General features: G+C 41.2%; 1 protein-coding gene across 1 annotated transcript; it reads left to right on the top strand.

Annotated features, from left to right (window-relative positions):
* Positions 1 to 24,183: 24,183 nt before the first annotated feature.
* GYPC (glycophorin C (Gerbich blood group)) lies at positions 24,184 to 53,587 on the top strand (the record flags this gene model as incomplete). Its single annotated transcript, XM_082001655.1, has 3 exons — positions 24,184 to 24,217; positions 50,919 to 50,969; positions 53,391 to 53,587. The coding sequence occupies 3 exons, from the start codon at positions 24,184 to 24,186 to the stop codon at positions 53,585 to 53,587; spliced, it is 282 nt and encodes a 93-aa protein (XP_081857781.1).
* Positions 53,588 to 72,089: the final 18,502 nt, after the last annotated feature.

Here is a 72,089-nt window from a genome sequence, read left to right on the forward strand (position 1 = left end):
TCTAAAAATTTTACCATCAATCACCTATCAAAAGTGATTCTTATACTTTACGAAGTTGTAGCTAAACCCAAGCCACTCATGGCTACCAGAACAGTGACCTACAGCACACAATATGCAAAGAGGGGTTAAAGGATCTGTGCTTGTTTGGTCTAGCAAAAAGGAGGCTAACCTGCTTGCTTGCAGTGGCCACTGTCTGCTCGTATTATGATATCTGTGCTGTCTTTTTTGAACCAGGGTAACAGCAGCACAAAGATTCTGGGACCAGGGGCCAGTCCCTTGAGTAAGTGTCAAAGATCCAAAGTCACGGACAACACAACTCAGCCAACTTGACCTACTAATTCCTTCTGCTGGCTGAAACTGCCAACATTAATTCACACCAGAGAGCCGTCACAGAAAGGAAGTCATTGCACATAGACCAGCTATCAGGCGCCAGGTACTAACAATGCTTGATTCCTTCCTGATCCGACTCATTTCCTAGATATGAAAGAGTTCACACTTCACTGATTCCAGTTCTACCTTACAATTCTGCCTAGAAATATAAATAGCTTTAAAATAACACTTTTTTTTTAACTGCTCAGGTTTTGACCTCTGACAGTTATAACATAAGAGGAGAGGCATCCTTACATGAAAGTAAACAGCTTAAACCTTCTGAAAAGGGAATTCAATGCTGAAATTTCACTGTTAAATTCATACTACAAAACCCAGTTTATGTACACCTCTCTGCTCTCAGAATAACATTGTCCTCACCCTTCCCAGGTGCCCTGGTGATTTTGTAGGGATTCCTCCTCAAAGGTCATTTTTTTCCCCTTTTTTTTTCTTTTTTCTTTTCTCTTTCTTTTTTCTTTTTTGTCATCTTTTTTTCTTTCTTTTTTTTTTCTTTTTTTTTTCTTTTTTTAAAGAAAGAAAACACAAAGCAGCTGAATGGCATTCTGACTCCAGGACCTCTCCTTTAGTCCCCTGCTGGGACATTTATGCTCACATTCATACCTGAACTTCCTTTTCCTGTACCTCTGCAATCTCATTTTAGCCACAACCACCAGCTTCTGTCACAAAGTATGGATTTTCAGCCCTCTTCCTGAAGCAGCAGTAGCATCAGCCACTGGGACTAGGAATATCGCTTCTTCCCAGTCAGGGTTAGTAAGAGCAGAATGCTGTGGCCTTCATTAGTTGTGACAGAAAATGCTCCCAAGTAAGAGAAAGAGCAAAAGGGAGGTTGCCAGGATCAGGCCTTTGCTGGAATGTATTTTCCTTCCTGTAACACAATCCCTTGAGACTAAGGTTTGTGGGTGTGCCATGTGTAGCATCCTCTTCCTCCACTGTGTTTATGCACGGCTCACTCAGCCCCATAGACATCAAAACTAAAATCTCCCCTCACAAGCCTCTGTGGTGAGTCACCCACCTACCTAGTGCTTAGATGTGCATCGCAGGCTACCTGAAAGTGTCCCATGTAATAGAGGAAAGTTTATCTTTATCTTTCTGTTCCTGGCCTTTTGGCTGTTGAAAAATATCTTGTGCTACAATATAGTGTCAGAGGGACACACTTCTCCCAGTGCACTACTGATTCATGAGAGGACAGTCTTTGCAACAGAAGCTGAGGGCTTAAGCAATCTCTTTTCCCCTACTGGTGACCAGGGCTCTTGCTCTTAATGCTGCTTACAGATATTAATCTCTTGCATAAAATTGTCTTATCTTGCTCCCATAAAGAAGACTGTCTGAGATGCATTTGGGAGCACTGGAGATTAATACAGGTTTATCTAAGCCTGCGTCTTTCAGGATGCCTTAGGTCAGAGATAGGGGAAGGACGCTAGACCTTTTGTCTTCTCCTGTGAAGAAAAATCCAGGCTCTGAGAGAGGCTAGGAGACTTTAAACAAGAAATAAGGAGCCTTGAGGGAATGTGAAGTTCTCACTTTTTTCTTGAGAATAAAGAAAAACAGGAACAGAAAGAAGTAGAACCAGGTGAAAAGGAAAAGAGTAAACAGGTATGATGAGCAATAGAGAGAGGTAATGCAACAAGGCCAGAGCTAGGAATGGAGGTAGTTTTCCAGACAGAAAGCGCAGGTCTACATTCTGCAAGCCATTATCTCTTTCTGAAGCAAAATATCTAAACAGCAAACAAACAACAAAGACGCTGTGCTATCCCCCTTCAGGATGTCTTCCAGTGGAAGGCTGTATGGGGCTGCATCGGTAACAGGCTGCTGTCCTGTTTGAGCAGGGATGTGGTTGGGCAGGAAGTCCAGTGCATCCCTAGGAAGATGGGATGACTGCCCATCTCCTTGCCCTAGCGTTTTGGCCCTGATACTGTCTGAGGTCCGAGAGCTGCACAGGGAAGAAATCAGGATGACAAAATGGTAAGGACATTTTTGGCTGGCTGGCTGGCTGGCTGTCTAGATGGTTATCCAGGCACTGCTGTCTCCTTCCTCTTGCTCTTCCTTGAAATCAGGAGCCAAGCAGTGGCTGCTGAGGATTCTTTCCTTTCTTTGGTGATTGCAAAGCTCCTTTCAGTGGAGCATGAGAGGAAGAAGCCAGTGCGAGTGTTAGGGATCCCAAGACATCATCCTGACCCCTTCCTTTCCTTTCCCATGGAGATGATTCCAGCTGCTGTTCTTATTCTGTTTTAGCTTCAGGCTCCTTGTTTTTGGGCCCCGCCATGATAAAAGTTAGGGGTTCCAGTTCAAGTACAAAGAAAAGGGACAAATAGTAATACTACTAATAATAGCAATAATATTAATTTGGAAGATGTTATATGGTGCAGAGTTAAGTCAGAGATAAGAGCAGGAGATGAAAAAAGGACAGGAAAATATTCTGATGTGCTTCTAAATACCAAGGCCTAAGATAATCAGGTTTTTCCCAGGGATTTTTGCTATCTTTCTGCTTTGGTTGCATTGTGTTTTCTTAATGCAAATACAAAACACAGAACTCCTGCTGACATGGAAAGATTCTTCAAAATAAATGCTAATATGATCTATCTCACCGCCAAGAGACAGGCTCTTGTTTTGAACACAGATTGTGATAGTTCCCAGTTTCATCCTCTAAACCACAGAATAAACTAATGCAAGCTATAGCCTGGAAAAAGAAACGCACACTTCTAACAAGGCTTTAGAATACTCTCTGCAAATACTTAAAAAGAAGCTTAAGATTTGTGTTATTGTCATTATTATTATTTAATACATATCTGGGGAATCTAATCTAATATGCCACCCTGCTTTGCAATGTTGAAGTCCATCAAGCCAAATTAATTAACCAAGTGGAATTAATTAATTCCTTTGATACTACCCAGCTTGAGAACTGAGTGTTTGGGTTTTTTAAACCTTCAAACTGGCAGCTGGGAGAAATGATGTCTTTTAAATAAATACGCAAGTGAAAAAATGTTTATGTTGAAAAGAGTATTTTTTCTGTCTTGAACGAAGATTATTTAGGCTTTCTCCTCATATTGTAATTTCTCTTATTATTACTTTTTTCTCTCTCAACCATTCTAGATGTTAGGGTAGAATATAAAGATTATTTCAGGCCCAAATTAAGCCAAGGTAATAAAATGTTTAGAACATAACGTAGGTATGGAATTAGTAGTGGACTAAGGAGCCCGTTTCGTCTCCATTAACACTGGCTGGTTTAATATGGGCTCTCACGTCACATAGTATTGTCATCATCAAGTGACTACACAACCCTTTAGACAGGAACTGCATTTTAATCCTGTTACTTCTTGTCTTGGCTCTGCAACCATGGAAAATAGCAGCTTTATATGTATTTGTATATTTGTGATAATTTCTCCATTCAGGCATCTTTTCTTTAAGCCAAGGGTCTAAACCACGATATTTTTTTCCCAGCATTTTATCACAGGTCATGTTTACTAGAGCAATGATCATTCGCTCAGCCTCCCCTGAACTCTCTTCAACTGCTTCATATGCTTTTTGCAGTGTAGTATGGAAAGCTATAAATGGTAGTTCATCTAAAGCCTTGTCAACGCTCAGATAACTTTCTATATTTTACAGATGATACTCTTGCTTATATGTCTGCTTTTACATGGCATCATGACATGACTTGTTCAACTGTTGCAGCTCTTCAACTGTCTGAAGAACTGCAACCCTATTCCCCATCTTCTGTTTGCACACTTGAGTTTTCCTTTCTCACTCTGGTGTATCATACTTTCTATGTTTATATTACGTTTTCCCAGATTTTACCAACGATGTCTCCAAAATACCAGAATTAGTTTGAATTCTTCTTCTCCAGTGTCTTTGCAAGTCCCTCCCAAGTTATATTCTACAGTTTTAATAAATGTGACTTCTATTGTATCAGGCAGGTTATTAATGAAAAAGGTAAAAGATTTGGGCTATAGGCCTGCAGAATTACATGCAAAATATTATTCTATTTGAAGATGGGATCACTGAATCACTACTTTTTCTCTCAGTTGATACCCACTGGATATCAGTTTAATCATATCAGCTTCCCTCCGTCAATTTTCTTTTGCTGTCACAGAGTCCCTGTGTATCCCTTCCCCACTGGCAAGTTTTTTTCACAATTGAGGACAGAAGATAGGAACAAGAAAATGTCCCGATACAGTTTGACTGTTCAGTATTCCTCAAATGCCTGCCCACACATCTGCTGGACCCAGTTTCTCCAGCTTCTTCACTTTGCTGCTAGGCCGATACAAAGTGCACCAACTCACTTTTCCTGGGGCCTGGGGAAACACATCTTCCTATTAAAGAACATAATTAGCTTCCTAGTATTGTCCCACCAATGATGAACCCAGTCATTTCCTTCTTCCTGGATGTGCAAAAATGTTTGTCCAGCTATGCCAGATTCCCCGTCTTGTTTTTCATGGATTATGGGAACGTGCTACTTGGGGGAGATACAAATCCAACCAAAAATGTAGTCCAGATACATCAATAAAACTGAGCAGAATAAAGTATTCTGTAAAGTAAAGATTAAATAAAGTAAAGGTGAGGGTCACATCACAGATGGTGGGATGCATGTCACCTAACTTCATGTCTTCAGGGTTAGCATCCATATCTAAAGTAGGTAGTCTAGACTTCCCTTATGGAATGCGGACAGAAATAGGAATTTCTCAGTTCCTGTTTGTCACAGCCTCAATTACATGTTTAAAAACGATTAGACGAATTGTGGCCTGGAAACACCTATGGCTTTCGCTTAGTCATAAAAGGAATCAACATGATTGGTATATCCATCAATATTTCATATATTCAAACAAGACTGTTTCCTCCCTGCTGTGTTATACCTCCAGCAGATGTCCGGTAAATTGAAGTCCCCTACAAGAACAACGGTTCACGATTGTGAGACTTCTGACAGCCTCTTGTAGAATGCTTCATCTGCCTCTTCGTCTTGGTTGGATGGTCTATAACAGACTCCCAGCAGAACAACTGCCTTGTTTGCTTCTCCCCTCGTCCTTACCCACAAGCACTCAACTTGGTCATCACAATCATTGATTTCTATACAATCAAAACACTCCCTAACATACTGAGCCACCCCACTGCCTCTCCTTCCATGCCTATCCCTTCTGAACAGCTTATAGCCATCCATTGCAGCACTCCACTCATGAGAGTCATCCCACCATGTTTCTGTGATGGTGACCAAGTCACAGCTGTCCTGCTGCACAACGGCTTCCAGCTCCTCCTGTTTGCTGCCCATGCTGCGTGTATTGCTGTAGATGCACTTGAGCTGGGCTATCGATTTCACCCCCAACATCGGCATGCCACCCCTAGGCTCATCTCTAGGGAGCCTGATTTTATCCCCTTCCCCCTTCAAATCTAGTGTAAAGACCTCTTGATGAGGCCTGCCAACTCATAAGCAAGAATCCTTTTCCCCCTTGGAGATAGCTGCACTCCACGTGCTGCCAGCAGGCCCAGTGCCGTGTAAACCACCTCATGGTCAAAAAAACCAAAATTCTGTTGATGGTACCAGCCTGAGCCACATGTTAACCAGGTATGTTTTCCTATTCCTTTCAGTGTCCCCGCTGCCACTGAAGCGATTGACAAAAACACTGTGTTCCCACTCTGCCAACCAGTCGCCCCAGCACTCTCAAGTCTCTTTTAATCGCTTTTGGATTTCTTAGCACAACCTCATCGTTGCCAACCTGCATGACCAACAGCGGGTAGTAATCAGTGGGCCGAACCAGACCAGGGAGTCTCCTGGTGACATCTCTCACCCAGGCCCCAGGGAGCAGCAGCCTTCCCTGTGGGTTGGGTCCGGTCAGCATATTGGGCCCTCTGTACCCCTCAGGAGGGAGTCACCTACGACAATTACCCTCCTTTTTCTCTTAACAGAGGAAGTCTTGATGCGTGGGGCTGACTGACTCGCCCCAGGCAACCCTCTGGATGGACCTTCATCAAGGTCCTCATGTGCCTGGCCCTCAAGTTCCAGAGCCCCATACCTGGTGTGTAAGCGCAGCTGGGACGGTGAGGGAGGCCGGGAGGGGATTCGCCTGCTGCCCCGAGCAGGGACCTGCTTCCATTCCCCCTCGTCTCTTAGGTTCTGTCTGTCTGGCGGCAGCAAGAGGGCATGGGATCCCCTGCTGCGCGTGGAGCCTCCACCTGCTGCCTCTGCCCCAGGGACGGCCGGGTGTGGCTCCAGCGACCCTTGTCCCTCTCACACTCCCTGATGCTCCTCAGCCCCTCCACGGCCTCTGCCAGCTCTGCCGCAGGCTGAGCAGGTCGCTCCCCCGGCCGCACCGCACGCAGGTGTTGTCTCCGCTGCCCCCGGCACGAGTGACAGGCTCAGGCACTCCCCGCAGCCGGACACCTGGACACCCGGTGTGTGGGGGGGAGCTCGGTCTGGGTCGCCACATTCCCTCTGGCCGCGGCTTTCGGCCGAGTGGAGACCCTGCCCGGGCCTCCCCTGGGCGGGCGATGGCCACTCCTCGAGAAGCCTCTGGTGCCGGGGGGAACTGCGCCCGGCCCGCACGAGCTGCCGCGCAAACGGACGCGCCACGCGCTGTTCGCCCGCCCTGTTCGCGGCGCTCCGGGTCGCTCGCGCTCCCGGGGGCTGCTCTGGCACGTGAGGGGCTTCGGCCGCCGCCGCTCCCGGCCCCGCCCGCGCTGCGCCAGAGCTGCCGCTCGCCAGGAGCGCGCGCTACCGGCTGGGGGGCGGGGGGGAACGGTGGGGGGGAGCTGGGGCCCGCGCTGCCGCCTTCGCGGTTTGGCCGCTTTAGGAAGGGTCCCCCGGCGCGACCCCCCGCTCGTAGCCCTTCGCCTCGGTGGCTTCGGAGCCATTAACAGCATCCAGCACAGAACCAGGCCTCAACAGCCAGTGATAGATGACTGGGTAGAGGAAGAGCAGGCTTTTGGTCTGAAACGGGGAAAGGCTCCAAAAAGCTCAGGAGAATAAAAACATGTCAAATTTAGGAGGGAAACTGCGAGGTGATTTCACTACCGTTTCAAATACCTCAGGGGAAAGTGTAGCTCTTGAGAGTGACCCAGCTGGTTTGCCTCTGGGGATCCACTTAAATATTGGTCCTTCCTTTCATGGATCATCTCCAAAAAAAGTACTGGAAGCGAAGATCTGCTGTTTTTAAAGTTTTCCTACTTCAACAGGAAAAAACAATGAGATGGTCTCTTGTTTCCAAGGTCATCCTGAAAGCAGGCAGCAAGCACTCAGCTTGCTTCACCAAATGGACATCACATCAGAGAATCCAAAAGAAACACCAACAAAGTCAGCACTCCTTTGGTTTTGGGACATTTCCTTTGTGTATCTGTCTGACCAGATATTTAATATTGTTCCATATCAAGTGGCTGCATATTCCCCTGTGTTAAGGGGCACCAAGCAGAGCCTTCAGCTGTTGTAAATGTTAATGGCGATTAGCGTGGTGCTAAGCTACCGCAGTGCCCACGTATGACTATGGACATGGCTGACCTGCGGCTGGCCAGGTGAGACCCGAGTGGGCAGCCAGTCTGCAGCACTTAGAGGGGTTGAGGCGTATAATCCATGCTAAGAGATGCTGGCTGCTCTTCTGGCCTCTAGATTTTGACACTACGAGAAAGAACAAGTCTCCCAGAACTGGAGCCTGGTCCCACGGTGAATGTGATGTGTTGGGCCTACATATGCAGAAGAGCAGGAGAAATAGTTGGGTGACAGGTGTACATATACAGCTACTCTTTTGCATGAATAAAGTGTGTAATTACAGTCACTTCATTTGTACATTATATCTTAACTGACTATTGTATCAGCAAACCTCACAGATAAGCTGATGAATTTTTGCCATATTTACAGACATAACCTTAGCCTCAATGTTTTCAGTGATTTGAGGTCTTGTTATTAATTTCTTTTATCTTCAGATATTTCTACACTGACAGAAGTTACAGGAATTTCTAACACCAGTATAGAATTATCAAGACCCAAGACTTTTAAAAACATGAAAAATATTTATCATAGGAAAAGAAGGAATCGAAGACATTTTAAAAGGTAAATTATGATTCAAGCTTTTTGCCAAGACATTTTTTATTGGTACACTTTAGATAAGCAATGGCGAAACTATATATTAAAAACTATAACAGGTTCCTCTACATAAAAGAATAATAAAATATCTGCCCTGACCTTGACAAAGCAACATTTTTCTAGTGAAGGCATCCACCAGCAGCAGTCTGGATTCATCACTGATATTGCTCGTTTGGAAGCCTCCTTTCTGTCAAAATGCCCTCAGTGACAGTTCATCTGCATTGGTCTCCATCTTTTTCTTCATTGTCCTCCGAGGATATATTCCCCTTCTGGTGAAATATGTACATACAACCCAGACCTTTGAAGCCTACTGGCAAATCATCACCTGCACTACATTACAGAGAGTTCTCCAAGAGGGTGGCATTTGGTTCCAGAGTCTGCAGCCCCGTCCTGGGGCACATGGCATTGCTTTGATAGAAGCTCCTTCCAGAAACTTTAGTAGAATTGCACATCATATAATTCGAACTGAGTGAATTTAGTAACAGGTGCCCTCAGCTTTGAAAACAGATGCCTCATAAATAGCAGCCAAACATTAGAAAACTCGAGGTCTCCTGAGGACTTCACAAAGCATAAAAGGAAGCAACATTAGTACATGGTTTGGAGGAACCTGGTGCCAAAAAAAGAGCAAATATTAAAAGCAAAAAAAAATCAAAAAGAAATAACAGTTGTTTTGAATAGTAGCTACAGAGTTAGGCATTGGGGAGCTGTAAAACTTCCTCAGCCATTCTTGTTGCTATCATTTTCCTACGTTGTCACTAATACCCAAGCTATGGTAGTAATTTAATTTTACTTTATTGCACTGCTTCTCCAATTTTCTGCACCCTTCTAATGAGATAAACATTTCTGACAGTGTTGAAACTTGAGGTGACAATAATTTGCAAGACAGACCAGACACACAGTATGAACTGCCAAAGTTAAAAAAAAAAAAAGGATAAGGAAAAAAAAAGTCTATTTTTTATTCCTTGGAGTCAGACCAGAGAAGAAGGATCCTAGTTCTCACTGCTGAGAGGTATTTGAGATAGTGGGGAGTTGGCTTGGCTCAGTGCATGACTATCCATAAAGTTTGGCTCCAAGACAAAAATGATTACATTAAACAAGACAAAATTCTGATTACCTTAAACAAGAGTATGGCTGCCTTTGTGGTTCACGTACTTGAACCGTGCTCAAGAGGATGACCAGTTTGAACCTAACAGACTGTCTCTTTCAGAGGTAGCTTGATTTCATTTATTGCACCCTTACTCTGGACAGAATAGTCATCATCTCTCTCTGCTCATTCTTTGCTTGTTTCTAAAAGAAAGGAGAATTTCTTTCCTGCTCCTTTTCCTGGAGCTCTTCCCTACTTCATCTTTGTTCTGCAATCTTACCTAATTTCCTACTGTTTACTACAATACTACACGCTACAATACTTCAACTACTCTTTATCTTGTTACCTTTTACTAAATCATATGATTACCTCCTACTTCTCACTTTCATGCACCAAACCATCCTTGACCTCTTTGTTTGCCGTATGTTTTGTCAGCATAATATTTGTCGGTAATGCCACATCTTTTTGAGAGCATTTTGGGAAAGTAACAAGAAGCAGGTTATTTTTGGTAAAGCACATTTTGTCACACCAGGGAAGAAGAGGTTACATCACAAGGACAAAAGTGTCATGATTTCCAGGGGACACCAGTCTGTTTAGAAGCCATAACTGCAGGTGCAATAGAGCTCGTGGCATCACACTAACGTCCACAGCAGGATAGCAGAGAAAGCCTGTAGTGAATGACTCTACAGTGAGAAACTTTGATGACTTGGGCTCATGCTGAGAAAAGTAGTTGTGCTGAAGTAATGGAATAAAGTAGAAAACAATATATCCTCCTACTCAATTGTTGTCTCTGGGTACTTTTTAAGTATTCTGAACCCCAGGTCATAGTCTCTTTTATTTCCAACTGAGCTCTATCATTTTACATCAGCAGCGAATTTGGCCCTCTCTTTTACACAAGGAAGGGTTATATTAAATTTAACACCTAATATCACTCTCAGTTACTTAGTGAAAAATCTGAAGTTACTCTACTCTTTTGAGCTCAAAGTACCAAGCACAAATTCAATAGGTTTATCCCACTTTTACAGTGAGATAACAGAAAATAAACTGTGCTTCAGGACATTAAGGCCAGAAGTAACATACAATAAAAGGACTAATCTTGGAAATAAAGTATTGGGATTGTACAAATACAAGAAATAAAGATCTCCATAGGCAAGGAGAGAAGAGTTAAGACACTCTGCCTGGGATTGCAATCTATTTTCTTCTCCCGGTAGAAGCTGTCCTGGACCTGATATGCCAGCTGCTGTCTCTGATATATGTCTCCTGCCTCCCCATATGCTTCATGTATATGCTTGCATATCACTCTGCAGTCAGCCAGCAGCTTTAAAATGTCACACTGATAGCTTGCTTGGTGACACTCCCCACCCTCTGTGCTCATGACTTAATTTGTAGGTCTCAAGTCTACTTATATACATATAAAGGCAGAACCAAGGAGGTGGTTTACAGAGCACTGCTACAACAGCGAACGCTGGGGTGAGCTAATATAGAGGGTTTCATTGGCCTCTGGCCTGTAGGGACAGAAGGGACATCATAATCGTGTCATCAGATACTCTGCCCTTTACAGGCCATAGATTTTCATTGACTGATTCACAGATTAATATCTTCAAAGCCACTTAGGCCACAGAATGATATTGAACTAATATCTTCTGTTTGACTCATAAATCTTACAGCAAGGTGTCTGTAAGATTTCAAGAAATAGAAAAATTCATACTTTTTCTCAGTACTTTGTTCCAAACCTTGATTGTTAGAAAGCTGTATCTTTTTTCCTCATTTGCATTGTTACAGAGTAAATACACAATCGTTAACTCTCCTTAAACTTTACTAGATTCAAAACTCTCTTTAGTATATGATTTTTCCTTCCCATGGAGATACTTATGAGCAATAATCATATTACTTCTTGATCTTCTTTTTCATAAGCTAAACAGATGTACTTCTGCAGCAAGGTCTTGGCCTCCTATGAATCATAAACCTCCTATGAATCATATGATATCTATCTTCCATGCTTTTAAAATGGAAAAGAAAAAGCTCCTCCATGATGCTGCTTTTTGTTTACCAAATGTTGACAAGACCACCGAAGTTAGCTTGAAGCCATGACAGTTTCCAGAAGAGGTGAGGGCAGCCATTGGTTGTTCATCTCAGACTTTTTATAAAGATCTGAAGCTGATGAGGTTTTTTTAGAAATGAAAGGACGCATTTAGTTTCAAGCAGCCGAATGGCTTTCCCAGGTAATTCAGACAGCCTATGTAGGGGGGCAAAAGTCCCTGTACAGTCAATGAAGGAAAATTAAATGACACCAAAAGGCAACTTAACATGCCTAAGAGAAGTACTTCTCCTTCTCTGCTTCAACAGTAACCTCTGTTTCTCCATTGAGTGGTCAGAGCCTCTCACACTGAGTGGGCTCCCATACGGACCTCACATCATAGAAACGCTGGGGCACAGGGGAAGTCTAAACATGAGCCCAAGTCAGTCCTGTATAGCAAACATTCTGCGTTCACAATGACAAACGCATTATTTAAAACATATGGTTGATAGTGAAAAAGCAAGGAAGAACCTAAATCATTTAGAGGCCAGAGTTCCTACCCAGAAACCTGGAGTGCTCCTAAGGGCTTTTCACCCTGGGAGCATGAAATCAGTGAACTCACTTGTCCACAATGAGCTCTAACCACAGAGCTATGCCATGAACCCAATGGAAGGTAACTTCTGGGCAGAGCCAAGAGGTAAAAAAAGTCAAGAGTTATCAATGTCTATCTGTGAGAAAGACATCAGCTGAAAGAGGACATGCAGTGACTTCTCATTGTACATTTTACAAGGAGAGACTATGTTGATATAATTTTTAGTCTGACAGACTTGTCCACATTTTTACTTTCAGAATGCAAGAGACATAAGATTTTTACTTTATTTAGGTTAAATTAATGTGACTCACTGGCTGGATGGCCGAGCCCAGAGAGTTGTGGTGAATGGCATTAAATCTGGCTGGCAGCCGGTCACAAGCAGTGTTCCCCAGGGCTCGGTTCTGGGGCCGGTCTTGTTCAATATCTTTATCGATGATTTGGATGAGGGGATCGAGTGCTCCCTCAGTAAGTTTGCAGATGACACCAAGTTGGCCGGGAGTGTTGATCTGCTGGAGGGTAGGAGGGCTCTGCAGAGGGATCTGGACAGGCTAGATCGATGGGCTGAGGTCAACTGTATGAGGTTTAATAAGGCCAAGTGCCGGGTCCTGCACTTTGGTCACAACAACCCCATGCAACGCTAGAGGCTTGAGGAGGAGAGGGTGGAGAGCTGCCTGGCGGAAAAGGTCCTGGGGGTTGACAGCCAGCTGAATATGAGCCAGCAGTGTGCCCAGGTGGCCAAGAAAGCCAACAGTGTCCTGGCCTGTATCAGCAAAATTGTGGCTAGCAGGAGTAGGGAAGTGATCGTGCCCCTGTACTCGGCACTGGTGAGGCCGCACCTTGAATACTGTGTTCAGTTTTGGGCCCCTCACTACAAGAAGGACATTGAGGTGCTGGAGCGTGTCCAGAGAAGGGCAATGAAGCTGGTGAGGGGTCTGGAGCATGAGTCTTATGAGGAGCGGCTGAGGGAACTGGGGTTGTTCAGTCTAGAGAAGAGGAGGCTGAGGGGAGACCTTATCGCTCTCTACAACTACCTGAAAGGGGGTTGTGGCGACGTGCATGTTGGTCTCTTCTCCCAAGTAACTAGTGATAGGACGAGAGGAAATGGCCTCAAGTTGCGTGAGGGGAGGTTTAGATTGGATATTAGGAAAAATTTCTTCACTGAGAGGATGATCAAACATTGGAACAGGCTGCCTAGAGAGATGGTGGAGTCACCATCTCTGGAAGTGTTCAAAAAACGTGTGGATGTGGTGCTTCAGGACATGGTTTAGGGGACATGGTGGTACTGGATTAATGGTTGGACTTGATGATCTTGAGGTCCTTTCCAACTTTTGTGATTCTGTGGTTCTGTGACTTCTGAATGGAGAAAAGCCCTTAATATCTCAATATTATAGCTGTGCTTCTCTTTCTAGATAATATTTGCAGTGCAGGATGCTTTTAAATCTTTTTTCTAAGTGATCAAAAAACTCAATATTTCCAATCTTTTCTGTCAGAACATTGTAGGTGATCTTCAGTTCCTCTAAGGACTCCAAATAATTTTTAGCTCTCTGCCAGCAAACTGCAATTTTGCAGTATCAGCTCACTAGGAGAGTACGGAGAATTGCTAGAAACATTCAGTCTTCCTTCTGCTATTAGGATAAGCCTGTGAATACAATTACTGAGTCTCCCCACATACCTTCCAAAACTTGAAAGACACTGATCTGACACTATTAAAAAGCTGACTATAAGCATAAATTCTTTTTTTTTTTTCCTTCTGTGTGTGGAATTAATGTCTAGGTATTGCCCATGGCCATTCAACATTGACTACTAAGTCAATGCTGACTTTAGTGGACAATATAATAATGTTAACTGATGTGATAACAACAGAGTTAGATTGCTCATATATTGCTCATTAGATTGCTCAGCTAATTTGTTATGAGGTACAGCTAACTGGATGCAGCTGATAACACACTCGGTGCCTGGGCTGGACTGACAGAAGGGCTGTTGTGCTGGATCGCCAATGATTTAGGAGAAGTGAGATGGGAAGACTTAATGGGTCAGGGCTAGCAGCAAAAGAAGTAACAAGAGAGAAAAACACCAATGTTGTTTGGTGGCAGTGTTTCTGATTTTTGTCAGGTGAATTGCACATTTTGAATATGTTAGGAGGACAAAAATCATCATAATGACTATGAAACACAATGACTTTATATATAGTTGATACCTGGGTACGCTATTCAGTGAGATCAGATACCTGCAAGACATTACCATTTTATTTTTCATTTTATAACTTAGGTGAGATAATCTAAGCTACGTCATTTATATGGGAATTGGGTCCAGATCCCTTAGATATATTTAAGGTCCTCTTTCTCTCCCTTATTTCTGCACCTACAAAAAGTACGCAGCAATATTTGTACAGATATCGAATACATGATTTACAACCCAAAGATTAAGTATTTTAGACTATTACATACAGCAAAATTCCAAAACTTTGAAGGTACTACAGAAAAAAGTATTATCTAATGGTAGCTAGTGAAATTCATTTTTTTAGGGGTTATTCCCAGTTCTAAACTTGTAAGATGGTCTTAAAGCTGATATATGATAAACAGAGGGATAATTTATTAAGTAGTAGCAATTACTCTTCTTTAGTAGAATTTAAAACTGCTTCATTTGAAAAAAATCTACTCTTTTATTAGAACTCAAAAATCTACTCTTTTATTAGAACTCATATATCTCCATCAAAAACCATATCTAAAGTTGTATTCTAAATATCTACTAACACATCCTAGCACAATGTTGCTGAGTAAATTTCTGAATGTGTTAAAGCTGAGAGCAACCATTCTCACTGATGCGAATATTAACAAGGTCTACAGTGACTACAAACCAGCAGATGTTTTCAGAGAAAGGTCAGGATTTGAATTAATGTTTAAAAAAAAAACAGTCAACAGTAAAAGAAACAAAATAAGTCAAAATTTATTTGTCTGTAATTACTGTACTTTTCAAGCAATTAAAGCTTCTATGGCATTATGAATAATATACAATAACACTATTTTATTTAAATTTATTTAAACTATAAGCAGGACATTTCAGAGGATATCTGACAATTATTCTGTGAAGTTAAAAAAAGAGAACAACAGAAGATAACAGCAGGTGAAATTTCAAATGGTGGAATATTGATACAGAGTGTTAATTAACACAAAGCATTTATTCATGCTACATGGTGCATATAATCAGTTACACTTACTAAATGAGGATTTGATTGCCCACTATTCCAAAGCATACCCGCACTTTTATGTGGTAAAGGCAAGGACTCTGTCCATTTGTATTTGCTAAGTGCAAGAAGGATGGCCTCTGTGAGGAGTGTGAAATAGTACCAGAATAGTAATAGCAAATTTAAGTATTGCTAGAAATGCTGCAACATCCTTTATGTCTGCATCTCAGCAAAGAAGGGTGGGGTTTTTTCCTTAGTAGGGGAGACAAAATTATTGGACATGATCTAGTTCATCACACCTAATTTTAAGCCACAGAATGAATCCCCTTCTGGAAACCTCTGTCTCCTCCTGTGAGTCTGGAGGGAATGCAGATGACTAGAATAGATTATGTGACTAATATCTCAATCACTGAAGTTACATAAAATGACACTAACCCCTTATCTTTAAAAACTTATTTCAATAGCCTGCCTCATTGTAAAGTCTGAGTATAATTAGGATATTTAATTTGGGTGATGTGGTAGAGAAAGTGTCCATATATGAATATTTATAAGAAACCTTCAGTAATCAGGAAAATCTTTAAGCATGCTTTCAACTTGGAAAGCGAGACCTAAGCATGTCCTTAAAATAAAGAGCATGCGTTGTGTTTTCTTAAATCAAGGTAGCCATAAGGGCATTCTTAATTGTTTTCCTAATATGAGTTTGAGCTCCCAGAGATGAACCAGCAGTGTAGCACTGATGCTACACAGAATTGGTCCAGCTCTTGCTTCCGTGTTTGAAAAAAACCTGACAAGATCCAGTGATCTTAGAGATTTCTGAACTATCTTTCCCAAAACTTCCTGGTCTAAACCAATTCCATCCCTGAACTTTCCCAGTCACATCCTTTCAGCCTGACTTCACAAGCCAAAATTCATATTAATCTGCCTGAGAGAGAAAAGATATGTTTAGACTAATCAGATATTTTTCCTGTAGTTATGTTTATTGTCCTGACTTACAACTTCCTGGGCAGCTCTTTGATTTACTAAGGAAGAAAACTATTTCCCCAAAAAGGCACTGCAAATTTCATGGTGAAGTATGTATATATCAGTAGAGTCTGCTTGCAGCTCACTACAAGAAATGAATAATCGCTACATACTCTCTTTCAGTGTCTCACCTTTCCCTTGCCCTTTAATGCCTACCATGTCCAACAGGAACACAGGGATGATAAAAAGTAGATCTGCAGGAGTGTTGCAGAATCGACAGCTGAAATTTTCAACCACATTCATACATGTCATTTAAATAGGTTTCAAGGAAGTCTGTGACATTGTATCCAGAGGGAAACATTTGGGCGCTGCATTAAAACAAAACAAAACCCATTGTATACGCATTCCTTGTGTGTCCCAGTGCCTCATTACTTGTGAGTGGGTCTGGTAAGCTGTTGCAGTTGGGCTTGTTGCCATTCCAGCATGTGCAGATTGAGAGTTTTTTGCTTTGTTTTGATTTTTGCAGCTGTATATTCTTCTCCTGCTGAACGTCAAAAATCTTGAAGTAGTGCCAATCAGATACAGCTGAACTGCCTTTGCTGCAGTAAAAAAAATGATCAGCATGCAATTTATTATTAGAATAGACCATTCTGAATTTTTACTTCCATCGCAGCAGACAGCTATATCCATTTTTGTATAAAAACCTACTTAGCACAAATAAAAGGAACAGCGGATTAGCTGATTTTAAAGACCATATCCTATTTTAGCTAGACTCACTGGGGAGCGGACCTCAAGGATAGCCACATCCAGTGCATTTAGTTGCACTTTGGGAACTCTCTCCCACTCCCTCTACAAAGCTTGTAAAACAAATTTACTATCAGTGCCTTAGGAACCTCACTTCAGTGAGATTAGTATTCTACTATTTGAGAGAATTGCAAACTACCCATTAAGCAGGGGTGGCTGAATTCCCTTTAAAATTAAAAGGAAAAATAAGGCACCCACTTGCGTCTCACTAAAAGACAGTGGGGAATCACACGTCTAATGCTTGGTTTTGGCTTCAAGAGTCCTCCCTGGAGCTCTGGTTTTACATTCAGTTGCTTATCTGCTTAATTCCTGTGAATACTCTTTTGAAAGCAATGGGGAGAACTGTCTGCATGACGTTAGTAAATCCAGTCACATGACTGCACTGGAAAGACACACGTATTCATATGGCAGGGGTCAAAAAACATAGTTTTCTTCCTTAGAGTATACCAGTGAGCAGATAAGGAAAAATTATTTCTACTGTAGCTGTATGTATACACCAGGCTTTTAGAGAGGGCTCCCTGCATCCTGTGCCCATTGATGTTGGAATTGTTTAGAGTAAGATTTAAAACAAAATAAACAAACATACAAACAAAAAAACAAACCACCAAACAAAAAAATCCAAACCCCAAACCTACCAGCATAAAATTATTCTTTGCTTTGGGAGCTCCCAGGCTTCATCTTTGTGGTCCTCAGGGATGCCCTGCATGCAGGGCATGGTAACCACTTGCCACTTTGGGAATGGTCTCCAAGAGCCTGAGGATTTGCAAACACTGCAGTCCAGCATCAGAGGAGAACACGGCCTGAGGGAACTTAGGAGGATCCAGATGTGTTCTAACTGCTTGTAAGCCTGTTCTTCCCACTGCAGTGATGAGTTATTGGTGTGATCCTAATGAACTCTATTAGGATTGTTGACTATGTCTTCTAGCTATTTAATTAATCACTTAACAAAGGAAGCAACGTGACTAAGTCAGTAAATACAAACATCATCATGATTGCTCAGACAAGTTGCAGAATGAAAGAAAAAACTATGTGAGTTTAACGCTGGTTTAAAATAAAAAGAACTAAAATCACATGACTTATGAGAAAGATTAAGTTCAAGCCCCCCTTGGGCTAGGAATTCTGTGGAGTTATTTTTAAAGCAGTGATAGGAGCAGTGCTAAGTGACAGGGTCTTGGGGTCATCACACACGTCCTCATGGTGCCCTAGTTTCATTCAATGTAACTCTGCCTTTATCACATGCCAGCTTTGTGCTCAGATCATGGATTGAAACACTAAACTCTTCACTGAAGTATCTCTGATTTTATAATTGATCAAAAGCTACAGAAAGCAGTCTGATAACCCAAGTGAAGACTGTTGTAACATCAATATGATGAGGAAGTTATTATAAATTATGCTTGTAAATATTACCAAGTCAGCTTTAATTTGATAGGATAAGTACCTTTGAGTAAATTTAGCCTGCAATCCTACATAGAGAATGCCAGTTGTGGATTGACCAGAGATACAGAAGAGAAGAGAAGCAAGAGCTTTTTGTTCTCGCACTTATAGAATAAAGTAGTTTTAATCTGATGCCTTTTTCTCCAGAAAGGATGGTACATGCAAGCTAAAAATGAGAGCAAATACCTCAGTGTTATTGTATTTCAGGAAATTATCTGTCAATCTGACTGTGTCTATTTGGCTCCATGTTGCTACAACATGGGAAGCAGACTCAGGAATGGATTTAAAGTACACAGACTTATGCAACACCTTTGTTGGACATACCTCAGCTAATGCTCTGGTCAAAGCATTCACACTGTGATTAGAAAGATCTCAACTTTGGATGTGCCCCATCCATGCCTGATCTATCCAGATTAGAAAGGGTAGAAAAGAGGCTGAAGCCCTTGATAGGGTACAAGAGAGCTTAGGATCCAGCCTCCCAGAGAGCTCAGGCTGAGGCAAGCCTATAGCTCATGTTACACAAGGACAGTCCAGGTGATGGACAAGCAACCTTTGAAAGGATTTTGACCTGCTCTTAACTGGCAGTGAAAGCATAATTTAACACTTGGAATGTGTTAATGTATAAACAAGAATGACAGTTTTCAGTCAAACTGAAGGTCTAACTACACTAGATCCCCTGGGAACAATGACTTCCCATTTTTAATTCTGCTTTGTGTGAGCAAGTCTTCCCTTTTGTTTTAAAGTTCAACATGATTATTTTATTTATCTTTTAGTTCTTTTACTATGAGAAATCCATGTACCAAAGCCTGCTCTCAGATTTCTTGAACTCAGCAAGGGACAATAGTATGATTCACCCCCTCCATGTTTACCCAGCTTATGTTACCACTGTCCCAAACATGCACTATCAAACAGCATGTCAACATCCTGTTGACTGGTCTAGAGTACAAGCAGATGATGTGCTTTTCAGCAGTGTCAGGTATTAGATTGGAGAGGAGGCAGGAATCAGTGGCTTTAAGTTATTCTGTCTGATTTTTGGACATGACAACATTATAGATAGTAACACAGAATCAGCAACATTTTGTCCACTGAGCTCTTGACCATACCCATTTTCCCTCCATGGTGTCATTAAATGAACTGCAGTGCACAGAAAACCAAGCACAAGGCTGTAGAGGGGCACAGGGCTCTTTATACTTCCATTCCACAGAGTGATGGCATGTTTTGAGAAGGATTTGCATTGTAGTGACACTGGAGGTTCCCCTGAGAACACAGATACTTTACAGACACAAATGGAAAAGAACTTTTCCTAAATAAACTGACAGCCTAAGTGGGGACATCTTAAACACAAACAGGCACACTACATCCTTTAACTTCAAATAGTTGTGAGGTAAGGCAAAGCAGGGGACACGCTATGTTCCAGAGATAGGAATATATCCCAAAGATTCAAGTAGAAGTTAGCGGGGAGGTAATAATAAAGATGTATGTCTGAGATAAAAAGTAGGAAGGAGAGTTGATCTCTCATCTCCAGAGTAAATCCTTCTCTTTTGGCCTTAGTGAGGATCAAGAACTTGTTCAGTAACAATCACTGTTACGACTGCAGACAGAAAATTCCTGCTCTGTGCCCTAAGGATTTCACAAGCTAGTTGCACTTACAGTCACTGGCTGCACAGGTACCATCTAAAACATGTTATACTAGCATCATAGTCCATCCAGGGTAATAAGTCTACTTTGATTCCTTTTGCATGGCCACAAAGGTTTCATTCTCCATGACATTACACCAGACCTGAGTTGCCCCACACAGGGGATAAGTAGCCTACGGCCAGTAATCCCCACCCTCTTAGCACAAAGATAAATGGGAAACAGGAAGGAAACAAAAGGACTGAAGTCAGGGGGCAACCCTACTGCACAAGGTAACAAATAAATAGACTATTATTCCTTCCAGAGATGGAGAGAAAGGTAGTAAGTAGAAAATGGCATTTCACAGGGTGTCCAGAGCCAAATGCTTTCCTGAAGCATCTCATACGAAGTATCCCTCCTTCAGGATTCAGCCTAGCTTCTGCTGCACCATAGCTATATCTCTCCTTGACCTGCAGAAAGCCTTCAAATTTTGGGATCCATCCCAACCACACATAGCTCACCAGCCTGGCATGTTTAAGACAGCCTGAAGTGTGTAGGAGCAGAGGAGAGGAGAAAGCCAACACCATCTCCCATGCTCACAGGCCAGATGACCACAGCACGCGGCCTGGTGGGACACACCACTGACTCATACAAATGTGGCCATCAGTAGGGGCATAAGGCCTATCTTCAACTCACAACCAGGCAAGAACCGCTTCAGCTGCTGCTACATCCTCTCCTGGCAGGTCCAGGTGGTGGATCCAAACACCCTCCCTGGGGCTGGGAGGCTGCGCAAATATTACAGAGAGTTTTCCATTCAACCTCTTTCAGTCTTGCCACAGTTTTACAGGCTGAGATTACAGTTTTGCATTATGTGTTGTCATGAAAATCCACTGAAGACAGGGACTTCTAATCCTGTTGTTGTCAGGCATAACTTCCTGACGAGAGACTTTTTCCTTTGGTTTATTTATTTATTTTCCTTCGAGTACAGCCTAAGTCCTCCCTTCCTGTTGGGAACAACAGCTGCAGCACACGGCATCAGCTTGCCAAGCCTGGATGACTGTGAAATATCATTTATCTTGGAGCAAGATAGTATCAGAGAAACAACCGTGTGGTCCTGACTGTGAATTCATTACATAGCTGTGCTTAGGAGGAGTAGGATAAGTTGCAGTATCAGAGGCAAGAGAGGTCCCACTTCTGAGTGAACACTTTTGGACCTGAAAGGACTGTCACATCTGGAAGCACTACTGAGACAAAAAAGGAATTTTGGTTTCCTTGCTCAGAAAAACACTCTGAACCTGTAAAGGTTGGAGATACGAAAGTATTCACCATAGGAAACTGATACTTCTTCTGTAGGTTAATAGGAACATGGTGGCCCCAGAAGATCAGGTAATTGGCTGATGAAAACCACACGGCTGACACACACACTTCCCAGCATACCTCTGTTATCCCACAGATCTGGTGGATCCTGTAGGAATGCCACAGCCCTTAGATAAAATATGCTTTCAGCTACCCTTCTGTTATCTTCACCCTTTCGCTTTTTGGGGGGGCTTTTTTGCCAGAAGCAACCGCTGTATTTAAAGTTTAGGAGAGAGTTCAGACAAGCTGGAAATTAACGATTACTTACATATTTTCCCCACCACCCCTCCACTCCCATCGTTTGCTCTGGGTTCATTTGGTGCCTCCGTCCCCCAGGGGCAGGTGGCTGAGGGTCGGGGCAGGCAGAGAGCTGCTCTTTGTCTTGTGCCCCGGTCCCGGGCTCCTCCGGAAGTGTGCTGGGCTGCGTGGAACTGTTGTGCTCACTTTCCTTTTCAACCTCACATATTTCCCATTAATGAGGAGTGGGAAAGGTCGGGGGGGGGGGTTCTTTTATGGCCTGCTTGAGGGCAAGCAACAGCCTTGGGAAATGGCACTCTCATTTCCTGGGAATCCCAGCCTATTCAATAAGCAAAGAAAGAAGTCCTAAGAAAAGTTAAGTTACCAAGGTGTTAAAGGGGACTTTCCCATGTGGGCTTGGTTCTGCAAGGATCCTCTTATGCAAAATTGGCTGCAACTCTCCCAGTGATTTTGGTGGTAGGAGAGTAGCCCTAATGGGAGCAAAGAAGACAGATGCAGGAAGGGTTGCACAGATGCAGAGGGCTTGGAGCTAACCGGGCCCAGTTTAGGACAGCCCACTCGAGTGCATGTACACCATTTTGAGTAGTCTACCACAAAACTCCTGGGAAGGGTCTGGACCACTGACACTAACGTAATGAAGGCACTGATACCTTCCGTCCTTCAGGTCAGCTGCAACAGCCGAGAAGTGTTTTCTCAACAGCAGTTCTGAAATTTCTCAGGGATCAGCATGATGAAAGTTTTCAAAGTAATAACTGCATGACAACAATTCTCATGCCCCAGGACAGAAAGCCCCAATTTTACCACTGCACATTGTGCTTCAAATATAGAAGAAGAAGCAATAGATAATATCTCCATCAGTATTTTCATAGAGAAGCTATCTGGTGTAAATCCATGTTATGCTATAGAGTTGAAGCCAGTGGAGCAATGTCAGGAGTTTTTGCTATTATTTTTTCTTCTTTGTTTTGTGCCTTGCTTTGCTCTGTCTATCACTAAATGTTCCAGGGCTCTCTACCATGAGCCCAGACAGTGGAAACTGCTGACTGAAGTCATTTACTGTATCCGTGCTCAGAAACAAGCTGTTATTTGTCATTGGCATGTAAATAAGTCACTGTTCTTTCCATCCTATAGCTGTTAAACAAATACTGTGAACCAGGTTCGCAGCATTGATTTCTTATAGGAGGTCACTGAGATGATTTCGCAGAAATATCCTGCAACAGTTTTGCAAAACAGGATAAGCCGCAGCCTGAATTTCATGACTCTGTTTTTTTCCACTTCCATTCCGATGGTTACTGTGTTTTTGCTGTCACAGGCAGGCGGTTAATTCATCCTGACTCACAGAGGCTAGGAAAATGGAAACTTTGTCCACTCTTCTTAGTGTCTAAGACATATGCGTTATACATTACTTGTATTTTGATATGACCTACATGTCCTAGCCCATGTCAACCACAGACTGACAGTATATGCACACTTACAACAACTACATACCTTTGATTGCAGTCTAGCATGCAGATAGCCAAACAGATAGCTTTAAATGGTAGCAATTTAAACGAGGGAGCTAGTAGCCTAGTCCAGGCTGAAAAACTTGCTGTGGAGTATGAGTAAATTAACCCATGCAGACCAATAAATAAAACCTATTTATAAACAACACCTGCCTGCAGATTAAATAAAAATACCAAGACCGGGATGAAATCAGTTGTATCATCTTTATTCTACAGATGGCAAACCGAAGCTTTGCACAAGGTGCCGTAAGAAGCCTGTGTCAGAGCCAGGACTGGAGTCACTTGTGCCTCAGCCTGTGCTGCAGCCACAGGTTCCTCCTTCTTCTGAGCACAGTGTAGATTCATGCTATACACTGGCATAACTACTCTGACCCGGTAAATGCCATTCTCAATTTTTACCCATTAAAAGGGTAGAATCAGTTAGACTGTCGGTGTTAAAGATGCTGCTGGGCAATGAAAATTGAAAGCCCTACTTTCAGTCTCACCCACTGATGATAGGCATTTTGGGAAAGGAGTCAGCAGCAAGTTTTGCACTTAAAGAAATATCAACAGTGGTGGGTAGGGGTTTGGGAAACTAATCTAATAGGTGTGTCTAGATTTGGCTAAGAATGAAAAGAGCGTTTTCTTTCCACTGGTTGCTGGCTAGTAAAAGCAAAGGGCTGGAATACATCCAACTTGCAAAACTTGAATACAGTTACTGCTATCTGCAAATGGGTGCCCCTCCCCGCTCATGTGAGCTACACAGGCAAAAAAGAATGACACATGTGCTGTTTCCTTTTCCAGTTGTAAAGGGGTCAGGAGCCAGGCAAGGAGAGCCCGAACAAGAGGAGCATTTTCCTGGGCTCTTCCAGCTGTTCTGTTCAATCCCGCCGTCGGTTCTGAGCAGGGAAGAGAGACTGTCAACACAAATAAGGCATTTTTCAAAGGCGTAAATTATGAGTTACCAAAACAATGCGACATCTCAACCACGTGAGTACCCTTTCCCCCCCCCCCCTTACAATAAGAGTGGATTTATCAGTCTGCTGCTTAAGGAAAAGATTGTCTAATGCATTTCATATGCAAAAAAAAAAAAAAAAGAAAAAGAATGCCTGAGACTAATCTTGAAGAAAAAAAAGTTGTGATGAAACTGTTTTCCTCTTTTATTCTTTGTGTTTGTGCGCGTGCGTGTGTGTGAACTGAAATGGGCTCTGCAAACTCCCACTCCTGAACAGGACCGAGCAAAGTTAGTAATGTTTCCGCCTAAACCCTGGTTTAGAAAAGTTTCATTTGAATGTTTTTCCCTCCTCCCGCCTTCAGGAATGAAAATATGGAGCATTTTGAAAGCGTACTGACGCTTTTCTAAGTTATTAATGGTGCTGCACAACTTGTGTTTAGAGTCTCAAGCTGTCTGTGTGTAATATGAGACGCAAGCCACAAACTGACAGTCTATATTTAAAGCCATAATGCGTTTCTAAACTTCCTCCTGGAAGTTTAGAAACGTGGGCTTTAAGGACAAGCAAATTAGTTTCTCAGCAAGAGAGAGTACAGGAGGGCAAGTCCTCTGCTGGCATAACTCTGCATATTTCAGTAAATTTGAAAAGAGAGAATTTGGCCCGAACAGTCAAATGAGCACAGAGGCTTAGCTGCAGCGTGGTTAACGTTCATTGTGGGACAGTATTAAAAAGAAAACAGAGGGGAAGGGGGTAGATTCTGATTTGGTAAAGCTGAGAAAAGTCAATGGCAAAACTCGGAGCTTTTGGTGTTACAATAGCAGCGCTGTATCTCTTTTACGGCTTTAGTATAATCCTTCCCACTTTAATTCAAGATAGTAGCTTTGTGTTATTTTTAATAAACAAACTGCCAATAGCAGAATTTTTTTATCATAGCAGGGTATCAGTAATGAAGGCAAAAAGTACGGACGGCATTGCTGGGAGCTGCCTGTGATTCAGGGTTTGATCCAGAGATTGCTGTAAGAATATTTGGTCTATATGGACGTTGACACTACGATGTTTCCCAAGCTCTCAGTGAGGCAGGCTGATCCAGCAGATATGACAGAGTGAACAGAATCTCTGGAATCACAATCAGCAATTCCTATTTAACCTTTAGTCTTTTCTGCAAGTTCTAACCATCAAGAAAGATTAGATGATAGCTTTATATTAAATTTTATTCTATTTTATTCAGCAGTTTAGGGTATTATAGCTTGTTTTCTATTATTTATAGGAAAGAAACATGCAGGCTAATTCAGGATTCTGAGAGTTTGGGTTTGGAAAAGCTTGTGTAAATTACTGCCATTGGTGCTCTCCAAGCATGTGTAGAAGGATGGTTGTGACTCATTGAGGTGCATTTTGCTCATTGTGCAATATCAACAAGGGTCCAGACCCAATCTTGTATCTTTAGTGACAGGCTTGACCAGGTGACAAGTCCAGGACCTGCTCTACGATCCTGAATACATTATGAATCACTTCTCTGACAGACTCAGATTGTCAGAGGACTCCACAGAAGGCCCTACAGTGGATCTGGGTGAGGAGTTAGTACCCTGTGGGGCCTTTTGTCTGTTCATAATGAAAAAAGGCTGATGCATCAGGTTCTCTTGGTTTTTTCCAAAATCTAGGCGGGAATTCTCAGCTTGAATCATTTTAAGATCATATGATTGCCAGTGAAAATAAATGGCTTGCAATCTTGCTAGAATAAGTGTTCTGATTGAAAAATAGTGACTACCTATTCTTTATTTGCCCTTGTAATTTCCCTTGCTGATTCAGACACGATGTTCCTGTATTTTGTTTCAGTCTGTCTCTCTTTGTTTTGGGTTTTTTTTTAATTACATGGATCAAATTTACAGATTAATAACAAAATTAAATTGGAGGGAAGTCTGATAGTACCATATTCCTGTGTAATGCAAGTTTGGTGCACTGTTTTTATAATGGTTGAGGATTTGGGTGTAGGTCTTGGGGAAAAGGGACTTATTTCTTAGCAAAATTCCAGAAATTTTTGTAAGAAACAAGATATTGAAAGATCAGTGTATTGACAGGCAGTGCACAGCATGGACAGCAGATGTTTGCCAGAGAGGCAGAGTAATTGGAAAAGCAAATTGTCTTCATAACCATAGTGAAAATCTTTGAAACGGGTGTGAAAATGCATAAAGAATCAGCAAAAACCTTTGACTATATTGAACATACTAATTCTTTGCTGACTACCTGCAGGTGAGACCACAGAGCAGCTGCCTACTGATGTGAACTGAACAGTGTTAAGTTACCTAATTGCTCATGTTCTTTGCTTATCTCCTTGTATTCACTTGTGGCTGATAAGGGATTTTTATTCATTCTATAAATACAGTATGATCCTGGCAATCCAGGTGGGAGCAGACTACTGTTTCAGGTTTAAAATATTCAACGCTGTGAACCCTGCAAATGTATTCTGCCTCTATACGGGGATGCCGCACCATCTAACCTCGGGCACTTCCCATGCCCGTCTCAGAAATCCCATCGCTCTGAGTGGGCTCTCTGTATACTCAACGGAGAGGCAAAAGAGCCAGTAATGCAGCCCACTGATGTTAGGCAGTGTGTATATATTTACTCTGTCATTCATAGTTAATGGGCATTTGTGTGTGGCTGGAATAAAATGGAATACCCAAGTAAAGGACTCTGCTACCAAAGCCAAGAATGGAGTTGGGCTTCAGTTTCATTGGCTGGCGTTCAATCCAATATTGTGCTATGAATATATCTCCAGTTTCTTATTCTTATATAAAAGAGATTTAGCCTGATAGTAGGAATGTAAACGTCCTGATTTTCAAATGCATCATTTTTAAATGCTTTTGCTTCCTCCCACCTCTGCTCAGATCTACAGCTAGTAGCTGCCTGACTCATTACAAAATCTGAGGAATTCTAGAGGTTTGGCAATCTCTGTTCAGACTGCAGTTTTTGCCCTCTTCCTTTTAGGCTGCAGTGACCCAGTTCCAAGGCATGGGGCAGCTCAAATACGGTGAAGGACTCATACAAATAAATGTCGCTGGGTCAAAGTTTCAGTCTGGGGAAGCAGTGATCTTTGTATGTGGCCTGTGAAGAGCCACAAATGATCCCCGTAGATTTTTAACCATGTTATTCACTGCCTTGGCAATAGATTTTATTTCATTGCCCTTAATCAACAGAAGCATTTGCCTGGGACAGTAACAAATAAACAAAAATAGAGGCTATGAATTATGAAAATTTTGGTCTTAACTGGTAAACCTGTGAGCATTTATAAGCAAGGAAACCTACAGATTATAATAACCTCATTTTTAGCACAGAAGTCTCAAAATATGTCTCACAAGCATTTATGTAAATGCCTCTGCTTGTATATTTGTCTCCCACCAGTGTGCATGTGAATTGGAAAATTTGGCTGTATACCCCAGGGCTCTCCCTGACACTCTCATTGCCTGAGATGTTGATGTGAAAGTCTGCAAATTGAAAGGCTCAAAATGCACCTGAAATTTCAGTAATTAAGAGCAGAAATGTTGGCAAACTGCTAAGAGCTGGAGGGAATAGGAGGGATGTCCACCCAAACAGGAGTCTGCTTTTTGAAAATACACAGTTCTCAGCATTTCTGGGCACTGCTTTTCAAAAAAAAAAAAAAAAAAAAGGCCAATTATTTACCCAGTAGATGTTAAAAATTCAGGTTATGGCTGGTTACATGCTTAAGCCTATTAGTATTACAGAATTGTGCAGTGTCTGCATCTCATTACTGATGCTGCTGCACCTTTCTTTCTAGGCTTTTGTGGAACATACCCCGTATCCATCACTGTTCAAATGACTGAGCCCAATCAGCAAAGCCTTTTGTAAAACAGGCTTTCGGGACTGCATTCTCTAATGAAAGTCTGTTTGTGTGTCTGCTCTGTGGAGTGCCTGTCTCTATTGTTGGGGAGGGATTAGTATTCCTACAGCATAGAGAAATTCAAGCCAACAGAGGGATCTGATTGTGCTAGGTGCTGTACAGACACCCTTTCTTCAAAAGGCTGGTAGGCTACATTAGAGAGGACAGATTACAGGTAGGAGTGAAATGGGGCACTGCTGGAGAGGCAGCTTTTGGCTATGGGAAGGCATTTATAGCAACCAGGAGGTATTGATTCCAGTAGATCCACTGGCGCAACAGCTCTTTGCTTCCCACTCTCCAATTTTGTAATACATGCTTAGGAAAGAAAAGTAGCTCAGAAGTCATTTAGCGACTGGCCTATTTGTTTTCCACAGAAAGATCAGAAAACTTTTAAACATGGCTTTTGGCACTAGTAGGATCATTGTTTACAATTTTATTTTTTCTTCACAACTTAGATGTGATGGAAAATGCATGAAAAATTAGGGGACACCCAGATGCTCCACTGACAAGAATACATGAGCATCTTACCTGGGCAAGTATTTGGACAGCAGACAGACTGTGTTTTACTTACTTCTGAAAGACTTCTAAAAGTTCCTAAGTCAAATGAATTTGACAGTGTTACCCCAGTACTGAGCTAATGAAAAATTCACCAGCTGCTAAGCATTCTGAAAAACTACTTGGTGAATGAAGAAAAGTGGCACTTGGAGAAATCAGGTTTGGTTTGCCAAAAATTTATGAACACGAATGGAGAAAAGAACTGTCTTCTCTGAATAATATATTTGTAACCCATAACTCAACTACATCAAGTAACAATACTGCAATGTTATAACAACAGACATGCAACTCATAATTTGTAGCTGAAATAATGTCCATACTCCTTCATTTCTTCAAGAGTCAGCATGATCTAATTCACACAGATTCATATGTCTCCAATGTTAGCATGGAAATCAAATGTACTGTCTGTGTAATGTTAATCACTTATTGCAGATGTACCTGGCACGTGTAGTTTCACCAATGAGACATCTGGCTAAGTGATTTTCCTCTTAATTAATCTTCTCATCTGCAAAGGAGGCCAGTTTCTCATATCTACTTCTCTTCTGACATATGTTTCACCACAGGGTTCTTCCTGATGAAACAGAAAACTTCACTTCAAATCTCAATGGGTTAAGCTTGTTCTGCTGCATTGAAGTCTTAAAGTTGTGGGGGTTTTTTTTTTGCTTCCCTCTCCCTCTCTTTTTCATCTTAGCAAAAAAAGAATTCAGTTATTGCGTGAGGGTCTACCTCTTTCTTCTTCAGATAAGCCCTGAAATGGAGTTAAGCTTTTTATCAGTAAGTTGCAGGGGGGCTTTTGAACACACCCTGAGACAGCTCCATGTTATCGTAAGTGATAAATGCCTATTTTACTGGGGACTACATGTTTAAAATGTCTAGTTTTATGAGGCAGTCCACATTATTAAAAGCATGTGTGACAAGGTCACAGCAATGCAGAATCAAACATCGAGTCTTTACATATGTGTCAGTGTTTAGATTTGCAAACAGAGACTCTTTTAGTAACATCAAACCTATAAAATGGATTTGAATTCTTTATAGATGTACATGTATACGCTCAGAGTGTATGTATATATAGTGTACTTTATATCTGTATGTATACATGTACACAGACATATATACATACACCCCCCCTGCCCCCTTGTCACTACTTATATGGCTTTTCACTAGTCAGACTTCTGGGTATGGAGAGTTTTATTTCCCTGACCACATCTCTATTCACAGACCAATACTCACAATCTCATGTTTCCCTTTTTATACAGCAGATACCTTCAAAAGTAGCAGGAAAAAATAATAGATTTTTAAAGGCTTCACAGAGGCATAAACTGGGTAACAAAGAAAACAAGAAGATTTGGGCTATATATAAGACGTTGGAAATTATTACAAAATATCCTTTTTATATAATATAATAAAACATCAGCAAAGCAGCCTTGTGCAAACTATCCCTTGCAGATGCCAGATTCAGATGTCTATCTACTGACTGTATATACAGTCAGAGCCTAGCAGCTCATGATGGTATAGACACTGAATCACTCCATGTTTTGAATTTAGGCATCACAGTATTTGCCTGAATCCATCTTGGAGACTCTTATAGGACCCATGTCTGCATAAGCAAAGATCCAAAGAAAAGAAATAATAATGACTTCAGAAACAAGGGAGAAGTAGATGTTCCATATGGATCAAGCTATTTAAAAAGGAAGAACCCAGATTAGGAAAGGCCAAGTCTGCACTCTTCTTCAGGCAGTGAATGGTGCAAGTTTAAACCTCAAGCAAGCAGGAGATTTGGTCAGGGTTGTGTTCCTTGAGTGGCTCATCTGTGCTGGGAGAATTTAGCAGTTGCATCTTCAGGACAGTTTTCTAGAAAAAATGTTCATTTTAGCATATTTATGCTGAAATAAAAGTTATTCTTTAAAGGGTAACTACCCTCCTTTGGAAAGAGAATACTTACTGAAGTATCAATTCAATCGTATTCTGTAATTCTGTGTCCACCTCAAACGGTTATGGGAAACTTTATACTGGATTAGCTTTCACAGAATTGTTACTCCAGGTTAACAGAAGAAAACTAAGCTTTTTTTCTTTGAAAAAGCATTGTTACTAAGACAAAAGCAAGATGCTGCGCATCTGCTAATTGGGTATTTCAAAAATTTTGGTCACTTAATAAGGGTTGAAAAAGCAGCTCCTGATAACCAACTTTAGCTAAAACAAATAATCCTTGGGTAAAACAAATAGCCTGCAAATCACTTAACCACAGGTGATTAAAGAGTTACATGTGTGAATAAGTATTGGATTCTTGTGGAATGTGGTCATCCAAAAATTCAGGAAACTTGTGTATGTTTTCAAAAATTCTGAGATATCTTTAAAATGACGCTCTGGATTTATATATTTTATTTCTATCTTCTGGGATCTATATGGATATATTACTGAATAACATTTTGAAGGGTTTTTTTAGCATTTATTAGAGCTAGAAATTTACCAATTTATTATGAAATCACATTTTCAGTAGAGTCTCTTACTTCCTGAGTCTTTAATAACCAGCACTCAAGAGCTAGCAGAGATTGTTCTAACTATGTGATGGTTCATTCAAGTGTCATGAACACAGTCGTTGTCCTATCCAATACAGGGAGGAGAAAATTAAATTCTTGATGTATCTGTCATGCAGGGATGCTCTCAGAGAGCAGACCAGTGTTTATCATTACCTCTCGCTCACACCTGCCCTCTCAGGTTGTCTAATTCAGATATCCTCTGAACCTCCTAATCCTGCCTGCCTGTCCTTTCTCAGCCCATGGGTAAGTGCTCGTATCTGAACACAGGAGAGACACACAGGTCCCAGTTGTTAAATGCCATTTCCCTCCTTCTTTCAAGGACCTTCCACAGTCCTAGCAGTGGAAAGGAAGAAGAGCACAGGCAAGGAAGACATAAATCTTCCCTTGTCATCCTCTGGGCTGAGGCCTTGTTTGCTTGGAGCGTCGCCCCCTCTTCCATCTCCCTCCCTCTTCTCTTCTCTTCTCCATTGGTTTCTCTTTGCTCTCTCATCTTCACAGCTTGCTATGAAACAACACCTCCCCCCTCCAGATCTTTCCTGTCATCACATAGGAATTTTTATTTACAACCTGGGGCACACTTTTTACATACTGGATCCCACAACTGGGAGAGTTTATTATTGACTGTCTCCCTTGAATTTCCATAATTACGTCAGTTTGATTTTTGGAGTCTGTTGCATACAAATCCAGTTTTCCCCTCACTGATCTCATCAGGATTTTTTTATTTTAAAGAAGCCTATACTACCAGTTACTAATGGCAATTAAGCCCTGGTGGAAACAGGAGTATATACACAGGATTAGGCTGCATGTCTACAGAAAACCCTGCATAAGGTGGCGAGCAGAGCAGACCAAGAAACAAAACTGCTGTTGAGACCCATGCTTCCGTTCCAGCTTATCTTTTACTTTGGGAAAAGGGGAAGTCATGGTTTTCTTGCTCTTTTTCAAAACCACTGAGTGTGCTTTGCACACCCTGTCGCTTTTCCTATCACTCATCCTATCCTTGCTCCAGTCATGAAGAAGAGTGATGTTAATGGCTTCTGCTAACATCAGCATGGCCAAGAAGAATTTTATCAGGTCAGGGAGGAGAAGGGTGCTTTGTAGGTCCTTTTTGTGCGGGCTGTGTCCACCTAAAGGAAAAGGACCAATTCTTTTGAAACCTTATTGACTGCCTTTGGCACTTTCCCAGCTCCCACTGAGAGCTGTCTGCTCCTCCATACTTAGAGCTCAGGCAACGGTTAGTATCAAGACCCTTGATCATTCTTAAAAAAAGGAAAAACCACCTTCTATCTCACCTTTTGTAGAGCTACATGAATCTAGTCCCTCCAAACATCTCTCCCATGATGCTTACTTGCCCATCCACCTCTATGTCCCCAGTTTATGCTCCCTCTTCTCAAGTTAACCATCCCACACCCTGATCCAAGAGCCCAGCTCTCATTTCTACTTACTTGCTCTACAGGGGACGATTTGAGATTACTTCAAGACCAAGCCATTGCCACAAAGGCAGTGATGCATGGTGACTTCATGTGGTGAGAGATGGAAAAGATGGTGTTATACAGCCCCAGAAAGAAGTCGGTTTGCCTGTAGCCTGGGCTACCCAAGTCTTTCTTCCGTTTCCAGCTCTCCAGTCAGTGTCTCCTTCCTACTCATGACTAATGGCAAGCTTTTACCATCTTTCCTCTTACATCCTTCCCATTCTTTCTTAACAAAATATGGTCTTCTCCATTGCATAAATGTATCCTTTTTTGCTTTTTTTAGTCTGTAAATCCTCAGGACAGAAATAATCTCTCCTTCCATCTCCTTTCCAAACAAAAATCACCAAACAATTATTTGGCCCTTCAGTGCTCATGATAAGGGGCACTGACCACATCTGTCTTCCTAAGTTACCTCATCATGTTGCTCATTCTGGGCAGAGATCTAGGCCTCCTGAAGCATAAAGATAAAATACAAAAAACAACCTTATATATGACATCAACTGGCTTCTTCTTGAAAATATTTTTCCCCTAAACATATTCATTTGTATTCTCTGAGATAGTCTCTAGACTGTGGAGATCAAAGCAAGCTGGAAATCCAGCAGAGTTTTTAAATGTATTAAAGGTAGCGTGTTTCAAAGCCACATGCCTGAACATTTAAACACCATGGAAGAAATGAAGTAGAGGGTGGTAATACATATAAACATGATTGTTCTAATCTTCATACTGTTCAACTTGTCAAAGTCTAACTCTGTGATACAACATTTGACGAAGAGCAAAAATAGAGGAAGCTGTGTGCGCACACATACACACAGGAGAGCATAAAACCCAAGGATACCAGCCAGCTTTGGATTTTATCTTTCAGCCACATTTCAGATCTTGTATGTCATTACAGCAATAAGGATGTGGATTTACCAGACTTAGTGGAACCTGGCAAATCTGGGCCTGGAGTGAGTGCTTCTTGGGAGATTTCAATACAGAAATATAGTTCTCTGCTGCACATTTTTTCACCAAGGTAAAGAGTATAAAATGCCATCCACTACAGACCAGTGGCATTTTGTAAATGTCTGCATATTGTGAATAGAGATAGCCAGTCTTTAATACTCCTCATTTAGCAACTGAAGCATTGTGGAAATATTTTCAGGTGGTTTCAGAGAGTCTAAATGAGACAAAATTAGACTATTTTTCTTTTTATTATCCTTAAAGAAATAAGTATATAATAACAAGAGGTGTCCGCCACCTTCTCCAGAGCCCTTTCCTACTAACTTTTAGTGCATGTTTTCTGATCAGCTGTAGCTGTAAATACACAGCGTCATCATCTGAGATCCTGGCATGCAAACAAATAGTTGACCATTTCTGTCTCCCAGTTTCTTCAGAGCTTCTCAGGAAATGCCTTACTCATTGCAAGTTATCATTGCATTGCTGAAGTCAATGGTGTTGAGATACTTGTACCTGGAACTTGAGATTACTTATATTGATTTTATTGGACATTGGATCAGAAATTGTTGATTTCAGACCTTCACTTTTTAATATTACTCTGCCTCACATGCCTTGATTTGGCTCACAGCAGCCTCATCTACTATCATCACAGATTTTAGTGAAAGCAAAGTGATTTATCAGTGGTAACTAGAGCTCTTGTAGGAACCACTGCTGAAGGCAGGGGGTAGTGGGGAGCAAATAAAGATAAACTGATCTTGTATGCTCCCAAAGAAGAAAACTTCCACTGATTCAAGAATCTAGCACATTAAGATAAGATGTCTGTGGCTCCTGAGCTCCTTCTCCCTGTGGATTAATGATCCATAAAGGACTCCTTTTACCAAGGAGGAGTAAATCACCCCTCCCGCTTCTGGCAGGCAGGAATGTGACTGGGGAGATAAATGCTTTTGCATTTCTCTGAACTTTGCTGTTACTCCTCTGTAAAAGATTTCCCCTTCTGGAATCCATTAAAATCTGTGAATCTCAGACAAAGAGTCTTCTTCCTCCTCCCACGTTCTGTGTGAGATGCTTAATCTCTGCATCCGGGGGACATAACCGTTTGTGAGCTGGAAACAGAGCATGAGCCAAGCCCTTCTTCCCTTGGGGTACCTCCTCTCATTTCTTTTGCTTGTGATGAATGAAACCTTTCATTTCAACAACATCTGACTTGTGTCAGAAGGTTCATGACTGACGGGAGCAACAATGGGGTGGCAGAGACGGATGACACTGTTTAAAATGTGTCATTGCTAAATAAGTAAGGATCAGCTTTAAGCACAGGGGCAGAAAGCAAGAGGAGGTACAACTGCGTGACATTGATTTTGAGATAGAAAGCAACCTGGACTTTTTCCCCCTCCTGATCTCCATGACTTGCATTTCCTGTAAGGAAAAGGTCATGCCTTCTCTCCCAGGCTGCTACAAGCCTTCCCCAGGCAGGAAGCGTATCCTGTGTTCTGTTTTCTCCAGAGGCCAGTACCAGAGCAGATGGGAGCCTGACTTCTACATCTCTGCTTCCACTGTGCTGTTTTTAAGTGACCTGAGTACCAAATCGCGGGGTAAACCTCCCTTCCTTTCAAACGTGGTGCAGCCCAGCCCCAGGGCCCTGCTGGAGGTAGCCAGAGGGGCAAATACAAGCTACTCCTGCTGGAGGTCTGGGTGCTATTTTGGCCAGATGAAATTGTAGCAGTCATTATGGGGTGGGGGGGAAGGAGTACATGTCCTGTAATTAAAGATTCGTTCCAGAGGAGAGGGATGTATTTTCCTCACTGAGTGAGGAAAATAGGCTTGGAAAATGGAACATGCCGTTTTCCACCTAAGTGATTTCCTTCACAGCTCACACCTGAGAAGAGGCTCTCAAACCCTAAGGGATCAACCCTCCCTGGTCATGCCCTGCTGCCTGCAGCACACAGCAAGGTCAAGGACATGTGGGTGGCTGAGAGAAGTCTGCCACGGAGATACTGATAAATGTGGGTGTCCAGCTTTGCAATTGATTTTGTTTGCCGCTATTTGGCATGTTAAGGTCGCAGCTTGTTGTCTGAGGGCATGAGCATCCATATCCCTGAGAGGATACTCCTCCACACTCAACATAAACCTGGGTGAGGGGAGATGTAGCAAGAAATGCAAAATTACTCCCTTGACAGGCGCAAAGCCATGGCACACCAGCTGTTGCCTGAGGGCCGTATTGTCTCTCCAGATTCCCAGGGCACACATACCTGTTTTTCCCATTGCCCACCCTTGCTGGGATATTTTCAATCCATCTTCTAGATAACAGGGTTTGGTACTGATTTTACCCATCCTTTGTTTCACTGCCATTGCACAATGAAGTGATGTTGTGGCGTCACCAGAGCTGCCTGTGTGTTTCCCTTGGCCCTCACCAGCTGGCTGTTAGGTTACACCAGTATTAAGAAAAAGAGACTTTCTTTCCCAGGGACACTGCCACCTCTTCCCACCTGCTACAGTATCCATGACAAGTGATAGTCAATATAGGATTGATCCTGACAGTGATGGGTGTTCTTGCCTAACCAGGACTTAAACGCTTTTCCAGTGCTGCCCATGGAAGTACTGTAGTGAGCATGGAGCTGATGGTTCTTCTGCCCCGTTAGAGCCAGTAGCAGATGCTTAATGGAGAGTTGCAGAGGGCAACCATCTAGAGATCTGAGGCATGGCTCAATTCTTTACCCAGAGTTAGTATTTCAGTGTTTAAAGGGTTGTCTTGGGGTATAAAAGCTTTTGCATTTTCCAGAGTTTCTCATACAAAATTCTTTAACCTCCTGCTCACGTACACACCCAGCGCTTGGCAGGACTGAGCCTTACCTCCCCCTCTTCCCTCTTCTTGAATGAGCTCTTTTAGCTTGTAGTTGAAGGAACTCAACCTTGGGAGCTCAGCATTACTGAAGGCACAGCTCCTGTCAGGGAGCAAGGTACTCCTCCTGCCTTGTTCCTCCAGGTAGCCACAGTGCCTCCAGGAGCCAAGCTGACATACATGTAGCCATGACTTTATCCTTTTGTCCCCTCTAACAGCCAGCTGTGCAGCAGGAGCTGGCCCCAGCAAAGATAAAGGCTGTTGCCTGAGGCTATCCATGCAACTCAGCACAGCACAAGGGTGCCGACATGCCTAGCCCCTGTCTGGGAATGCAAGTGGGATAGGGAAAGTCTCTGCCACCCTTCTTCCCTGCACATTCAGCAAAACTCCTACTAGGGAGACAAAAACTTTCAGTGGAAGGTTTTAAGGAAGGAAAGCCAGACTGCTGTGTAGTGCCTTCTTTATAAAGCATGTGCATAACCTAGGGAACACTTCTTGCTGACAGTCTCCTAAAGGGACTCCCAAGAGCAAAGAAGAGAGAAGGACAAGCCTTAGAGCTTCTGCCTGTGTGTTTAACTCTTGTGGGGGTGGCAGGGGCATCGGGAAAGGCTTAGTGGATTTAGAAACACAGACATTCAGGTCTTGTGGAAGAAGGAATTAAATTTGACAGACAGGGCCTGTAAAAGTGTGGGCTGTTTTATCCACTTCTTTCAGTTTTCTATTCCATCTATGCACATGGAACCAAAAAATGCAAAAGGGATGTGGGCTTTACTCCTCTCTGACTTGTAACAGATACATACCTGTGTCCAAGCCTTGCCCCAACACGAAGTACAGCACAGCTCCCCCTTAAATAAACTGCAGCTCATGCGTATCTCAGGGTGGAACTTGGCTCTTAAACAAAGTTTAATGGGAGTCTGCTCTGGCTGAACTCTACTTATGACTTCATATTTTCCAGGGCTGTGCTAGTGTTGTTGGTTTGTTCATTTTTTTTTTTTTTCCATTCTCTCTATACTAATAGGTGTTTCAGTGGGATAACTTGACCTTATGATACTGTTCCAAAGCAGACTTCTCTGGAGGCAATGGTAAATAGTTTGGGTTTGTTATGAAAGGGCTTTTAGAAATTTGCAGCCTCTCTCATGACTGCTTGAGAAGGCAGATTTTTGCAGCCTGTTAGGCAGCATCAACTGGTAAATTAAACTGGGAAGCTGGAAAACAGAGAGGATGGACAGGGGTTATATATGATGATCTTGATGATGAATCCTTGGTTCTATCATGCTTCTAATATCCACAAAATAGAGTTTTTAAAAGCTTTCACTATTGGCCCAACTGAGCAGTTGGAATGCGTGGGAGATCTGCCACCGCCTTCAAAGGGAACAGAGCAGTTTAACAGAGAGGCATTTTGCAAATCCTACCTTGTGTGTGTGTACCACTTGGTGTTTCATTTCGTGCCCCGCTTTGATATAAGTGTAAATGGGGCAGCAGTGACTGCTGCTGCTCGGCTGCAGAGCGTGATTGCTGCTGGAAGAGCAGCATCCCTCCAGGCAGGGAGCGGGGTACAGAGTAACAGCTCTGTCCTAGGGTCCCTACTTTGACATCTGAGAGAGGGGCCTTACTTCTTAGTGCATTCCAGTATATTCTTACACAGGTAATCCTAAGTCCAACTTTTTCCATGGCCTTTTAGAGTTACTGTATTTCAAAGGAGTCACTTGGCTGTGAAAATATGGTGTTTTCTGTTCTGTTCAGAGCAATCTAGCAAGGAAATCTCCAGCTTTATCCAGCTGTTTTTCTCCTTATGCTTCTCTTTTGGGGGACTTGTTTTTTCTGAGTGCAAATTTTGTAATGTACTTCACCTGCCCAAAAGAGCATTCCTGCTTTTTGCCACCCCTGCCTGCACCTAGCAAACCCTTCCCTGTTAACAGATTGACAAACAGTCAGACTACATGGTCACTTGGATCAGTTTGCCAATAAGTAAATTCCCCCCCACCTCTTTCTTTTCTGTGGGCTGGTTTTCTGCCTGATTATCTTGAAAGGAAAGGGGTCAGGAGCAAGAATGTCCTTTTCTGCTGGAATTTAACAGCCAGCTCAAATCATAACAATTCACTCTCAGCTTTCCTGCATGTATAATTCATAGATTTAGGAAAGGAGCAGCCCAAAAACTTTACAGTAAGTCAAAAATATGTTGATCAAAGAAATGCCATAGCAAGCATTCGTTGCTACTGAAAATTACTAGACCATATTTCTTTGCTTAATGACACACATTAATCCTGCATTGAAATTGCCAGGGCTGTCCAAGCCAAATCTGACTTTAAAGGTTTAAAATATAGTCCAAACTATGGAAATGTATCATTCTGACCAAAAAAGGAGCTGAAAAAAAATCTCAGCAGTGTCCCTTTATTTTTTCCTTTGCTGTTTAAACCACTAAGGACATCGTCTACAATCTTTGAAATGGTCGCAAAAACATGGCATTTTTAAAATTGGTGACCAAATATAAATATTATCCAACTACCCACTGCTACTTCTGTTTTCAGTCCAGTTTCCTAATGAAATGAGTCTTATGTGTTCCTGCTGTATAGCTGTCTGCTTAATCATCTGTTCATCCATCTGTCACTTCCCATCAAGAACTTTTAGATCCACTGACCAGTTTCAGCCAGGTTTGAAAGAGAAGCAGAAGACTCAAAAGTTATTATGATTCTCCAACTTGTATGAAAGTCAACATTTGTCTACAGAGAACCATTCAAGGGAGCAATAACACAAAAAGGACTCCTCATTAGGAGACTAAACTAAGTGGAGTTCCCTTCTAGTTAGGAAAGTAGTAGCATCAAATTTTGGCATGATAATATTCCTTCCATAAACATACCTGCAACTTAACAGGCAAAAGCAGAGAGAAAGACACTATTTAAGCACCTGTAGGAGATATCTAACCCTTCTGACCAGTGCATGTTGAAAGCTCTGCAAAAAAGGCTCTGCCTACCTTAGAGAAAGGCTAAGCCCTGAGCACAGGCTTTGGAAAGGGATGGTTAAGCAATGCTAACAGTAATGGTTGGGATTTATTTTCCCTAATTATAGGCTCCAGAAAGCTAGGCTTCTAATCTCAGCTAGTCTTCTAGGTTTGTTGCTTGGTTGATGGGAAGAGAAATTCTCACCCCATCTGCCAGGATTCATCACACCTCTCTTGGAGCTGAATGTGTCTCCTTGCAAGAAGGCATGTCAGAATAGACTAGACTAGTTCCAGTTGGAAGGGACCTACAACAATCATCTAGGTCAACTGCCAACTAGTGTCCTCTCTGCAACACCTGTGGAGACAGTTTAGATCACATAGTCTCCTTTCTAATAAAGGTCTAAACATCTCGCCAGGCTGGTTATTAGCTTTCCACCTACATAGTACTTACCATTTGTGTTTCATTAGGAGAGAGGAACATTAACAATGAGTTGTTAATGAATCTCACAACAATATAAATCCCGTGCTGAAAAACATTCAGTATATGGCTTCAATTAAGTTTTTGTCATGCTCAACTCTGTTGATGTGTTTGATGTGCTATTTGTCAAATAATGCCAGACAACTGTCCAAAAACAAGAGAAGCAAGACTTTTTTCTTTTTTTCCCTCTCTTTTTAACAATTATTGCACAATCTGTCTAGAATTTCTCAGATGAATGATAGATGGAAAAGAAGTTTTACTAAAATTGCTCAACTCAATTCAGACAGCTTCAACTGATATGTAAATGCTTTTCAGATAATAAAATGGGCTTTGTATTTTTAAATGGAGCAGATATGCAAAAGAAATCTGCATATTCATTGCAGAATCCTTGGAAAAATGAGAAATTTTGTTGCCCTGAGCTACTAGTTGCCTTGCAAGTTTCTAAGGTATTTCAATATGTTTTATTTTCTTTGTTTAATATGTTCAATATTTAAAGCATTTGGAAGATTGTTTCCACTACAGATATCTCCATTAATAATATTAACCTCATCAGTGCTCCAGGAAAGATCTCTGTGTCCCTGAAGAGCGTATGCTAAACATCCTGACATTTCCACTTGCAATGCTTAGTAGATAGTGCCTTAGGCAAGCACTGGTGTATGAGCTGGATGTAGCTGAATACAATTCATATCAAATAAGCTAGGGGATGGAGCACAGAGAGTTCCTGTTTCCAAGAATTGTCACCTGTCGGACTGCTTTGCTACAAGCTATTGGTGGTGGGAATGAGACATAAAGGAAAAAACCTGCCCATGTTGGGAAAATGTTTATACTTTTCTAAGGATAGTAGCCTGGCACTACGTTCTTTGTATGGTCAGGATAATATCTTTGTGCATAACTGCAGGCTTTTGCCAGGTTCCAGGTGATTTTTAGATTACTTCATCTGTAATTTGATTATATCACCTGTAATTTAAGCACAAGGTCAAACTTTTTCCTCTCAAAACAAGAAATAGACGTTTATCAGCCTTAATAGAATAATGGCCATGTTTCTTTCCTTACATGTCAGCATTCATTAAAACAGGTTTCCTGCCAGCAACAGAACCAGTGAAACATTCATGCTTTTGGATTTATGTCTCTGCCCCCTAAATCCCATCCCCAGCTTACACAGGCTCCCTCCCACAGCTGCTCCCCATGGGGAGGGGGAGCACCTTGCTGCAGCTGCTCTGGATCTACATGCATAACGACTGGAAAGCACGTGGTGACGAGAACAGGCTGCTGCTAAACAGAGCTTAAAACTGCTGAGTCCTTGCTGCCTTTGCTTCACTGCTGGACTGCTCTAGTCTCCCTTTTCTCTCCAGCCTTACAGCAACGTTAAGAAACACAGAGATTGCCTTATCCTCTGATGACAATGTCAAAAGGTCTGAGGCTGGTAGACCTGTTAGGTACAAATTAAAAGCACGTCTTGGTAGATAATTACAAGCAGTTTAGCAGTTAAATTTTCTTACTGCATCATATAACCATTTACGCAAGGGGTTGGGAAGTAATTATCATATCCTCCAAGGCCTCTTGGCCTCTGACTTCCCACTGAAAGGTTCTGGCTCAAATTTTTATGCTTATGTTTTTAACATGCAAAGTTTAGGTCAGCGAGGTGTGCTTCTTCCATGCACTGCTTCTCAAGAATTACAAGTTACATTTCAGTTACAGGTTGTCAGATGGGCTTTCACTATGTCCATAGTCAGCTCCTTTGATTACCTATGATCATTTGCAACATTTGCAAGAGCTAATCAATTAAGCCAGCAGCTCCTTTCCCTTCAGCTTTGATCTCAGTGGATGAGCAAACACCTGTTTGTTTCCCATTTTGATTCAGCAAAAAATGACTAGAGCTTGAAATTGTTGACTTTGGAGAAAAGTCAGGCAGAAATTATCTGGCAGATTTGCTGGATATTTAGTTTTTCTTTCAGAACCTTCCTGATTAAAAAGCCCTCAAAAGGAGTACTCTGTTCTGATGAAGAGGGAGGAGGTGGGAGGAGGAGGGACACATGCAGGAAAACGTCCTGATCATGGACTGTACCTTATGGATTGTTTCATACACCATTTGCCACTCCTTTTTCAATGAAGCAATACCAGGTCAATTTATCTTCCCTAGCAAGATGTTGTGCATTTGGAGCGTGAGCTGACTTCGATGGTTGTGGAAGAAAAATGTAAATGATGGCCTGGTTACATTAACAAATTTCCATGGAAAAATAAGGAACTTTTTGCAGTGATCTGACTATAAGCATGAGGCAGACAAAACAGGGCACAATTTGCAAGTTGCCACAAGCAGCGTTTTTTGAAAAAGATTAGACCTTCTTCCAGGTCCACACGCTTCGTGCACCCTTTGTATGACAAGAAGGCAGCATTTGCTCTTCAGACATCAAGCAGCTTTCCCATAGGAGCACAGCAAAAGCCCGCCTATACATGAGCAGCAAGACCACCACCGGGTGGACCTTGGTAGCTTCCCACATCCCCTTCTCTAAAGACAAAATTTCTAGAGCACCCTTTTGTGAGCTTCATGCCCACTTGCTAAGGAGCTCCAGTGCCAGGGCAGCAGCTCATTTCCCTAACTTCTCCGCTGCTCTGGGTTTCTTCTGCACACCCTGAAACCTTCTCATCCTTCCTAATGCTATAAGCAGCAGACAGATCGATTGGAATTTCTCTGTCCATTTTTTACTGGATGTATACATCATTCTGAATACGTGGGACACATTAAATATCTGTTACCAGAGGGGGACATGGGCCTACAATAAGCTCTCTCTCAAGTACTGTGCTGTATGGGAGCTTTAAGGTTGTAAAATTTGTAGTACTTCTAAGGGGAGGGCTTGCCATTTTAACGCTCTTACTGGATGCACTTTATTTAGTTGCTGTCAGACTTGGTGGCTGGTAATCAGCCCTGAGCTAAGGAGCTAAAGTACTTTAATGTACGTCTCTAGTAAGTACAAATAAAAAAAAAAGAGTGCGTGGTTCAAACTGAAAGGGGAATTTGATGGGGGATGTCAATGCTTTCTGGGGATAAACAGAAAAGTTTGATTTAACTAGAAAAATCTGTGGATTTTTTTAGATTATGTAACCCTTTAAAACACTTATTTTCTTCCCTTTTTTAATTTGTTATTTTTTTTATTTTAAAATATAGAATATCTGTTTAGTTTTAAAAGATCCTTATTATCTTTCACCTAAAATAATTTCCCAAATTTCACGAACATTTTCTCCTTGTCCCTCTTATCATTAAGGGATATAATAGGATTATTTTTTTGGCAAGCTGACTTTTAGTGTATCTCTCCATCTCAGATTTTCTCCAAGACCCAAGTGCAATTCAGCTTCACAAAAGAAGGAGAAACTGTCTGAGTAAAGCCCTCGCTTCCTCAAACATTGGAAAACCTATTTTCTCCTATTTACTTTATAACATTCTAGAATGGTACAAAAATATTTTGCTGACACTGTATACCAGAATCAAGTGTGAACTGCTAAAATTATGTGGCAATCCTAACCTAATTAAACTAATCTGATAATTGCCTTTTATCCTCATTGTAGTACAAAGTGTGAAAAGTCTTGAACCTACCTTTATTTTAATTGAATGAGACTGGATTTTGTCTTCTCAGAATTAATGACAAAGTACTTGCTAGCTAGAATAGTAAGAGAATTGGGCCCAGTGCATTTAAATTTTGTAGATTAAAAATATCTGCATCATTTACCTTACATTTGGAGCACAGCCCGTTTACTCACCCGAAAGATCATGTGGTTGTTGCTGTATGTCACCATTATTGTCCTTATAATAATTTAGTATATAAATGGAAGCCAAATTATTCTGTCTCTTGTCCAGATTGACAGATGAGAAACTGTCCCTTAATTTTGAAAGAACAGCCTTGATGTGTTTCATTATCTAATGGGAGCTGGTGATGGCTTTTTCAGCAGAATGTGTCAAATTGATGGGTTCAGGCTGATGACCCTTCGGGATAAGAGATGCCAGCTCTGGCAGGGCACTGCACACTTACTAGCAAATATTAAAATATGTAATGACTTTTTTTTTTTTAATCCAGAAAGGCCTCAGTGCGATGCATCTGATATCGTAACACAGGCCAGAGAGCAGCTTGAGCAATTAACATATTTTTAACATGAAGTTTTCAGAAGTTGGTTCAACTCATTTTTACACATGCAGCTGCAGTGAACCAGTTCTAACTATAGCTTGTAAATTAAATGGGTATGCTAAGGTTAATAGATTAATGATTTTCTCATGAATGCAATGTGTTGGCAAGACACAAACATAAACCAAAGGGCAAGGAGGACATACCACAGTTGCATAAACAATGGAGATGTTAAGACTTCATTAGTTCTTCCATTCTAAATGTGTGGTAAGAAGAGTCTTGCATCAGTGATGACAGTAGGGACACATTAAGACCTGCTTTTGCTGTTGAGAGGAATGATGACTGCAGAAGAGCCTACAAAGAACAAAAAGAGCCCTTGGGAAAGGAATAATTTTAATAAATACATTTTTAGATATATAATACTAAAAAATAAAAAATAACAAAAAGTACAGTAAAGGTTTTTAACTATTGCAAAAGCTTCCAGGTAGACTCTATATATTTCTTAGTACTTTCAGAAGTTTATAATGTTTTACTGAACCCAATAAAATACCTTACTTTCATCTTCAGTGGAAGCAATTAGATAAGTGATGAGTGTTTTTGAAACCCCATTTAAATTCTTTACGTAAAAAGGCAGTCTTCCTTTAAAATTACAAAATTTTTAAAATAAGGCAGAATTTATATGATATGTTGTGTTAGATCAATTGACACAAACCAAAAAATAGACAATAATTTACTAGACTTAGTATGACTGAATAAACTGTATTTCCTTAGTCTCCAGTTATACTTAAAGCTCTCTTTCAAACGTATGAACGTATGAAAGAACAATTCAGCCCTTCTCTGAATTACATTTATATCTGGCCTGAATCATGAACTGGATGTTATTCAGTTTGAACATCTGCCTTGTTTACTGGAAGCCCACAGATAGATGGTACTAATATTTAAGACCAAACCATTAAACATTTAATAGTTGAATTCTAAAAAAAACATTTCAGCCTAGAGACTGCTTACACACTGCTTACTGCAACAACACGGTCAATATTTGGGGTGGTTCTGCAAAGCACATCCATGGATATACTGAGATAAGGTTGGGTTGTTCCTCACCTGGAAAAGTCTCACTAGCAGCAATGTTCTTCATATGGTTGTTAGGTGAGCTGATTAAAGATGAAATCTTAACAGTGCGTTTCCTAGTCCGCATACCTAGGAAAGCCCTAAGAAGGAAACGACTGCCCCAAGGAGCTCAGCTCATTACTCACAGAGATTGAATGAATTTCAAGCACTTCTTATGCAACGAACAGGCACATCAGGAGACAAAGTGGGTTGCCCAAGAAAGCACTTAGAGACCTACTTGAGTGTAATTTAGCAGCCAAGGCTTCGTCTGAGATTGTAAGCACAAGCAGACAGCAATGGAGCATCATGATAAGGGATGGCTTAGATTGCTAAGAATCAAAAGCACAAACTTGTGGGTAGGAAAATCCTGAAAGGCAGGAGCAGTGCTGCCTGACTGGGGTTGAGTGGTTTTCAAAATTGTGTTGTAAAAGCTGCTTATCACACATACATATCTGCATGCTCACTCAGCTTGACTCACCCACTCCAAAACAGCAGTATCACCCACAGCTACAAGGAAATCCTGACAATGGGAACTGTAATCTTGGGCTTTTCTTTATGTATTCAACACTACTTAGAAGTAGGCATTGTCCAGCTTTAGTCTGGAGCTTTATCTTAGGATGTGAGAGAAACACTGGGAAGTTTGGAGTAAGGTCTATGTTAACCCATCAAATTGCTTTTCTGGATTGCACAGTGGAGGTTTGGTAGTTTGCACCAGCAGATTAGATCTACCGTGTAAGATGATTCCCATGCAGTCATATCAAATGTGCCAAATGGGGATCCCTTTGCAAGTACAGTTTTTCTTTCATGCCTTTTCCAGGTGTAAATCCATAACAAACAAACCTGTAAGTACTTACATAGCTAACTACAGTGCTGACTGCAAAACCACAAGGGGTGCAAGTACCAGATTTTTTTCTGGAAACTCCTTTAGCAGGTGAAAACAATGCCTGAAAAACTAAAAAGGTTGAACCTGTCTGCAAGTTTATCCCAACTGTCACTGCAGAGGGATCTGGACAGGGTGGATCGATGGGCTGAGGTCAACTGTATGAGGTTTAATAAGGCCAAGTGCCGGGTCCTGCACTTCGGTCACAACAACCCCATGCAATGCTACAGGCTTGGGGAGGAGTGGCTGGAGAGCTGCCCGGGGGAAAAGGTCCTGGGGGTGCTGGTTGACAGCCAGCTGAACATGAGCCGGCAGTGTGCCCAGGTGGCCAAGAAGGCCAACAGCGTCCTGGCCTGGATCAGAAATAGTGTGGCCAGCAGGAGTAGGGAAGTGATTGTGCCCCTGTACTCGGCACTGGTGAGGCCACACCTTGAATCCTGTGTTCAGTTTTGGGCCCCTCACTACAAGAAGGATGTTGAGTTGCTGGAGCGTGTCCAGAGAAGAGCAACGAAGCTGGTGAGGGGGCTGGAGCACGAGTCTTATGAGGAGCAGCTGAAGGAACTGGGGTGGTTCAGTCTGGAGAAGAGGAGGCTGAGAGGAGACCTTATCGCTCTCTACAACTACCTGAAAGGGGGTTGTGGCGATGAGGGTGTTGGTCTCTTCTCCCAAGTAACCAGCGATAGGACAAGAGGAAATGGCCTCAAGCTGCACCAGGGGAGGTTTAGATTGGATATTAGGAAAAATTTCTTCACTGAGAGGGTGGTCAAGCATTGGAACAGGCTGCCCAGAGAGGGCAGTGGTAGAGTCACCATCACTGGAGGTATTCAAAAAACGTATGAATGTGGCACTTCAGGACGTGGTTTAGTGGACATGGGTTAATGGTTGGACTTGATGATCTTGAAGGTCCTTAATGATTCTGTGATTCTGTGACAGTAGCCACAGAATCCATTAAAGTATTGTTTTCTGCAAGTAACAGGATCTAAAATCTGTACTTTCTGTGCTGGATGGGAGAAAGTATTTTGGGAACAAATATGCCTCTTTCCATCACCATGTAAATTGAATGGCTTGTCAGTTTGGATGTCTTAATGTGGTTACAATTTTAAAGTAGCTCACTGGTAAGTGTTGCATCTTTATCAGGGTTCTTATAATACTTTTTGTTTTCCTTAAAGACCTGTTTCCTGGTGTCACAAAATCATGCCAAAACCTCATTTTTCATCTACAAGGCACATTTTGTCTTTGGTATTTTAGAGAAGGGCTGGAGAGTAACACTTGAATTAAGCTCAGTTATGAAAGAAAGGGCAAATTATTAAAAAAAAAAAAAAATATTTTAAAGCCAATGTCATAATTTTTGAGCAGGAAGTGACTTCTGGCTTTTAGTGGTTCAGATTTGTAATTTAAAGAACAAAAGAAACCGTTACAACTGCCAGGAGAAGTACATAGCAAAACAAGGAGTGCTGAACCTCAAACAAACATTTTTGCTGCTGGACCTGCCTCCTTCAAACAAGGAAGCAGCTCCAGTTTGGCTGCTCCTCAGCCAAAATGGAATGGGATCAGTTTAAGCTAGAAAAAAATTATCAAAATTAATAAAAGTTGAGTTTTATTGGAAAATCACATTTGAAGGAAATGGTTTAAAAAATTTACCAACAAATTTAGCAGGAAAAATTCACCACTGGCTACATCCACATAAAAGCTAGTTGTACTGTCTTTTCACCTTTGAAGCACAAAGCCAGTGATCTGCTTGCAGGATTTGACTTAAATCCTGGATTATTTCTGTGGTTTTCAGAGGTTGCTGCTTTCTCAGCATGATTTGACTGAAAAGAATGAGACAGGTAGCAATTGTCGTTCTGTTGCAAATTTCCTTATCTGTAAATTTATGAGCAGAACTGGAATTTTATCAATTTTAGGTTATGGCATAAAAGCATTTCTTTCCCTTCATTCTAGCTTTTAGAAACATACTTTCCAACAACAGGCAATTTGATTTCTGTGTTCTATTCTTGATTTAGCCAACTTATTCTGATGGCCAGAGATTTTATGAAAAACAAGTTTTCCCACAATCTTTTGATTTCTGTGTGTCATGGTAACCAATGGCACTAAATAACAACACTGTCTAAACACTTTCGGGACCAGATTGTGGCTATGGACAAAGGCCAGTGTAACAGTGAGAGGAAGTTTTGCAACGCAAATTTAGCAGCACATAACACAAAAGTTGTCCTTGAAACAAAGGAAAAGAACCAAAACAGGTGCAACAGCAGTTGCTGAAACACAGACCTCTGAGTGCTCTGCACATGAAGAAAAGCAGAATAAAGAAGGTACAAGAAGGCCAAAGCCAAAGTCATTGCTCAGCTAAAAATTCCTCTAGTATGTCAGATATCTTTTCTGCCTCAGAAAGTGAAGATTCAGTCCTACAGTACTGCAGTGTATTTCTCACATAGACTGAGCTAAAGTGAAAGAGAACATGCTGAGGTTCCTGGCCAAACATGGGTTCCCATCTGGACAGTGGCTGTTGTCTCACCCCTGCTCTGGGAAGATGGCCTCATTTTGTGAGCACATATCTTGCGTTTTCCTCAGTCACGTTTCATGAAGGGAGATACTGCTTGAATCTTGAATGATGCTGATACCTTCCTCCCTGCCTAGCAATATTATGATATTGCCATGAATCACATATAGCTATTTTTGGGCAAAGTGAAATTTCAGGGACTGTGAGACAGACACTGAGGGTTCCTCTCTCCCCTTCATCATCCTTGCTCCAAAACTGGTCTGGGGAGCAGAGCCTGGAAACTTCTCGACATTGGTGGTAGCTGCAGTGTCCTGGCACTCCAGATGATGCAGCAAAAGGCCATCTGGGAGGACAACAAGCACTTTCTGTTGTCAGAAGTTAACACACAAGGAAGTCAGACTCGCGTGCTTGCAGTAAAATGGGAACTATGGTGAGTGAAGCCAGGTCATGGTGTCAGCTGGTTGCTGAACAGCATAGTATGGTCAGCTTAACACATCAGTGCCAACTACATGGTAGCTCAAGATGGGTCCAGCGTTATTCTGAAAACTTAGAAAGTACAGTATGGAAAGGAAAACTTTTCTGCAAAGTGATGATGCTGTAATCCATTATCAAAAAACACTGTGGTGGCAAGTGCTAGAGATAAGGCACCTGCTTGTTATCTGAATCTGAGAGGCACCTGGGAATGACAGGAAAGAACAGAGAGTTACTCACATACCTTTTTATAATTAAAGGGATAATGATTTGATCTGGAACTAATGTTTGGAAGCAAGCTGTGTGGCTAGGGAAGCACTTTAGAATTCACACCTTCAAGTAATTGATTGCTGTAGAGGAGCCTGCTTTTTTGGCATGCAGCTTGTATTTAGTGTATAAAGAAATACGGAACAGTTTGACCTTGAAGCAATTAATCTCTTCTGAGGCACATGGGTTTTGAATGGACGTAGACATAATTAGAGTTTTAAAATTACAGAAGGCATACTCAATCTTTCCATCAGTGTATAGCTGGAAGAAAATGTGGGAAGGATCTCCGGGGGAGAGGAAAGTATTCCTACTTTCTAGAAAAACCATCTACCGTGATTGGGAAGAGGGGGATCCTGTGAATCTCAGCTCTCCTCAGTTTATTGGAATTTGATATAAGAGACCAGACATGAGAAAGCTGCTGACAGTGTTTTATCCTTGCACCGTCTACCACAGATCTGGCAAAAGGAGAGCCAGATATCAGCCATTGTGCCATTGTTGAATTTATAGAAGGATTTGGAATTAGCATTTTTACCTTTTCCAGAGAACTTTTCTATCCACTGTATTTACCAAAGAGAAATAAAAAAAGACCTCACGTAAAGTTTTTTGCCTTGTTGGGAAACTAGTATCGTTTAGAATTGTATAAGTATTACAATAATAAACAAAGAAAGGAGTGTCCTGTCATAAGCCTATCACGGAAAAACTCCAGAAGTTCATCACCTTCTCAGACACTCACACAATTCAGGACTAAGTGGGCTGGTACTAATGGCATGAAATAAGGAGCAGAAAACAAGATCAGAATTGTACCCTGATCAACTAAGGGGAAGCTAGTGAAGAAATGCTTGTCTGTATGACTTTACTGTCACTTAAGGCTTGTATCAAATAATAAGGACAGAAAAATCCTCACCATTTTTTAGGATTTTTTTTCCTCTCCCCTTTAAAACACTTTGGCTATTCATTAGTTGTTTGGGATATTCTTAGTAAGTGCTATAATTAAGATCAAAATGTAATTCAAATTCTAACTGCTCTTTCAGCAACTTACAACTTTTCAGACCAATTTCTTACTTCTTAAAAAGACATGGTCAGGTATTTCTCTTTTGCATTTAAATTGCAAAGTTATCTTTTTTTATAAATTATAATCCACTAAAGAATGTAATTTGATTTATCAGCACCGAATTCAGACTTACTCTAAGTGGGGACTGTGTTTTATATCCCACACACACATAACAGGTTTGCCTTGTTTCCAAATGTAGGTTTAAAAAAACCCAAATGCTAAGATTAAAAACAGGATATTGCAGATAAATAAATACTAATTGAAATTAATAGAGCCAGATTAATTTCCATCAATTCAAGATCCAGACCATACTCTGAAGAGCCATAAATGGGAAAATAAATAGGCACCAACATTTTTTCCCCAAAACTACCTTTCTGAGAGTAATCACAGTACCTAAACGCTCTTGATTTAATCATTCACTGGAGGATGTTACAGGTAAGTGCTCATAATAAACAGTAGGTGTTTCCCTGAGGGCCATGATAGTTTGCATAATGTGCTAGCTATTTATTTTCTGTTGTTATGGCGACAGAAAACTGTTACAGTACAGCTAACTCTAATGAGAAGTTTCATAAATGTCTTTTGCTAACAAGAGATCTTGTTTAAGTTCTGAGTTTCATCGGTTGAAAGAATACAGTACCCCCAGTCCAGTCACTGCTGCTACATATTATCCAATTTCTTTAATTAACTTTTCTATGTTCTAATCTATTTATAGATGGAGACATCGAGGGCCCCACAGCTGGAGCAGATGTGGCTGTTATTGGAGGTAAGTAGCAGACCGTACTAAGCAGTACCATTAAAATTAAAACAGCAGGTTGGTTGATTTCTTGCATTTTGCAAAACCCTGACTTTGCTGACAAGACAACGGGCGTGGCACGATTAGAGTTAATTAGGCCGTCGGGAAGCCTGCTCCCAGAGGAGCTGTTGGCAAGATAACGAGATGAGATCATGAGCATAAACCATGTAGAGAGCAGTACCGTCCCCATCCATTCTTCATTTTAGGACAAAATACCTAACAGTCCAGCGGCAAAGTCAACCTCTGATATTCTTCATTATTCACTGGGCCAACATTATCATTTAATAGAGAACTGGTGGAGCATCTTTGGTATGAGACATGCTAGCTCATACCAGCTGATCCTTTATTTTTACAGAATATACCCCGGTGCATTTCCTGGTGTTCTGTTAAAGCCCTCACATGCATTTAAAGTAAATACAGTTGTCAGAATAAATGAACAAAGCTATGTACATGCAGAGAACCTTTCTTTTTATTTTTATTGTGTTTGTTCATTTCCATGCTAACGCACTAATTTCAGTCATTCACAAGGGGGGTATACCAATCATTAGTGCAAATTGGTGAGGTTCTGCTATATTTCCCTTGGGTCCCATCTCCTGTAACTTTAATTTCAGCTTTCTATGAACAAGTAGCAGGTAAATTGATTTGTACTTGGTCTCTTAGGCTTATTAATACTGTGCTATGTCCAAAGCCTATTAAAGCCTCTTTTGTCAAGGGATACCAGTGAGGTCCTAAAACTTTATGAAGCCCCCACTGCAACTGTATTATTGTAAACCTAAAGTTCTTTGTATAAGCAATTTCATTTCTGCTAGCAATAACTTCACTTTTCAGAACCAGGCACCATAAAATCTATGGGATAACATTGCAGGCATATTTTTTGAGATGGAATTATCACTTTTATTTACCCTGCTAATATTCTGTCCATCCCCCTGTTTTTATGCCAGCAGGGTATCCCCAGACAGTTTACTGATGCTGATAAATCTAAAGCTTTGGAGATACTCACTCCTTCCACATATCTTGAACAGAGGGGACAGAAAAGAGACACTGTCTACATCCCCTCATTGTCTCTGCAGAATAGTAGGCATTTCCAGGGAGTGATTCATCTGACCAAACCTAGGAATTCAGTTCTAGAAGAGGAATCACCACACACACCGTCCATTGAAGGTAGAGGAAGTCCAAGGGGAGTAACTCACATGGAGCCTCCTCAACTGTAGATGCCTACAGTGAGTCAGATGAATTCCTACTTATTGCATCCTCACAGTGGCTTCATACTTCCCATATGAATTTTCCTAGGAATGTCCTGTTCTGGTGCTTTTTATTGTGTGTTTGGTTTACTCCTGGAGTCATGTGAATATAGAATCAGCTCAGTATCATGTGCTTGTACAGAATCACAGCTAAAGATATATTTTATAAGTACATATTAGTTATATCTAGAAAGTAATAAAAAAAATAAAAACCACACAATGCGAATAAACTTCAAAATACTTCATTTATTTTCAGGATTCTTACGTGAATAATTTCATCTGGAGGGAGGGGGATACAGCCTGTAATTTTTTAACGATGGACTTCTCAGGGGTCCCTTTCTTTTATGGACTTCTACCTTTCATGTCAGAAAAGAAAAAAAAAGAAAGGGATCTGTGAAGCAAGGACACACAGTGTTCTCTACATAGCCACCCCTGGAACTTGAATTTACTTTCCTTCACTAGGAGTGCTTCCATTCGCTGTTTAGTCCTATGCACGTTTGGGTTTCCTGTGGAAATTTTTGCCCAGTGAACACCTTGCTGGTAAATTAGCCTTAGTATGGGAGACAGGAAAGATCTCCCCAGAATCCCTCCCTCCTCGCAGGTGTCATTTTCACATTCATTACAATCAGACTTTCTTAATCAGAGCACAGCATGAAACGGCATCTTGCAAATACGGAGCAGTACTGCAGCTGCATGGCTCCTGCTAGTTGTTGAACGTCTCCTAATACTCAGTACCCCACGCTCCTGAAACTGGGTATGAAAGTCCACTTACGGAGGCAGGGTCGGGTTGCCTGCAAACTCCCCTGGGTACATGTTACCAGAAGGTTGAAAGAAACCTATTGGTTTTCCTTTATGTTCTCTTATTTCTCCTCATTTTGTAATGAACTTTTAGCTCCAATGAATTCAACCAAATCAAGCTATTGATTTGAAAGAACGCTAGTGAGACTTTGACCTGCATTCCTGCAGTATCTATATCCCATCTTATGTTTTGCAGTGTCAGACTCTCTTCTGACCCTGGCTGCTGCAAATTACAAACATCTTATGATACATGGACTTTTCTCTATCAAGTAATTCAAGTTGTGATGCCTGACTGTGAGATACTGCTGTATTTTATTACTGACAATACATTTAACTGGTCTCTTCCCTCTAGGTGTGATAGCTGCAGTGGTATTTGTCCTCATTTGCCTGCTGGTGGTGATGGTGCGGTACATGTACAGGCATAAGGGCACTTACCACACCAACGAGGCAAAAGGAACTGAGTTTGCCGAAAGCGCAGATGCCGCTTTGAAAAACGACCCCGCTCTCCAGGAAGCAGTGGATGAGAGCAAAAAGGAATATTTCATCTGAGAGGCAAGGATTTCCATGGAGACTTCCCCAAGGGAATCAATCAGAAATGCTACGTCAACAGAAGTGCTAAGAGATGCATAATATGAGGATACAGCAAGCATCCTTATTCAAAAGTATCTCTTTACTGTTTTTGTCACTGGGTTGTTTCTTTTCCTCTACTGGTGGAGGATTAAATGCCAGATACTTGCCTGTTGATTTTATTAGCAACACAGCTGGTCACAGTTTAATCAATATCAGATAAGAAGAAACAAAATCTCAGTATGAGTGATACACCAAAACCAGATAAAGACAGCAAATGTCAAGCCTTGACATTTGGTGAAAATAGCAGATGCCAATGGAAAACATCCTCTTAGAGTTAATGATACATCCTATGCTGATATGATACAGAACTACCTGAAATTGAATTTCAAGTGGTCACAGAACAAATATTAAACTAGATAAAGCTGATGTAGCTGGAACAAAAATAGCTTTGTAGCCCAAATACCTCCCCACTCCCCTTAAATGTGCAATTTTGCTGGCACAGGGGAGTTTGTTTTGTTTGTTTGGGGATTTAGATTGGGATTTATTTTTTATTTTATTTTACGTATATATAAAAGTCAAAGATACTTGAAAGAAATAAAACTGTTGAAAAACATGGAAAATGTAAGAATGAAGGATTTATTTCTAACTTGCTCTCCATGCCAGCTTGAGTACTCTAAAATGTTGGATGTTACAATGTAGTATATAATAGTCAGTAGACTTACAAATATGATTCCAATTAGTTGGTAGGTTCCCTGCATGCATGCATAAATAGATAAGATATTAAAAGGTAAAACATCTTGGTTTGAGCAGGCCTTTTGAAACAATGGATCTCAGCTAGATTTTTTCATGTAAGATATTTTTGCCTGAGTATTTATTTATTTATTTTGCTTTGGAAAATTCTCTTGAACACCCGCCAGCAGGTTTTTGGATTTTTGCAGGGAGTAGAATTCAGTTCTGGTGCAGATGCTGATAAATCTTTTACAAATGCAACCATAAGACCGCCACTATAAAGAAGCTTGTTCATCTGCATCCCACTGGCTTGTATTGATGTCTCCCTCTGTATGGCCTCTGTATATCCTTTGCATTGTGCTAGATAAGAGAATTACACTGACCATTGATGCTCTATTATAAATAAATAAATAGATTAGTCACGGTGGGTCACGTGAAAAGATCTTATATTTTGCCTAGGAATCGATGGTGATGAGTTTTTTTTACCCCAGTAAGTTGACTTCCTAATTGAAGCCCACAATTAGCGGCGGAAATAGGATAATTGTTCTCTGCACCTGCTCATCCCCAGCTGCGATGGTGCCCTGTACTACTAAAAATAAAAGGGGAGAAATACTCAATAACAAATAAGACACTGATGAGCTCTGCTCAACTCAACATGTTTTTTCCTGGTTTTGATCTATATATGTGTGTACATATATATAAAGTCATCTACAACTATGCTTTCAAGACATTGTTGCCAATCACTTGTGCTCACTTCTTAGCACCAAAGCTTGGAAAACTCCTGGACTCCACTATTCATTATCAACATTGGCCACAAAAATGCTGTAAGAGAAGACAGATCTGAACAAGAAAAGACTCTGAGGACGCAAGTGGAGAAATGGGACATTTTTGTCTTTTCAATCACATTCTCAGTCTTTTCCCAATACCTGAAGAAGATGGACTCTGAATTATTCTTAGAATCCTGAGAGCATTGATTTTGAATCTTAAATCCTCACGTGTTGGCATTCTAACCAAAGAATATCAAAATTGTGCCAAATTTATGAAACGCTTAAGATACATTTTGTAACATACCAGTGCACAACCACATTGTATTCTGTGGTTCATGCTGCATCAAATGCACAAAACCCAGCACTAGCAGAGCTCAAATATTTTGATATTATGCACCTGGCTGTTTCCTTCTAGGATACATTACAAATTTAATCTTTTTACTAGTTTTGAAAAAGGAATCTGGTTTTATTTTTCTAGGACAAGTGTTAGAGAAATTCACTAATCTTAGCTATAAGACTGAGCTTATAAAACTGAAAAACCCTAACCCTCCAGTTCAGTAAAAATGTAAATATCTCCTCTGGGGAGAGGGTAAATGGGGTGACTTGAGCACTGCTGCATCTCCCACACAAGGCATGGGAACACCAAAAAACTTTCCTCCAGTGCAAGCAGAGGACTATCAGCCTTTTGTTCCCTTTCATATACTCAGAACCATGTAATACAAGTTTGGCTGATAAAGAAAATTTACTTTAGAGGAGTGTGTGAGGGACATGGGGAATAAATTCCTGCCCCCCTTCCCCAGTCATGAAATTTTGTGTTTTGCAACTTGTGCCTGCTGATTATAATTAGACAACTGTGTCATACCTGATACACAGGAGAACCTGAATTAGTGTTTCTTTTGGGATGTGTGTGAGTTTTTTTAATTATGAGGTGGACTGAGACAGACTAACTATCCACATTAGAACTATAGAGGCCAGGTTTTGTGTTGGTACATGAGTTCACTGGAGGTCAGCCAATTCTTACCAGCTCAGTCAGCACCAGACTTTGTGTCATTGGTTCCTCTAAATCTGAACTGAATGAAACTACTGGTCTTTGACTATATCCCTTCTTAGTAGCTTAATTAAATCTCTTTATCCCATTTTCCCTATTCATCTAGGCTGACAGTCCAGGCGTACAGCAACAGCTTCCCTATCGGTAATGAGCCACTTTGAATATTTGCAGAGCAGTGACTCTGGCAAAAGCTATGGTTTCTCTTAGTTCATTTTTTTTACAGTGTCCTTTTGGGTTCCAGGGCTTTGTGTATTTAGAAATGACTCAAGCATGCTGAACAGAGAGAAGACATGGTTTGTGGAGATTTTCTGTTTGTTTGTTTGTTTTCTTCCAGGACAAATTTTGCTTTGTAATGAAGAAAGCTCATGACATCTGATGACTGGCAGACTCTAACAGCCTGAGCCTGCTATTTTTTACTCATACAATAACCCTACTATCTTAAGTCATTCAATTTAATTGTAAAAATAGTGCATTACAAACTTCCTATAACTTTTAGGACTAATTAGCAAAACATCCTTCTGCAAGCAACATGCTGTGCTAAACCAAACATTATGTACAGTGCTGAGATGCCTCGGTTGGCAGCCATAGCTTTTCATCATTGATGATTAAATTATTTTTACAATTTGCTTCCTGAATAGGAAAATTAAGGAAACAGTTTCTTTTTTCCTCACATACTTTTATCCCAGGTCCCTCCACTGCCGTGGCCTGTTGTCCTGCAGCTCTCCGGTGCTCCGTCTCGCCAGCTGTGACTGCCATTCTTGCTTGTATTCCCCCAGGGTCCCATCTGGATCCCCACTTCCTTCCCTATGGCAAAGGATCATCCATTTACTTATGTGCTTTTTTATTCTTATCAGTGGAAATACTCTGTCCCTCTCTGCTAGCCAAGAACCAATTTTCACAAAGGTTTTAGCTTTGGACTTCCAATCCTGTGTCAAATTTGATCAAACCTGACCAACCTGACCTAAGACTGATTTACAGAGAGATCACATATGCCATGTTTCCACAGAAGACAAGTCTAAAAATAGTACTGAAAACTCTCTAATTAGTCAAATTTAGTGCTAAATCTCTAGTGTTCACTGAACAAGGGAGCAGAATGACAATCCCTCAAGCAATTCAGTTTTTTCCTGATGACTTAATGCCCTGTGAAAACTTGTTGAATCCCACTTTGTACAGAAAGCCACAGGCCCATGTGTAGAAGAATAATTCATTTTCAATGATGTACAAGAAAGCTGTGCATCAAAATGACCAATATTTGCTGGAGTTGGAAGAGAGAGGATAAATATGAGCTTGTAGGAACACAAGACATTTTTTAAAGCTATGTGGAAATGACAAAAGTTAAACATAATATATCTGATTACATTGGTGAGCTTTAAGAGTGGCCCATGGAGCTTTCAAATTTTCCCCTGAAGAAAAAAATCACTGTTTGCAAAAGGAAACTAATTGCATTTTAAACCATCTCTTCTTGTCAAGCTTTGAAAACAGGTATCATGTATTCAATATTTTACCATTCTGCCTTAACATCTGGAACTCAATTTCTTCTAATTTTTGGAGGATACCTGTGCAGTCCTCCCCTGCACAAAAATGACTACTTGCCAGTTTCAGCCCCTGTAGCAGCATTAGAGATCAGCAGAGTTGATTCTGTCCAAAAGCGGTCAGTCCCAAATGTGTATCTGGCCACCCATTACTGGACCTAGTAAGCACTTTTTCTGAGGCTTGGCCTCTATCATTCCAGGTTTTCCTGAGCTCCAGTGTGCCACTGCACATTAATGCAGTCCCAAGGAGTATTTAATCAGCCACTAATCAAGATAACTATATATTTTTTTTTTTTTAGAACAGGACCAAATCTCTTTAGGGGGCTATTAAAAATAGTACCATAGGATTCTTCAGAACACCAACATTGATTTGTCTCTTAAATCAAATCTAGGGATCCAGTTCCCACAAGGGAACACTGGGACAGGAAAATAAAAAAGATTGTTCCCTTTTCGGAAGGAATGCAGACAAGGTGCTGAAACACTTATAGCTGCAGGATAAGTAGAATGGCTCCAGTAGCTGCAGCCTGCGAGGATTCCTCACAGAATACAGGAAACTCTGAGACAAAATGTAAAGCAGTAAAAAGTTACAGAGGGGGAGAAGCGTAACTAGATGACAATAGAAATGGGGAGCAGTTTTTCAGCAAACAAAGTAGATATTGCCATTTGGAGAAATCAAAGTGTATTTGCTGAAGGTAACTGCTTGACAACAGATTTCTTTGAATTGTATGAGGTGTTTGAATTCCTTGCATGTGCCAGTAATCAAAAAATGTGGGTAAATACACACCAAAAGAGTACTCACATTAAATGTATTAAGAGCTGTTTACTGCATTTTCTAAAATCTTTCAGTTTTTCACATAAGAAAACTTTGTGTGTTTAGAAAATGCAGAAGATTCATAGTAGCAGTTAATATAAGACAGAAAACTAAAGCAGCCTTGAACAAGCAATGAATACACATCTGATGTCTGGAAATTCAGGTAGTTAATAGAAGAAGCTAACAATATCAAAGAAAAACATATATGGTGAGTAAAAATTCCAACCATATTACAAAGAAATGAAACATTTGTAGTAGTAGAGGTCCTTCTCTGATTCAAGGTAATATTGTCGGTGACTGGAAATAAGGAATCTTTATTCTACACATCTGTTCCCTGAGTGGTGTGATAAAATCCCACTGAATTCAGCGGGACAAGAATTTCACTGACTGTATTTATCCCTTCTGCAAAAAAATTTCATTCCCACCCATGTCGGAAAGAAACACACTAAATTAAAGTAGAAATCTTTATAAGCACTGATCTTTCAGCATAACCTCATGTCTTCACACCATTTTTCTGTTGTTTCAAACTGTATGTATGATGGAAAGTATCTGAGATGCTGTATTAAAGTCTATTTGAATTGCAGCATTGCTATGATAAGAACAGAGAATACAGAGCATTCAAAGCTTACTGCTGATTGTATGTTAAAGCCGACTATAATGTTTGTATTTACCAAAGCTATTAATACACTGCTGGTGTAAATCTACTATATTTTGAATTGGAAAAAAAAAAAAAGCTAAAATATGAAGAAACAAATAACTTTATCATTAAAATTGTAATTTTCAGCATTTAAAACACTGTTCTCATATTTTTATTCTCTTTTAAAATACCATGAACTTTGAGAATTGCCAATTATGTTGTTTTCATAAGAACATAGATCAAAAAGGAATAGTAGGGTAGAATTTTTGTTAATAGAGCATGCAAACCCTAAAAGATGTACTGCTGGTTGTTTGCATTAAAAAAGCAAGTCAGAAGCTTTTGATAGATCTAAGAAAGAGTCAAACTTCAAATAAGAAATCAAACAGTAATTCTCTCTGAAGGAACGTTACCCTGTGGATGCCAGTGTGGACCTGTACGCTGGTCTATTATCTAACGCACTGTGTTCTTCAAAATTCTAGGCAGGCTTATAAACATCTAATGGGCTTTACTGATGGATGGCCTGCCTTCCACCCAACTCCTACCAAATGTGAATACTTCTGCTTTGTTCTTCATGCTTTCATACAATTTCTCTTTTATCTTAATATATCCCTAGTTAAAGAATAATCAGAGGCTATGCCTTGTATAATGTGTATTGTAATCTTGCCTCTCTCACCTCTTTTTTCAAAGATCATTGCTGCCAGTGGAAAAAAAAGAAAACAAACCATAGGTCCTTAAGTGATTTTTTTGGGGGTCAAAATGGTGCCTCAAGCTGGTGAAAACCTGGAGGGTACCAGAAGGACAGTGGATTGTCTAAGTTTTAAAATCCGTAAGTGGAGAAGTTGCAGTAAGAACAGCTCTTCCTATGGGCCTTCCACGTGCCATAGGACTTTGATGCATAGAATTAGGTGGCCAGCAGTAGCCAAATGGTTCATTAACAATGTTCTTGCTGGGATGACAGGCAGAGAGGTAAGAATACTGAAGACTAGGCACTGGATCCTCCATTATTAGCCAGCACATTATGGGAATTTGACCTTGACTTCACACCACATCTGACAATGGGATTCAGTGTTATCGGAGGTGATTCAGCAGCCCAAATCTGTGGTGGCTTGTACCAGTGGCACTGCATGGCATGTAATTCCATGGAGATTAGTCATAGGCTGTTTGCCAAGAAATAGTGAAAGTTTGTTGGGACCAAATTCATCCGTTATCGATGACCAGTAGTTGACAAACATACAACAGAAACAAAGAGGAAAAAAGGAAAAAAATACCAAAAAAAGGGAAGTAGATGAAAATAAGAGTTTTCAACAATATGTGCCATCACATAGCAACATCTTACACATACTATGGTTTTCATCACACCTCTTGTATTATTGGTACTGGACCTAAAGCCTCAGTACAGGATATTTTGACAACACAGAGAAAGTGGTCCAGACCTTGCAGTAATGAATCTGCTTCCCAGCAAAGTTTTTGATTAATGTTTCTATTTCAGCTTAAAAAAAAAAGGTCTAACACCTAAAACTTTTGCAGCCAGGCTTGCTAGGGCTATACATAGAGAGGTTTTCGAATTTCTGATGTTTGGCTAATGACCAGGAAGATCTGAGCGGCCACTCAGTTTCCAGTATCTTGGAAGGAAAGTATTTAACCTCCCAGAGGGATTGCTAGCTGGTTGATTCACTTGAAAGCCCTTCTCAGTGTGACATATGGACATGCTGATAAAATGCAACTCAACACCACGTTCTTGGTTACTGGGAACCATCATCTTTATTCATTCTACCACCTAATGGAGTGATCAATAGCATTTTAATAAAGATCACTGTAAGTCATATTTAACTCCAATAAGATTTTATATTGTATTTCGATTAAATTACACTTTCTGATATTTTTTACTGTCAATTTCTGCTTTCCTCTCCATTCATAAATTTTTGTTTCATGTATGCATGTGTGACCCTCAGGGCTCTCCATACCTTTTCTAATCCTGTAATGTTATGCATATACAGCCTTGTGCTCAGAAATTCTTCTATAGACCTAAAATATCTCCCTTCCCTTCTGTTCAGCCACAGCACAACTTACCTACCAGAACAGCAGTGGAAGAATCAGAGAGATTATTACATCTCTCAGTTTTCTGGTAAAGGGATAAAGACTATTGTTCCATGAAGGGAGCTCAGGACTCTCTCAGTCTTTCTTCTTGCATGACATGAGTGATGCTTCTGACATCAGGACGTAAGAAAGCAGAATGAAAAATGAAAAGCATGGCACAGAATCAGGAAGCTGATTCCCCTGAACAGCAAGATGCTGAACACTCAGCAAAAGTTAAACCACAAGAATTAGTCATAGAAACTTCTGCCCAGCCCCTAAAGAATTATTTTTCTTAGTCTCCACATTCAATACCTCTCTCCCCTTCTTCCCCCCAAAACCATCTGACAGCTGTGTTTAAGTTTAACCAGATCCCTCATCTCTGCAGCTTCACTGACTGCAATGAAAGATTAATTACAGGCTGAAGAAGAACAAATAGTTCAGGATCAGATTACTTTAAACCTTATCTGAGGTACCAGGTCAACTAACTCACTATCCTACTTGGAGGTATCATTTGCATGGATTTTGAAAACCTGTCCCAATTTTTTCATTTGCCCAATCCCTTCAGTCCAATTTTTGTCCTCTCCTGCTGCAGGATCAGGAAGTTTCTTATTAGGTTCTGGCTGACCTTTTCATAGATCCAGTCTTCAGGGTAGGGAGGGGATTGTTGTTGGTGTGGTTGTAGGTAGGGATTTCCGTACAAAAATCTTGTAACTTGACAAAACAGTTTTGTCAAACCCCAAAAAACAGTGGCTTTTTGGTAAGCAAGCTAATGGCATAGTCATGAATAAAGGTCACATTCCCAAAGAAGGTCAGCCTCTCCACCCCCTACAAAGCAGGGGGACATTGAAGATTTGAAAGAAAGCTATACCAGAATATTGTTCTGACATGGAATAAACAATAACTTTTCTATAAACCAACTTCTTGGCCAAAGTTGAATTGTTTTTGAAAAAAAGTCACCTCTTAACTCCTCATAGTTGTCTCCTTTCTGCAATAAAGAGTAAATAAATAAATAGTATGATGAAAAAACGTTTTTAATCACACAGATGTGTAAGTAGTCATTATTCACTAAAATTATTTATTTACCAACAGTTCTGTGCTGTATAATAAATTTTGTTAACATTGCTCAAAGGTGAAGTAATATTTTTGTTTCATTTTCCCTCTGGAGTAACATTTGTGGAATGTGTTTTTGTCATTTTATCTAATAATCATTTTTCTTGTGCAGTGTCTTCCCAGGTCTTGCCCTCTCTCTCTACATGCATTGGGTTAAGGCCGATCTGTGAAAATACATATAATCATTCATTGCCTAGCTCTGAGTCCAGGCAGGAGTTTGCACCTTTCAAGGTCTCTGTTTTATTGTTATTATTATGGAAACTTAAACCACTGAGAAAATGCTATGTAGTTTCTTAAAATTGTATATTTAACATATGTATCTCTGTAGTCACTGTCCAGAGTATCTGTAAGAACATATCCTTGTTTTTTATTTGGTAACAATCTTCCAACACTTTCCAACATTGTCGTCTCCACCTTGTTGCTGTGAGTGCAAGTTTAAGACTGTATTTCTTCAGTTTTAACTCTCAGCCAATGCTTTTCCAGAAAGCCTGAGAAAATTACAGCATTGTTTACCAGTGCAAGGCTGCAAAAGGATGCAGCTGGGTCACAGTGCATTCTGTTGCTAGTAGTAGATCTGTGGGATGTTCATTTCATTTTAGTTGGCAAAGATTACTTTCATTTCCTAACTAACGTTGGTTCTGAAGAAAACCAGAAAACCCTTTGGATTCTGCAAGTAAAGCAAAAATCTCCCATATCTCAGGTAAAGCTCAATGATTCTTAACAATAACAAGTTTGGAGCTCTATTGTCTTCCACAAAGGTGAAGACTTCTTCTGCAGTTACACATGCTGGTACCTTAAAAGCCATTGGTCATAAAAGAACTGAAACTGTAACTGTTACAGCTAAAAGCAGAAGCTTCTCCAGATATAGCTAAGCAACTAAAAACTTCCAGATGAGATGAGTGCCTCTCTCACATTCTGCCAGGAACACTTAATACACAAGAGGTATATTTGTATATCCCAGGCAGTGGGATAGCTTATAAAAAAATAGAAGTGACTTCCTGCATATCTTGGTCTACTAGATCATGATATACTCAGCAAGTATCCCTTTTCAATAAAACACAAATTTTAGTTCTCTCTGCCCAAACAACCAAATGGCATGAATATTTTGTCCCATTGCAGCTAGAACATAAATTTTTAGGAGATTCACTTCAGCTGTACAATATCTTAGAGGCAATATAGAGGCACCACAAGCCTGTGAGTTAAAGAACAGAAAAGTGACTTCCCCAAAAGAGCAGTTATATTTGCCCATTACAGTTTATTTGCTTAGCAAAGACCATTGGAACAAAAATTATGCATCTCCTGAGAATTATAAAGAAAAGAACGAGTATTTGAAATATCCATTTGCGCAAATTAACGCTGAAATAGTTAAATGTTGTCTTATTTTTCTAGTGGTTTCTGGAGAAACACGGAGCCAGCGGTCCTATTAAAAGTATTTCCCATATGAAAAATCCACTGTTAGTTAAAAGCAGTTGATATGCATTGTCAGTACTGCAGAACTCGGGAGATAAGGCCCTTTGCCAAGGTGAACAACTTTAAAGGTATCAGCTGGTAAACACTTGAGGCTATAAGATCTACTGTCTTTCAAGCAAATTGAGATTGTTGTGATTTCCCATGTCCTTCCATAGGACAGTGGAATGGGGAAAGTCTGTAAAGAAATCAAAGACAAAAGCAATCGGCAAGCCCAAAAAGTCTATGAGGTGAGATATCCGGGGTGACTTGGCCAAGTTGGCATTCCCAGCCAAAAAGGCAACTGAGTCTACAATGAATTGGAAAAGCAGGAGTGAGGAACTCTGTTAGTTCTACGAGCAAGGCCTCTCAGCATGCCCGGATTCGCATGGGAACTTTAATAAAGGGGGGGGGGAGGTGGTTTTTTGTAACAGCAGTATGGTTTAGCTGGTGAAATTCCTGATAGAAGCAAAATAAAATAATTCCTCCAAAGATACATAGCCTTCTGCTCCACAGCTGCCAGGACGCAGAACATTCACATGCCCATTCAGTTGTCATGCCAGTGACTGCTGTGGCTGCTAAACTAGTCTAATCCAAATAGTATTCCTACCTACAGGCAACACCTGAATGTAAAAAAGTCAAAATAAAAAGATCTTCATACCTTGGGAGATGTCCAGTCTCTGCCTGTATGTTTCTGCCTGTGTTTTCTAGGTTCTTGTGGTTGGTGAGTGAAACAGCAATACATCTCACGTGTTTACTCCGAACGACATACGCTGGCTGCGCAGCGCCTCGCTCAACCAGCCATGCAAACTACAGAATGTCATATTCCACATAACAGGAAAAGACAGCAATACAGTTCATACTCTTTAAGGTCTTTTGCTAAGCCCGCATAGAGAATGTTAAGGTTTGCAGCACTGTACCCGTTAACACGAGTGGGAACAAAGTCCTAATTTTGGACGGATCATTTGGTAGAGATAGAAGTAAATGCCGCATTTAGCATTTAGCTTCATAAAGAGTAGAAGCATCTAGAGTCACTCTGGCCACCCCAGACTTGCACAACTTTTTGTGGCTGTGGCTGTGTTCCAGAGCAGCTTCTTCATCCCACCGTAACCACAAGGAGCTCCGCTGTCTCACATCTATCAGATTTCCGTGCAACCTCGATAATCTCCACATCAACATCTGCTGCCAGCTTGTGAGGGCCATCAGCTACAGACAAAATGCTTTCCAGACGGTCTTATCACCTGTCGTGGTTTAGCCCCAGCCAGCAACTACGCACCACGCAGCCGCTCGCTCACTCCCCCACGGTGGGACGGGGGAGAGAATTGGAAGAGTAAAAGTGAGGAAACTCATGGTTTGAGATAAAGACAGTTTAATAAATAAAGCAAAAGCTGCGCACGCAAGCAAAGCAAAACAAGGAATCCATTCACCACTCCCCATGGGCAGGCAGGTGTTCAGCCATCTCCAGGGAAGCAGGGCTCCGTCACGCGTAATGGTTTCTTGGGAAGACAGACGCCATAACTCCGAACGTCCCTCCACCCCTTCCTTCTTCTTTGTCCCAGCTTTATATACTGAGCATGACGTTATATGGTATGGAATATCTCTTTGGCCAGCCTGGGTCAGCTGTCCCAGCTATGTCCCCTCCCAGCTTCCCATGCACCCCCAGCCTGCTCGCTGCAGGCCAGCACAAGAAGCTGGACTGTCCTTGACTACTTAGCAACAACTCAAAACATCAGCACCTTATCAACATTTTCTCATCCCAAATCCTCATAGCCTCACGTTAGCTTCTATGAAGAAAATTAACTCTACCCTGGCTGAAACCAGGACATTATCCACCCCTTATTCCATACCATTTATGTTATGCTCAGGTACCACACTATCCAATATAACCTCATCAACCACCACCCCCCTTCCCATCCTTTAATATAATACACAGATTATCATCCCCTTAGTCCATAGACTTCCCTTTAAAATGTCCGTGAAATGTCTGCTGAGTTCATTTAGTCCATGACTTTGGGCTCCATCCCTTATGGTGGTCACTCAGGACAGGCGAGGTGGGGTGTTGCGTGGAGTTACTGGGCACCAAAGCCAGCTCAGGTCAGGTCACTGCTGCACTGGCACTGCTTCTTGTAAGGCTTGTCCTCCATTCATTCAGGTGGTTCCTGCTATAGTAGTTCCTATAACATGCAACTCAAATCATGGGTTACAGCAGTTTAAAGGTACTTCCATTACAATCTCCACCCCTGGGCCCTTTGTACTGGACCATAGGGTTTAACATTGCAATGAACTCCTCGCCTTGCCCCTGCTCCAGCTTGGACTTATCCACAGACTGCAGTCCCTTCCGTGAGCCACAGTCTCTCCAGGGGTATATCTGCTGTGGCATAGACTTATCCACAGTTGCAGTCACTTCGAGGTGCACCTGCTCCAAAACGGCTGTCTCCACGGGCCACACTACCTCCAGAGATAAATCTGCTCCAACGTGGCCTTACCCATAGTTCCAGTTCCTCCAGCAATATACCTGCACTGTTGAGGGCTTCTCCATGGCCACACACTTTGAGGTGCTCCAAGCATGACCTCATGCACAACCAATAATGCTTCGAGGTGCACCTGCTGCAACATAGACTTATCCACAGCCACAGACGCTTCGAGATGTACCTTCAGCGTGGACTTATCCGTGTGCCACAATCCCATCAGAGGTATACCTGCTGCGGCACAGACATAACCATGGCCACAGATGCTTCGAGATATACCTGCTCCTGGCATGGGCTTACGCACGGTCACAGACGCTTCGGGGTGTCCTGCTCCCACATGGACTCACCCACAGGTCACAGTCCCTTCGACTCAAGTTCACAGTGGAGTTCCAGCCTATTCAGTACAGCAGCACAGGAAAAAAAAAACAGCAATACCCCGGCCATCTGCCAGCCCAGGCCCAAGACCATTGCTGTTATCAGAATCTTCCCAGGCACAGCAGAGTCAGACGATCAGCAGTACAGCAGCATCGAAAGCAAAATGCAGCCACTAACGAGCACTGGACGCTAATACATGCAGGGAAGGCAAACCCATGGCAAGCACAGGGGCCTGGCAATTAATGGCTAAACAGCAATAACAACTATAAACATTATCATCTAGCACATTCCAATCAAACTTGTCATTATCTCAAACCCTTCGAGCCCCACGTTGGGCGCCAAAAAGGACTGTCGTGGTTTAGCCCCAGCCAGCAACTACGCACCACGCAGCCGCTCGCTCACTCCCCCACGGTGGGACGGGGGAGAGAATTGGAAGAGTAAAAGTGAGGAAACTCATGGTTTGAGATAAAGACAGTTTAATAAATAAAGCAAAAGCTGCGCACGCAAGCAAAGCAAAACAAGGAATCCATTCACCACTCCCCATGGGCAGGCAGGTGTTCAGCCATCTCCAGGGAAGCAGGGCTCCGTCACGCGTAATGGTTTCTTGGGAAGACAGACGCCATAACTCCGAACGTCCCTCCACCCCTTCCTTCTTCTTTGTCCCAGCTTTATATACTGAGCATGACGTTATATGGTATGGAATATCTCTTTGGCCAGCCTGGGTCAGCTGTCCCAGCTATGTCCCCTCCCAGCTTCCCATGCACCCCCAGCCTGCTCGCTGCAGGCCAGCACGAGAAGCTGGACTGTCCTTGACTACTTAGCAACAACTCAAAACATCAGCACCTTATCAACATTTTCTCATCCCAAATCCTCATAGCCTCACGTTAGCTTCTATGAAGAAAATTAACTCTACCCTGGCTGAAACCAGGACATCACCTCTAATTGAACCAGCAAAAATGAACTTTGCAATAACTTTAACGACAGCTGAAAGAGGCTACAGATGCTGGGCAGAGCCCATAAATTGCAACAGCAGCTGGATCAGATGCTGTAAAACCAGAGAAACCTGTGGGCTAGAAAAGCTCTACTGGTGTGTAAACAGACACACTCATGGACCTGGGAAGACAGATGAGCTCTACCTTGGTACCTTGGGAACAGTGGAAAGTGAACTCCTATCACCTAGCAGCTGCGCTGTGTAAATACAGCTATGTACTTCTGATTCAAGAGCCAAAAGGCCACAAGGACAGGCTTAAGTAACCCAGCACCTATCTATGGTTGCTCAAACTCAGTTACAACATAGGCTGAAAGAAATCTCTTCTGACAGCTGAGTCAGACAGGAGTAGGAATTGATGGTAGTCACTTACTATGAAGATGAAGCTGTGGATGTCACAAATATTTTATCACCATATAGCACAGAAAACCTCTCCTTGAAATCCTCTGCACCTGCACACTGATAGGCAAAGCCCAGGCAGGATCTCCATGTAAAATCCTGGTGTCTTGTTGTTTGGATCCAGGGTTTCAGCCCATGGGCAGCTGGTACAAATTAACATAGGTCCCTTGACTTCAATGTAGCTACTTTGACTTAAAAAAACCTAAGCAATGTAAATTGGCCAAGGATCTGAAACATGAACGTGTTGAAAATTGAGATCTGGATGAAGAATAGTTATGAAAAGGCTTGAATCCAAGATTTAAGACTGAGAGTATATTTTGTTAGGTTTCCAACAGCAATTCGTGTTGCAATAGGTAAATTGGGGAATTAAAATGACCTCAAACACCACAAATGAACAGCATTTTTGAAAGCAGAGGGATCTGATCCTTTCTAAATTATATTGGCAGAGTCTTAATTTTGCAGAACTGATGGCTTTTGTTTTATCTCCTCAGCACAGTTAATCTGACAATGTGCTACTGTAATTATGAGTCAAGGCAAACTTGCACACATTCTAAGGAGAGTATTCTTTTAACAGAAAAAAAAGGAGAAATACGCTATTGTGCATTAATGACTTTGTTAAACAAATTTCTCAGGATTTTGAGAGAGTGACTGAAATGATGGGCAAGAATTATCTTCTTCAAACATCTGGGAGCAGAGCACAGCTGGCTCTCTATTGGAGCTTGGCACTCAGCGTGCTATGAGACATACTTGAGTACATAAGAAAGGCTCTTATAAAGCTGGATCATTTGGGCAATTAACACTCAAAGCAATTTTCACACAAGCCCTTGATATATGAAATTTGAGTTTTCCATAAGTGACAGGCAGGCTTCTGTATGCAGACAGCTCCAGCTTTGCTGTAGCACTTCAAGGTTTATGAAGGGGAAAATGCTTTCAAAGGTGGAAAGTGCTTTAAACAAGTTTTTCTGCTCGTTTGAAAAGGAAGACTTACTGACAGTGTTTTACGACTATGGGTTTGTCCAAAGCTAGTTACCTCACAGGAATATTCAGATCAAGGGGAGAAGTTTGAAAGTTCAACATCGCAAGCATATAATGTCTTAGGGAACTAAAAAAGTAACTTTTAATTGATTTTCACCTCTTGCACAGGATCTTGCATTGGGTGTAAGCTGGAGGTTCTCTCTTAAGAACACAGAGTTTTGCTCATTTTTTCTGTGGACAGCAACAGCTTAAGGTAATGGCAAGAAATTGAAACAGATGAGAAAAAAATACGGATTTGATAAGTGTAATTACTTTGGATCAAAATTCCTGGAAAGTCATTGATTTTTTAAAAATATATCTTAAAAACACAAAAAAATTTAGTCTCTGGTAATATTAAAAGGCCTCATACAATATAGTCCACTGACTCAGAATTCCCAGAGATCTGGAAATTGACTGCTGGATCTATAACGCTTAGAATGTGTAATCCTGTTCGTATGGCAGCCAGAGATTATCGCAGGCAGGTAAGGATGGTAAAATTTGGGGTTAGTCACAGATAAGAAGATTAGGGGGAAAAAAAACAGAATTTGTTCTACCATCATCCATAACCCAAGCACTTTGCAAGATAAAGACATCACCCTTAAATATAAAGCATAAAACAAGGGGAAGAACGGCTTTCTTTTCCCATCCTTTTAGTCTGTGAGCTGTGAATGAAGGTTCAATGTGCACAAAATTAGTATAATTTATTTTTTAATATTTAGGTTATTTTTCCCATTTTTTTAATTAAGTACAAGACTGAACAAAATAGAAAACAGAAGAATACCATTGCTGCTCATCTGGTTCTGCAGGGAAGTGATTTCAGATACCCTTTGAAAAGGAATATTGTGATTTAGTAGCAGTACAAGGAAGGTTATTTAAAAGACAAGGCTACATAGAGCACACGCTGCCCACCACTTTGCTCTTATACTATCAGCTGGTTTTGATAAAGCTACTCAATTTCCACAGAGATAACTGAGAACAGAATCTGCTGAAGACCCCTGGTTTGATTAGAGTTTTTAAGTCATAGTTGAACCCTATCTTCAGAAGCAGCCTTCCTATCAGTAACTTCATAGTAAGAAGTAGAGACACACAGTTGGATCCTTTATACCTAACAGAAAATTGAAGAGATACCTTTGAGAGGTAAACTTATGCATTTGAGGTATCTCAGAAAAACCTATATTTACTGCCTAGTAAGGTCAATAACAAAGACTTTATTTATGCATCACTACTAAGACTGACAATAGCACTTTGCCATTAAGTGCCTCAAACTCATTTCAGCCTAAACCCTTATTCTACCAAAGCTATTTTAAGGCTTCCATGACCAGAAGCTTTTTATCAATGACTCTGAACTCCCAGCATACCTTGCTTCTTGACACTGACTCAATCTCTGCACACCTGGATTTCATTCCCCAAAATACTGCTATTATCTAAGAATCATGAATCCTACCAGTCACCTAGGGTTTGCAATCTAACACAGCAACCAGGTGTAGTTAACTTTCTGTGCTGGCTTCCATTAAGAAGCTAATCCTCTCCTATTTAGTAAATAGCCACAGCTGGGGAGAAGCTTTTATAAGGAAGTTTTTCACTCAGTCCTCTGATTTGGCTAGAGGGGTGCAAAACAGTGGTTTTCGTTTGGATTTCAGAATGTATTTATAACATACTTAAAAGATGAAGTATGGAGGAAAGTTTGAAGAAGGAAGAAAATGCAGTGTGAAAATGCAGTGGTGTTTAGTGAGAAGCACCTAAGTATAGGTCTTCTTGGAGAACATGATGCTCAATTAGAAGAACAGGTCCATATTTCTGTATAATTCTGTATGGCTATTCTACATAAGGCTGATTTTCTGGCAGAGTAGAATGCTTCCACCCTCCTTGTCTCTCCCTGCACACCTCGGCCAGTGTGGTATGGGCTTCGCAGTCGGACCTCAGCATTGCACCATCCTCAGAGACACGCGCTACACCCGGCACGGCTCACACGCTCTGGTCTGTTGTGGGGACAGGTAAGTACAGTGCTGGGCAGCACCCCTCTACCCCGTTCTCCTGTTGTTACCATGCTATTGAGGTCTTGACCGCAGCCCTTATTTGTTTGCTACTAGAGCAGTTGCTTCCCACCACTACTAAGTCTATCTCCCTGTGTAGTGAGCTATTCTTTCAGCTTATTTCATCTCTAGTTGATTCAGGTCAACAAATCGTTCTCACCTTCCTTGAAATCCCAGTAAACTGCAGAGCAGTTAGAGGCTGACTCCTGGTATCGTAGGGAATGTGTGTAGCTCTGTCAGAAGGTAAACATAACATAAAAGAGCTTTACTGAGACAAAAAGAAGGTCCATGTAACCTAGTACCTCATCTCCAAATCTTTACCAATTGCAGATACATAAGGGAAGAATACAAGAACAGAGGAAGCTTATGGTATAATTTCTCTAAAATATACTCCGAACATTTATGATTTAGATATTACCTGTATCAGAGGAAGGTGGTTGTGTTCTCAAAGGATTGTAAGGCTTTTTCTTCCATTAACTTATAGCAAAATGTTTTAAATACACATAATTCTTTTTGCGTCTCAGACATGCTGAAGCAAGGAGCTACGCAGCTCATCACATTTAATAAAGCAGTACTTCCTTATTTTGTTCTAAACCTGCCCCTGATGATTTCTCAGCAGAGCCCTGATAGCCTTTGCATCAGAACAGGTGACCAACAGTTATTTCCATTTACTGCCTTACGTGGTGGTTCTTACGTCACATGGAAGCCCTGTCCACAGTCTGAGTAACTACCTAAGACAGCTACAGTAACATGACCTGTCCTGTATGAGGGAAACTACAGCAGCGGTTTCAAAAAATGTGAGAGTAATATTAGCTAGAAAGTTGCGTTCTTTAGATGGTTTTCTTACTGTTCTCAACTTCTCTTAAATGACTCTTTTAAAGCTTGGCACCCATTCTCTGCATAATACAGTCAGCAAGACATTACCTTTGTGGCAGCAGCTTTATTCAAGAAGATAACACTCTGCAATCCATGGCAGCAGACAGCATTTTAATCTTCATGTTATTATAGACCACTAGAGGGTTTTCAGGACTGTCTTAGTGTGTAGCTT

The sequence above is a fragment of the Phaethon aethereus genome, assembly GCF_964289735.1.
Source record: "Phaethon aethereus genome assembly, chromosome: 6".
In the NCBI taxonomy this organism is placed as follows: Eukaryota; Metazoa; Chordata; class Aves; order Phaethontiformes; family Phaethontidae; genus Phaethon; species Phaethon aethereus.